Source organism: Pelophylax lessonae (genome assembly GCF_965119305.1).
Source record: "Pelophylax lessonae genome assembly, chromosome: 3".
In the NCBI taxonomy this organism is placed as follows: Eukaryota; Metazoa; Chordata; class Amphibia; order Anura; family Ranidae; genus Pelophylax; species Pelophylax lessonae.
The window spans coordinates 456,654,239-456,726,327 of record NC_138770.1 but is presented as its reverse complement, the minus strand read 5'-3'; the positions used below and the strand labels follow the sequence as shown (position 1 = coordinate 456,726,327).

The window sequence follows — 72,089 nt, the reverse complement described above, 5'->3', positions numbered from 1 at the left end:
AAAGTCAGGATCTGAAGAGCCATACTTGGCCTCTCAATATCAGAGATTGTTGATTCAGTCTCTTACTGAAATGGTCTGGTTTGGATACAAATTACCTCCCTTAGAGATGTCTGAAGTCTCTTTTTCCTTTCTAGGCTTATTGCGCCTTCCTCATAGCCCTCAGGTTTTTCCCTTACATCTGCTCTTAGAGCAGGTAATGTATGCTGATTGGGATCATCCCGATAGGATTTTTGTTCCTCCCAAAAGGTTTTCACTATTGTATTTTATGGAGGAAAAATTCACCAGAAAATGGAGTATACCTACTGTGGATGCTGCCATTTCTTCAGTTAACAAAAGTTTAACTTGTCCAGTGGATAATGCCCAGATTTTTAAAGATTCAGCTGTAAGAGGTAGGAATCGTTGCTAAAAGCCTCCTTTGATGTTGCAGGGCCTGCGATACAACCGGCAGTAGCAGCAATATTGGTAGCTATAGCTACCATATATAGCTATTTGGTGATGATCTGGATGAATATATCAAAACGATTGCTGCCTGTTAAGAGGAAAAGCAAGCATCCTTCTTTTAAGATACCCAGCAACAGGACCGGTGCAAGGACTTTTGACACCCTAGACAAAACCTTATTTTGCCGCCCCATTGGCACCGCCCCCTTTGCTACGCCCCTGACTGCACCTACTTTGCCCTGCCCATGTATTCCCCTACCTTTTGAATGACTGCTACAAAGGGGGGGAAGGGGGGGGAGGAGGAGGGGGGGAAGGAGGAGGGGGAGAGGGAAGGAGGAGGAGGAGGAGGGGGGGAGGAGGAGGGGGAGAGGGAAGGAGGAGGAGGGGTAGAGAAGGAGGAGGAGGGGAGGAGAGGGGGGAGAAGGAGGGGGAAGGAGTAAGGGGGAAGGAGGAAGGAAGGGGGGGATGAGATGACATCACACATTTGAGGAGTATACACACTATGTATTGTTCACTCACCACCAGGGCTCTGCTGCCAAGGGTTCTCTCTCTGTCTCCACTCTCCAGGCACAAACCCAGCCTCAACAGTGTCTCCAGTCCAGGCTCAAAGTCCTCCAGGCTCCAGCTGACACACACATGACCTCCAGCCAGGTAATGACCCCGCGCCACTGATTGGAATGTCACATCACGTGACTCTGCTCTGCTCTGTGGCTGAGGAGGGGAGGGGAGAAGGACAGACTAGAGCTCATCATAGGAGTGATGACACTGATGGGAGGGACCAGCCAGGGACGGACGAATCAGACGATCACCACTTCCAAAGCTGGACTGGGACCAGAGAGTTTCTGAGAAAGAGACAGACAGGTCACAGACTGTGACCTGTCTGTCACGGATCATAGAGGTGAGGACCGCCTCTATTCTGTCACTGTCCGGAGACTGTCAGGATTTGGGAGACCGTGACATCAGGTCCGTTCCTCAGTGCTGCCGCGGTGCCTATACTTAGTGATGGTCCAGAGCAGCTGCACAGCACAGGCGGCGGAACTCGGGAGAGGAGGACTGAGTAGGGAAACCAGCAGCAGGGCACCCCTAGGCGGCAGGGCGCCCTAGGCGGCTGCCTAATTTGCCTCACTGGTAGCGCCGACCCCACCCAGCACTCAGTGCTGCTATTCCCAGGCAGTTATGATGGCCTCAGCCGTCTGGATCTAGAACCCAGCCAGGGCAAGGGCAGAAGAAACCCTGAGCCCAGAGATCTACCAAGTCTACCTCTAAGCCTACCTTGTAAAAGGGCGCTCCCACTCAATCGGGTGGAGGAAAGGCTGCTATGGTTCTCGAAGGTCTGGGAAGAAATAATCCAGGACAACTGGGTTATTTCCACTATCTCGCAGGGATACAAATTGGAATTTTGGGTGTTCCCGCATCCTCGGTTTGTAAAGCCAAGCATTCCTGCAGATCCTCTAAAAAGAAGATCTCTCTTTTTGGCTCTGGACCATTTGAGGTCCCAAAGAGTGATTATAGAGGTTCCGGAGGACGAAAGTATCAGGGGTTTTTACTCAAACCTTTTCGTAGTCCCCAAGCCAAACGGAGACATGAGACCTACTTTGGATCTCAAAGCTCTGAACCAGTTTCTGAACATTCATACTTTTCGTATGGAGTCAATTCGTTCAGTCATGGCCTCCCTGCAGGGAGAGGAATTTCTAGCATCCATAGACATAAAGGACGCATACCTTAACGCAGTGTTTTTCAACCTTTTTTCACCCAAGGCACCCTTTAAAATCTGGAAGAATCTCAAGGCACACCAACCAAAAATGCAGCCTGGACTGGACGGAACAACATAACGTCGCTCTGGCCCTCCAAGGCCATAGAGGCTATTAAAGAGGATATACTCTTTCATCGCCCCCCTGGGACTAGCCGGCTGCACTATTGGATTGCTTCTCGGGTGAGCCGGTGGGAGGGGGGTACACCCCCTCCCGCTGTTTCTGAAAGCATTCCAGTGGCTCATGTGCTGCTTGGAACCCTTTCATTAGAAAGCCAGCCGCGGGGTGTAAAAAACAATACTGAGGTTATGGCTGATATCTTCAGCCATAACCCCGATAAACCATTTCAGAGCCGGAATGTATATTTAACTATGATTCGCTGTAGTTCAGGTGTAGCGCAGGGTACCTGCACTTTTCATGTGCGTTACCTGCCATTTCTCATCAACTTCTATTATGTCCTACATTTTCTGGGCACGCCAGCCAGCGTCTCCTGGGACCTGCGTCTCGCACATCCCAGAAAGCTGTGCGTACGCTTGACCCGCCCCTAGCAACCGATGACCTCATCGGTTGGCAAGATGCGATCCTAAATGCCTGTGGCAGCGGGAAGTGAGCTTTAGACAGCAGACCAGAACCGCTGTAACAACAAGACTTAACTGAGTGGCCAATTGTAGATCAGATGGGGTAATTTTGCCACGGCACACCTGGGGATTCTTCCCGGCACACCAGTGTGCCGCGGCACACGGGTTGAAAAACGCTGCCTTAACGTGCCTATTTTTCAGGTCCATAAAAGGTTTTTATGCTTTGCAGTAGAAAACCATCATTTTCAGTTTGTGGCCCTGCCCTTCGAATATTCCACGGCTCCAAGACTGTTCACAAAGGTCCTAGCTTCAGTATTGGCCACTCTAAGGTCTCAAGGGATATCAGTAATAGGATATCTAGACGTTCTATTGCTAATAGATCGATCGACTGTGGCTCAAAGTCCTAATGTTTTCCAGACAGTATAGTTCTTAGAACGTCTGGGTTGGATTCTGAACTTGGCAAAGTCAGCATTACAGCCAGTCCAGCGGCTGGAATAACTGGGTTTTCTTGTGTAAACGATACAGGCAAAGGTATTCTTGCCATCAATAAAGGTCAGAGACCAGAAGGATCTGGTCTGATCCATAAGAAGGCAAAGGTATCCTTCTGTACGTCTTTGCATAAAGCTATTAGGGAAGATGGTATCCTCATTTGGAGAAGTTCCCTATGCTAAATTCCATGCCAGACCCTTGCAGAACAACATTCTGTCAGCAGAAAGGTCCAGTCCCTAGACTGGTGCGTGTCTCTGGTACCAAGAGTACGTCAGAGTCTCAATTGGTGGCTGTTAACCAGAAATTGGGAAATCCTTTCTTCCAGCAGTCTGGAAAATAGTTACTACAGATGCCAGTCTCTCCAGTTGGGGAGCGATTCTGGAGGAGCCACTGTCCAGGGAAAGTGGTCTTGGGCAGAGGAAAGTTTTCCCATCAATGTCTTGGAACTCTGAATAGTTTGTCGGGCTTTAAAGTACTGGACGCCCAGACTTCGGGGTTACCATGTCCAGGTACAATCCGACGATGCCACTGCTGGCAGGGAGGCATCAGAAGTTGGTCAGCCAGAAGGCGGTGGATATTATCCTATCCTGAGCAGAAAAATTTGTTCCATGCCTATCAGTGGTTTTCATTCCAGGAATAGAAAACTGGCAGGCAGACTTTCTGAGTCGTCAGCAGATGTTAACAGGGGAATGGTCCTTACACCCCGTGGTCTTAGTGCTATATGGCACATAAGACCCACTACTTCTGGTAAGTGACCCAACTTTAAAAATTCACTGGAAAAAGGAATCCATGCCACCAAATGTAACAAGCCGTATTGGATAAATTGAGCACAGAGCACCTGCACTTTGATTTAAGAACTGGAAGATTTGCATAATAAATCATTTGGACTCTACTAACCATTGTCACTATTTTGATGGACTTTCAATCAATTGCACTCTTTTTAATTAATCATATATTTTTTATTTATTTGCACTATTGTTATATTGATTGATCATTGCACTATTGTATGGTTTAACATTGGAATAGTCACCTGTATATTGCATGCATTTATGCGACCTTTTTCATATTTTAGTTTATTATTTAATTTTAATTGTGACACTTAATTGTTTGAGCATGAACTTATCAAAACTAGTTATTTATATATAAATGATTTATTTATTTGAATATTGCACATAGTACCACTACCACTAGCAAGCGCTGTAGATAACAAAGAAGTTAGTTTGGTTTTTTTTCACAATTTTTTTGCCTTATTTGTTTATTTAGCAAAAAATAAAAAACCCAGTGATGATTAAAGTGTTTGTAACCTTAAAAAAAATTCACTGCCAGCCCCTCTCTTTTATCCAATAATAAGACACTTAGATGGGAAGGAGAGTAGACAGGACAGGAGTCATGTGATTGGCCTAAAGATATCCCCAAAAAAGTATTTAGAGGCATTGATTTTAACAAACACTTACTTACACTGTGTTATGGCTGGATAAACAGTCTGTGCCCATCAGTGACACCAATCAGTGCTGCCTTTCAGTGCCCATCAGTGCCTGCTCATCAGTGCCACCTATCAGTGCCTAACAGTGCCACCTATTAGTGCCCATCAATGCGGCATATTAGTGCCTCCACATCAGTGCTACCTTATCAGTGCCCTTCAGTGCCGCCTCATTGGTGCCCATCAGTGAAGCCTCATCAGCTCATATCAGTAAAGGAGAGAAATTACTTGTTTACAAAATGTTGTGTCAGAAACTAAAAAAAAAACTATTTTTAAAAATAAAATCCAGCAGTGATTTACCACCAAAAAGAAACTTCTATTTGTGTGAAAAAATTATAAAAATTTAATTTGGGTACAATGTTGCATGACTGCGCAATTGGCATTGAAAGTGCAACAGCGCTGAAAGCTGAAAATTGGCCTGGTCAGGAAAGGGGTGAAAGTTAGGGTGACCAGACGTCTGCAGTTTCTAGGGACAGTCCCCGGACTGAGGACCCTGTCCCCGGATGAAGTCTGTCCCTGGTTTTGCCACCGGTTCTGTATTGCCCTGGACATTCCAGGTTTAGACACTTGTGCCCGGGTCTCTGTCCACCTGTGACCTGGACACAACACACTTCCAGTCCCATCCAGTAAATATGTCCTGTAGATGGAGTTAGTGCCAGACCAAGTTTCGGCACTGCGCTCCACTCAATGGGATTCCTGTTGGCTGGGTCTCTCAGCCTCCTTGGCCCGGTACCAACCTCACCCCCTGCCACCACTGCCGCTGCCTTGATGATCTCCTTTGCAGTCATTGGCTGCTGTCCTTTTTCACTGTATAGTGGGAGGTAAATAGCCCTAGAGTGGCTCTGCCCTCCAGCTTGGCTCTCACACTTCTCTCCTTGGCTGCAGGAGCTCCCGGGTCCCGCTGGTAAGGCAATCTGAATGGATGTGTTAAAGAGGGCAGGTGGCACTGATATAAGGGGACTGTGAGCTAATGGGGTCTCTAAGAGGGGGTACTAACTGCTGATCTAATGGTTGGTGATCAACTGGGGAGCCACTCAGTCGTTACCCGGGCGATGAAGGAGGGGACGTCCCCCCCCCCTCCCGCCACCTTCCGCGGCTTTGCCCAGGTCTCCTGTCCCACCGGGAGACCCAAGCACCCAGCCGAAATGTCCGCCGGCTGGATGGAGTCCCGATCAAAGCTGGAAATGGCTCCGATGACGTAACCCGGAGGCGGCGTCCATGACGTCACGTCCGGGTTACTCTGCTGCCAAAGGCGGCAAATTCAAAAAACGAGTGTATTCAAAAATGCCGTTTGTGGCGTTTTGAATACATGGAAGTGTAGTGGAGGGGTCTAGGGTCACTGCATATTGCTGTCACAAGGGATGTTTACATTGCTTGTGACAGCAATAAAAGTGATCATATTTTTTTAAAAACCAGTGATAAAGTAAAAAAAAAAAAGAAAATAAATAGGAAAAAAAAAAGAAAAAATTTTAGCCACCCCCCCCCCCCCCGTTAGTTCGCGCACAAAAGAAAATACATATGGAAGTGGAGCCGCAAATGAAATTGCTGTTCAAACCACACATGTGAGGTATCGCCGCGATCGCCAGAGAGTGAGCAATAATTTTAAAAAAAGAGCTACCCTCTAACTCTAAACTGGTAACTGTTAAAAAATTTTAAAGCGTCGCCTATTGAGATTTCTATTGACCGTAGTTTGTCGCCATGCCACGGGTGTGCGCAATTTTAAACCGTAACATGTTGGGTATCTATTTACTCAGCGTGACATCATCTTTCTTAATATATAAAAAAAATGGGCTAACTTTACAGTTTAGTTTTTTTTAAATGGCAGTGAAATGTGATTTTTCGTAATGTTTCCAAAAAAAATGGCGTTTTAACCCTGTAAAGCCCAAACCATTAATTAATTGAAATTCTAATTCTTTGAAACTGGAGCCTTTATTGGTCCTTCTGAACAAACAAACAAAAAAAATTCAAATATCAATTTCCATATAGGAGTTTTAATTTGTATCATATTTGATACAGCGGGTCACAATGCTCAAAGATTATATTTTTCTTGAACAAAAAATACACAAACAAATCAACAAATCCAAAAAAACAACAATGCAGCAATAGAACTGGCAGGGTGGAAGTCTGTAAGACATAACATTTCAGTTATTTTTACTCATTTTGTGGTTCACAACCTTTTTATTTTGAGTGATGGTAGACTTGAAAACAGTTATGGCAACAGATAACTTGCCTTAACCCCAGTATTTTTTTAAACGGCGGGCGATCGGCTTTCAGATAAGGGTGGTCCCAGTGGCGGATTCGCCACAGATTTACCCTTACGGTGCAGGGGAAGAGGTGACCCCCCTTCCGCCACATCCCAGACGTTTACCCAGCTTACCGGACCCGCCGGAAGCGGGGAAAACTATCTGGTCCCGGGTCCTCAGAGACAGGAAGTCGAGTGAGGGCAAGATGGCCCTCACTCGACTCTATGGTCATGGAGGACCGAAGCTATGTCAAAAGTCGTTGCCTAGCAACCAGTTTAAAGGGATGTTTTTTTTGTTTTTTTTTTTCTTTTTCAACAATTTTTTTTTTTCTTTTTTAGTGTAGTTGTGAGGTCTTTTTAACCCCAGATCTCACAATAAAGAGGACCTGTCACGCCTATTTCTATTACAAGGGATGTTTACATTCCTTGTAATAGGAATAAAAATGATCAAAACATTTTTTTTTTAAAACTGTGTAAAAAAAATAAATAAATAAATAAAATAAATAGGAAAAAAAATTAAAGCGCCCTGTCCCTGTTAGCTCTGTAACTCTAAGCTGGTAACCTGCAGAAATTTTTAAAATGTTGCCTATGGGGATTTTTCCGCGAGCGTGCACAATTTTGAAGCATGACATGTTGGGTATCTAATTACTCGGCGTAACATTATCTTTCATATTATGGAAAAAAATTGGGCTAAGTTTACTGTTTTCTTATTTTTTAATTCAAAAAAGTGAATTTTTTTAAAAAAAATTGCATTTGGATGACTGCTGCGCAAATATGGTGTGATAAAAAATATTGCAATGATCTCCATTTTATTCTCTAGGGTCTCTGCTAAAAAAATATATATAATGTTTGGTGGTTCTAAGTAGTTTTCTAGCAAAAAAAATGATTTTAGCTTGTAAACACCAAGTGTCAAAAATAGGCCCAGTCTTAAAGTGGATAAATGGACAACTTTGTGCAAAGTGCTACTTGGATGTTAGGCCTCTGTATGTGGCCAGGCTGTGAAAAAGTCTCACACATGTGATATCGCCATAATCAGGAGGAGGAGTAGAATGTGTTTTGGGGTGTAGTTGCAAGTATACATATGCTGTGTGAGAGAAATAACCTGTTAATACGTGAATTTGTAAAAAAAAAAAAAAATCTTAATTTTGCAAAGAATTGTGGGAAAAAATTACAACTTCAAAAAACTCACCATGCCCCTTATTAAATACCTTGGAATGTCTACTTTCCAAAAAGGGGTCATTTGGGGGGTATTTGTACTTTCCTGACTTTTGTCAGAAATGAGATAGGCCTTCAGTACATCAGGTGTGATCAAGTGTGATCAATTTTCAATGATTAGCGCCATAACTTGTGGACTCTATAACTTTCACAAAGACCAAAAAATATACAATTATTTGGGTTATTTTTACCAAAGATAAGTAGCAGTATAAATTTTGGCCAAAATTTGTGAAGAAAAATTACTAATTTGCAAAATGTTATGACAGAAACAAAGAAAAATGCGTTTTTTCACAATATTTTCAGTCTTTTTTTTATTTATAGGACAAAAAATAAAAAACCCAGTAGTGATTAAATAGCATCAAAAGAAAGCTCTATTTGTGTGAAAAAAAGGACACACATTTTTTATGGGTACAGTGTTGCATGACTGAGTAATTGTTATTCAAAGTGTGAGAGCGCTGAAAGCTGAAAATCGGTCTGGGCAGGAAGGGGGTGAAAGTGCACTGTAGGCAATAGACATATGCCGGTTTTCGGTAATTCGATATATCGCGGTATTGCATAGCCACGGTATTGTTATTGTGGCATTTTTAAAATACCGAGTTTCTCTGTCAAGTCTGCCTGACTTGTGAATTGATACATTTCAGTGAGCTGGATGACTCATTCACTCACACAGCTAATGCCTATCAGCAAAGTCTCCTAACTATAAACAAAAATGATTACATTTGTATCTTTTCCTTCCCTCTGCCAGGGAGAAAGGAAGTTTAACCTCTTAAAGACTGGATCTTTTTCTGACACTTGTTGCTTGCAAGTTAAAATCAGTTTTTTTTTTGCTAGAAAAGTACTTAGAACCCCCAAACATTTTATATATTTTTTTAGCAGAGACCCTACAGAATAAAATGGCGATTGTTGTAATATTTTATGTCACACTGTATTTGCGCAGCAGTCTTTCAAACGCAATGATTAGACTTTAATGAATAAAAAAAAAAAAAAAAAAAACGTAACAGTAAAGTTATCCCAATTTTTTTTTTTTGTTACACAGAGAATCGTGAGAGAATCGTGATCTTTATTCCAAGCTAAAAAATCGTGATTCTCATTTTGGCCAGAATCGTGCAGCTCTAATAAATATATATATATATATCTATATATATATATATATATATATATATATATATATATATATATACACACACACGCATAGCAGCCCACATTACATTATTATATAGCCATCAAGCAGTGTCTACAAAAAATGCAGAAAGCTTGCCAGAGCAGGAACTGCAGGTTAGTCGCATGGTGCAAAAGCAGGATGGATTTCAAGGCCACTAAATTTTAAAAAAATGCTGCATGCACCTTTTTTCTGCGGAAAATGAGGGCATAGCAGCCCGTTCAAATCAATGGGCTGCTATGCCTGTGCAATTGTGGGCCGCCAACCCGCATACATGTGAACCACCAACCCGCATACATGTGAACCAGGCCTAAAGCAATAGTAAAGTCATTTATAAACAACACCTCCTTCAGGTTTAATCACTTCTTGACCACAAGGATTTGCCCTCTTAATGACCAGGCCATCGGATCGGAGCCGAGCGCCAGGACCAGTTATCACCAGTTAGGCCAGACACTGCTTGATGACCTATTTTAGGCCTGGTTCAGAGTCTGTACTGACTGACTATATAATAATGTGCATAAGTGAACCAAAGCCCCTAAATTCAGCAATGAAATTGAAGTGAGGTGGAAATTTAATAATTTAAATTTAATAATAGAATACCGTGATAATACCGTATACCGTGGCAAAACCTTAATCAATTAATCGCAGCATGAAAATCTGATACCGTCACAAGCCTAGTAGGCAAGTGGTTAAACATTTAATTAGTTTACTTGAAAAATAAAAAGACTGTATGTTGCTTGATGTTATTTATAATGCATGAAATACAATAAAATAACAGTTGACTGATTTAGAGTTACATGACCTTATACACCCGCTGTATCAAATTTGATGCGTCATTTTTAACACGGTTTTACTAAACCATAGATTATGAAATATTAAGTAATTTCACATTGCATCAACCCAGTAACTGTTCCTATTGATGTTTCACAATTTTTTTTTTTTTTTTCTTACCTTAACCTTTTCAAAATTGGCAAAGTACCAGATGTGTCCACTTCTTGGTTAATGGCAGTCTTGTAGCATGGCTGGAAAGCTGTCTAGTTAGCCGATTACTGCCCCCTGGTGGATTATCCGTGTACTGCATGTACAGTATATAATTGTACACATCGGGTTTTTCAGGGAAAATATTGTCACACCGCTCACATGGAGGGCTCAAAAACTCATATATCACATATAATACATTTGGCGTTATATTAAAGACCGCTGCCCAAATACCGCGTGACAAAAAATATTGCCCGCCATTTTATTCTCCAGAGTCTTTGCTAAAAAAAATTTATAATGTTTGGGGGTTCTAAGTAGATTTCTAGGAAAAAATACTGATTTTAACTTGTAAACAAAAAGTGTCCGAAATAGGCCTTGGGCTTAAGTGGTTAATCACTTAAGCCCCGGAGGATTTGGCTGCTCAAACACCAGGGCCCTTTTTTCAACTTGGCACTGCGTGACTTTAACTGACAATTGCGCGGTCATGCAATGCTGTAACCAAACGAAATGTATGTCCTTTTTTTCCCACAAACAAAGCTTTCTTTTGGGGTATTTGATCACCTCTGCGCTTTTTATTTTTTGCGATATTAATAAAAAAAGAGCGAAAATTTTGAGAAAAAATTACATTTTCAACTTTGTCTTTTAAAAATATCCAATATACTCAATTTATGTCATATATTTTGGCCAAAATGTATTTAGCTACATGACTTTGACAAAAAAAATCTCAAGGAGCGTATTTTTATTGGTTTGCGCAAAAGTTATAGCGTCTACAAACTATGGTTTAAAGACTAGAATTTACGCAACTTTAATTTCTGATTGTCTATCTCATTTCATGAAGTGCTAAAATGTCAGGGCAGTACAAAACCCCCCAAATTACCACTTTTTGGAAAGTAGACATCCTAAGGAATGTCCTGAGAGGCATGTTGAGCTCATTGAATAACGGAATTTTTGTAAAATCTTACCTGTAAAATTCCTTTCTCTGAGTCCTCCGACAGTCGCCGCCTCTTCATATTCGTCACATATGGGGTATTAGACTTTGCTCCGAAGGAGTAGCTAGGCAACAGAATATGTTAACAATAAAGCTTTTAACATATCCCACCCTCAAGGGGTGGTCCCCTCAGTCAATACCCTCCTACTTCCTGCAACCATATCTCAGTTTTAGTGGAATAGCAGTAGAGTATACAACCAAACCCCAAAAGAGGGGCGGGGGCGGCGACTGTCGGAGGACTCAGAGAAAGGAATTTTACAGGTAAGATTTTACAAAAATTCAGTTTTCTCTTACGTCCTCCGACAGTCGCCGCCTCTTCATATTCGTCACATATGGGGACGTCCCAAAGCAGTGCAAACATGAGGGGTGGGAAACGCATCCGCGCCGAAAGGCAACGCAGTCTCCGCATCAAAGAAAGGAACCTTACCAAAGGAAGGAAACCAGCTGGGCAACAGCAAAAAACAAGTGCTCAACAGGAGCAACAACCCAGGAAAAGACAAAAAACCAGGGGATACAAAACTTATCCCAACAGCCAGGAGTCCCCAACAAGGGACCCTAGGGAACAGCCGCACTAAGAACCTTGCGGCCAAAGGAAGCATCCGCCGATGCCTGAACATCTACTTTGTAGAATTTTGTGAAAGTGTGCACGGTCGACCAAGTCGCCGCCTTACACACCTGGGCTACAGAAGCCCCATGACGACAGGCCCAAGACGTACTCAAGGATCTAGTAGAGTGCGCCTTCACAGGTACAGGAGGAACCATTCCCTGCAAAGCATAGGCCTGTTCAATGGTCTGCCTGATCCATTTGGCGATGGTAGAGGCCGAAGCCGCCATGCCCTTCCGAGGACCCTCTGGAAGAACAAACAAGGAGTCCGTCTTACGAAAAGACTCAGTCGATTTAAGGTAAACCCTTATCGCCCGAACAACATCCAGAGAATGCAATCTCACCTCCTTTGGATGTTTAGGCTTCGCGCACAGCGAAGGCAAGACAATATCCTCATTAAGATGGAATTCCAAAACTCGTTTCGGAAGAAAAGAAGGATTAGGTCGCAAGACCACCTTATCCAAATGAATAACCAGGTACGGAGACTTGCTGGACAAAGCTGCCAGCTCCGACACTCTGCGAGCCGAAGTGATCGCCACCAAAAAGGCGACCTTTTTGGACAACATAGACAACGAGATCTCCCTGATCTGTTCAAAAGGAGCACGTTGTAACACAGATAGAACGAGATTCAAGTCCCAAGGGGGCAGAGGATCCCTCCTAGGGGGAACCAGATGCCGCACACCCTGAACAAAGGTGCCAACCAAGGAGTTGGAAGCCACGGGACGTTGAAACAGAACGGCCAGCGCAGACACCTGACCCTTTATCGTAGCCAGCGCCAAACGCTGATCGACACCCGTCTGAAGGAAAGACAGCACACGGGAAACCGAGTACGTGCGGGGTGAAAACCCCCTGGACTCACACCAGGCAAAATAGGCCTTCCAAGTACGGTAATAAACCTTCCCCGAGGAAGACTTCCTCGCGTTGATCAAAGTATGAACGACCTCTGGAGAGAGACCCTTCTCCTTCAGGACCTCGGTCTCAACAGCCAGGCCGTCAAAGCCAGCGACTGTAAAGCAGGATGGTAAATCGGTCCTTGAGACAGTAGATCGTCTCGAAGAGGCAGACGCCACGGGGCGTCGACCGCCAGATTCACGAGGTCTGCGTACCAGGACCGGCGAGGCCAGTCCGGTGCCACAAGAATCACCGCGCTGCGTTCCGAGTGCAACCTGCGAAGGAACCTGGACAGCAACTGAATCGGTGGAAACGCGTACATCAGCCTGTACTGATGCCACGGGGCCACTAACGCGTCCGACGCGTCTGCCCGAGGGTCGCGCGTCCGTGCCACGAACCTTCTCACCTTGTTGTTGAGACGAGACGCGAACAGGTCCACATCTGGAAGACCCCACTTCGTGCACAACATCTGGAAGACAGCCGGGTGGAGAGACCATTCCCCCTGATCCAGGGTCTGGCGACTCAGATAGTCCGCCTGCCAGTTCTCCACCCCCGGAATGTGAACCGCCGTTATCGCCGGGACATGAGTCTCGGCCCAAGACAGAATGTCGGCCACTTCTCGAGCCGCTCGGGCACTCCTGGTGCCCCCTTGGTGGTTTGACAAGCTAGACATTAAAACTGAGATATGGTTGCAGGAAGTAGGAGGGTATTGACTGAGGGGACCACCCCTTGAGGGTGGGATATGTTAAAAGCTTTATTGTTAACATATTCTGTTGCCTAGCTACTCCTTCGGAGCAAAGTCTAATACCCCATATGTGACGAATATGAAGAGGCGGCGACTGTCGGAGGACGTAAGAGAAATTTCATTTTTTTGTCACAGGTGTTTGAAAAATGACTAAAAAAAAGAATTTTTTTACACAAAGTTGTCATTGAAATTATATATTGCTCACACATGCCATAGGTATATGTGTAATTACACCCCAAAATATATTCTGCTGCTTCTCCAGAGTACAGGGATACCACATATGTGAGACTTTTTGGGAGCCTAGCTGTGTACGGGACCCCGAAAGCCAATCCCCACCTTCAGAATTTCAAAGGGCGTACATTTTTCATTGCATTTTCTCACTATCTATAACGGTTTAGGAGGCCCTGAAATTTCAAGATACTACAAAACCCGCCCAAATTACCCCATTTTGGAAAGTAGACACCCCAAGCTGTTTGCTGAGAGGCATGGTGAGTCCATATATTTTGCCACAAGTTTTGGGAAAATTACAGTTTTTTTTAAAAAAAATTTTTGAACACAAAGTTGTCACTAAAAATTTTATATTTTGTCACAAAGAAAATTACATTTTTTTTTATTTTTATTTTTTTAACAAAAAGTTGTCACTAAAAGATAAATTGCTCACATATGCCATTGGTATATGTGGAATGACACCCCAAAATACATTCTGCTGCTTCTCCTGAGTACAGGGATACCACATATGTGAGACTTTTTGGGAGCCTAGCTGTGTACGGGACCCCGAAAGCCAATCCCCACCTTCAGAATTTCAAAGGGCGTACATTTTTCATTGCATTTTCTCACTATCTATAACGGTTTAGGAGGCCCTGAAATTTCAAGATACTACAAAACCCGCCCAAATTACCCCATTTTGGAAAGTAGACACCCCAAGCTGTTTGCTGAGAGGCATGGTGAGTCCATATATTTTGCCACAAGTTTTGGGAAAATTACAGTTTTTTTAAAAAAAAATTTTTGAACACAAAGTTGTCACTAAAAATTTTATATTTTGTCACAAAGAAAATTACATTTTTTTTTATTTTTTTAACACAAAGTTGTCACTAAAAGATAAATTGCTCACATATGCCATTGGTATATGTGGAATGACACCCCAAAATACATTCTGCTGCTTCTCCTGAGTACAGGGATACCACATATGTGAGACTTTTTGGGAGCCTAGCTGTGTACGGGACCCCGAAAGCCAATCCCCACCTTCAGAATTTCAAAGGGCGTACATTTTTCATTGCATTTTCTCACTATCTATAACGGTTTAGGAGGCCCTGAAATTTCAAGATACTACAAAACCCGCCCAAATTACCCCATTTTGGAAAGTAGACACCCCAAGCTGTTTGCTGAGAGGCATGGTGAGTCCATATATTTTGCCACAAGTTTTGGGAAAATTACAGTTTTTTTTAAAAAAAATTTTTGAACACAAAGTTGTCACTAAAAATTTTATATTTTGTCACAAAGAAAATTACATTTTTTTTTATTTTTTTAACACAAAGTTGTCACTAAAAGATAAATTGCTCACATATGCCATTGGTATATGTGGAATGACACCCCAAAATACATTCTGCTGCTTCTCCTGAGTACAGGGATACCACATGTGTGAGACTTTTTGGGAGCCTAGCTGTTTACATGACCCCGAAAATTAATCACCACTTTCAGGTTTTCTAATGGCGTAAATTGTACATTTCACCTCCACACTACCTGTCACAGTTTCGGAGGCCCTAAAATTTCAAGATAGCACAAAACCCCCCCAAATGACCCCATTTTGCAAAGTAGACACCCCAAGCTGTGATAGTGCTCAAATAGATTGTGATATCTTCTAAAAAATATATTAAATATGACTTTCCAATCAAATAATATGTCTTAAAATATTCAGTCAACCATAATCAATCTAAACATATAAAGTGCAACAGTGCTTACCCAGTTGATGAAAAAGGTGCTAAAATAATACCACTAAATTGTAAAGTGATTAACAAATATACTCATAAAAGTGACAGTAAAGTGTCCAGTGCTCAACACATTCACAAGTGAATAATCTGGTGTGTTATACAGTCTCCAAATAAGGTGCTTTCAATATTAATAAAGTGCTTTAAGCATCCCAAAACAAACAATCACAGGCGGTGTTTTTCCTTTTTCAGGTATTTTCAGTCTTATGCCTCCACCTTTCACCGTGAAAATCTATGGGGTGCTTCTTAGTGCTCTTTACCCCTATGGGTGTGCTAGCTGCTCACCTCAAGATTTTAAATGATGCGCCTCTTTTCTAAATGGATATGCAAATCATCTCCTCTCCTTCCTGTGTCTACGATTGGGGGATGGTGGTCGGCCTCTTTTATATGGATCGGGGTGAGTGCCCTCCGGAGTTCCCACGAATCTCAAAATAAGGGGCTCATATAGTACAGTATTGCCAAACTATAGACGTTTGTTAGAATAAAAAATATCAACACACATACAGCCGAAGTTTTCTTAGCCTTAAGCTGGTTACAAACCGCTGCAGACCTTTACTATTTTTTTCTGCTACAAAACAATCCTGCCTCCAGGGCCAATTGCCAGTGCCCATTTGTAGCAGAAAAAAAATAGTAAAGGTCCGCAGCTATTCCATGGACTCACCATGCCTCTCAGCTAATAGCTTGGAGTGTCTACTTTGCAAAATGGGGTCATTTGGGGGGTTTTGTGCTATCTTGAAACTTCAGGGCCTCTGAAACTGTGACGGGTAGTGCGGAGGTAAAATACACAATTTACGCCATTAGAAAACCTGAAGGTGGGGATTTCGGGGTCCCGTACACAGCTAGGCTCCCAAAAAGTCTCACACATTTGGTATCCCTGTACTCAGGAGAATCAGCAGAATGTATTTTGGGGTGTCATTTAACATATACCCATGGCATGCGTGAGCAATATATCATTTAGTGACAAGTTTGTGTAAAAAAAAAAAATTGTCAACTTCCCGAAACTTAGGGCAAAATATAAAATACTCCATGTACTCAATATGCCTCTCAGCTAATAGCTTTGGGTGTCTACTTTTCAAAAAGGGTTCATTTGGGGGGTGTTTGAACTGTCCCGGCATTTTATGCTCAATCTTATCAACACATCACCCACCCTTCTAACCACTTGAAAACTAAGTCTTTTCTGCAACTTTTTGTTTACATGAAAAAATATTTTTTTTTTACTAGAAAATTACTTTGAACCCCCAAAAAGTATATATTTCTTTAAAGCAGAGGCCCTACAGAACAAAATGGTGGATGTTGCAAATGTTTTAGTCACACGGTATTTGCGCACAGATTTTCCAAACGCAATTTCTGCAAAAAAAATACATTTTTTTTAAATTTAATGCACAAATACACTATACAATTCCAAATTGTTTGGTAAAATTTAAAAGATGATCTTATGCTGAGAACATAGACACCAAACATGACATGCTTTACAAATTGTGCACGCCTGTGCAGCGGCAATAAACGACGTACATTTTTAAAAGCAAAGATTTTAAAAGTCTTTACAGGTTACCACTTTAGACTTACAGAGGAGGTCTACTGCAAGAATTACTGCCCTCAACCTGGCGTTCGCGGTGACACCTCACATGCATGCTGCAATTGCGGTTTACATATGACACTAAAAAAACGCTTGCGTGCGCAAGCACGGGGGGACAGGGGGGGCTTGATTTTTTTTTTTTTTTTTTGCTTTTTTATGTTATTTTGACACCTTTCCTTTCATTTTTTTTTTTTTAATCATTTTTATTGTTATCACAGTGGATTTAAATATCCCCTATGATAGCAATCTGTAGTGACAGGTACTCTTTTTTTAAAAAATTGGGGTCTTTTAGACTCTAGATTTCTCCTCTGACCTTAACACATCTGACCACACCAAAATTGGTGTGATAAGATGCTTTCCCAATTTCCCAATGGCGCTGTTTATTTCTGGCGAAACAGAAGTCATGAAATGCTCGTAGCTTCCGGTATCTTAGCCCATAGAGATGATTGGAGCCATTCTCATCTCCAATCAGCTCTATGGTTAGATAATTGAACCACCTGCTGCACTCTCGGATTAACCGGTGGGACAGGAGAGCCCGAGAACAACCACAGAAGGCGCCTGAAGGCGGCGGGAGGGGGGGGGAGTCCCCTCCCACTGCATGTAAAAGCAGTCTAGCGGCCAATTATCCGCTAGGATTGCTTTTACATGTAAGCCAACCGCTGGCTGTAAAAAACGATACCTAGGTGATGCCTAAATCTGCAGGCATCATCCTGCTATAACCACTCAAAGTCCAGCAACGTACCAGTACATTGCTGGTCCTTGTTTGGCATATAGTGTAGGTTTTTTTTTTTTTTTTCATGCAGTCTGTGGGCTGAACGAAAAAAAAAGGGAACCTAACAGAAATCACCACAGGAATATTGTGTAGTATTACACACCATTAATCGCCCAACAACCAAACCCACTGATTTAATGGTGGGTATACATGACAATATTCCACGTATACCTAAAGGTATTTTAACTGCAGTGGTGAAATCAGCCTACCACAGCTGCTGCCATCAGAGGTATCCATATATGCTGAGCGCAAACGCTGTTTGTTTCAGAATATATAAAATCAGTGTGGCAGCTGACGGGTACCTGCAAGAGAAACAGGTTAAGAAAAGAATGAAAAACAAACAAAGTACAGTAAAAGTACAGTAGGAAGAGTAGAAGAACATAAAAATAACTGACACGACAACTGTTTTTGGCTTTTTTATTTTTTTTTTAACACTGTTTTTTCTGTGAACTGCAATTTTCAAGCTTGGGTCTCTCAAAATGTCGATAGCCATCGAACATCTTTCGAGACCCTGTGTTTGTGTGCCCTACACTGTGTCGTGCTGTACCCTACACTACGTGCTGCATTCCCCGATGCAGAGACCAGGTTGGTCAGGACATCTGGGACAATAATAGCAGGTGTCACACCTAAATCTGTGCCTGCTACAGACACGACATCTTCTTTGGGGGCGTCTTTGGGTAGGGGTACTCGGGAGGACATGTGGAAAATGCCTCTCATGCAGCCGGCTCACTGCATCTGGAACGGGAAGTTGGACAGGAACACCCCCTGGTTACAGGTAGGAGTTGATGATCTCTTCCTGGAATTCTAGTGTTAGGAACCTGTCAGGAAGGCTCTGGCAGAGGATGAGTTAAAACTCACAGGCTATTCCGGCTCCACCCTTATCAAGAAAGAGCACTATTTAAGCTGGATCAGCACACAGGTTCAGTGCTGTCTCGTCTTCAGCTCCTGCCGTTGTTCCTGAACCTGTGACCTGTTTACTGTTGATTTCCTGTTGACCTTTTGGCTTCTTCCTGACTCGGCTCGTCTGCTGCCCGTCCTGATCCCGGCTTGTTTGACCATTCTCTCGGGTCTCCCTTGTCTGTTAACCTGCCTTCGGACCTTGATCGGTTCTCCCTTGGTGGGGCGACCCTGAGGACCGCGACCTGGTATCCACACGCAGCGAAGTCCATCCTCACGACAGAGGCTCTGGTGAAAACCGGTGGATACTTAGACTCCGCGCCTCAGGCTAGCCTGTGTCACTTACCTTGGGGGTTCCGTCCAAGCTCCGCCCTCTAGCAGACATCGGGGCCTATCTCTGTCGTCAGGTTACCACCAGCACCCTAACAGTACGAGACAGCCATGTTGGAACCTGCAAGAGAGGCTTCACCATTAGAGGAGATCTGCCAACACCTAGCAGCCCTGTCTCAAGCCGTGAGGAAGCTTCAGGATGGCTATACACAGTTAGAGGGACGATTGCGCTCTGTAACCCTCCAGGCAGATTCCACTGCGCCATCTGCTCCCTCCTCCGCTGCCGCAGCCGCAGGACCAGCCTCCAGCCCCACAGTAGTGATGCTGCCACCGGAACCTCGGGCCCCTACCCCTGAAAAATATTCCGGAGATCGGGGTAAATTCTGAGCGTTTCGCAATGCCTGCCAGCTATACTTCTCCTTGCAACCCCGGACCTTCTCCCTGGGGGCCACCAAAGTGGGGTTTGTTATTTCATTGCTACTATGCGGACCCCAGTCCTGGGCCCATCGGCTCCTTGAAGAGGGTAGCCCCCATTTGAACTCTCTATTGTCATTTTTTGAGGCTATGGCCCAACTCTATGATGATCCACAGCGATCTTCCACCGCAGAAGCTGCGCTACACGTTCTCCAGCAGGGGCGCAGACCCGTAGAAGACTATGTCATGGACTTCCGTCACCTGAGTTCTGACACTTCCTGGAACGAGGCTGCAATCCGGTACCAGTTCCGTCTTGGCCTGTCCGAAGCACTGAAGGACGAATTGGCCCGGGTGGGCATCCCCGACGCACTAGAGGATTTGATCTCCCAGGCCATTCAAATCGACCGTCGGCTCCGAGAACGCCGGGCGCAACGATCAACGCAGCAGTTTAGGCTAGCCTGGATGTTGCCACGAGTAGCACCTCCTGTACACTTTCCTTCCACTGGGGCAGTCTCTCCCAGCCCTGCTCCCGCCGGAGCCATGCCTGATGCTCCTGAACCCAGGCAACTTGGGGTCATGCGGCCTGTCTTGTCTCCGGAGGAGAGACGCCGCCGCCAGCTGGGTAATCTTTGCCTGTATTGCGGAGAAGCTGGCCATTATGTGCGCTCCTGCCCAGCGAAACACCATAAGTCTTTGCCAGTCTCGCCCTCCAGTTGTGTGTCATCAGTTACCTCTACCTCCCACTTAGCCTTTCCTGTGTCTTTGCAGCTCCCAGAAGGACCCGTCCAGGTTACAGCAATCATTGACTCGGGAGCCTGCAGTTGTTTCATTGACCGTTCCTTTGCGGGGCAGCAAGGCATACCTCTCCAGACCAAGACCCAGGACCTCACTATCTTCCTGGCCGTGACACGAGAAACTATTCCTCTTCCAATGGTCTCTCCATCTGGCCATAAGGAATTGATAAGTTTGGATGTCATCGCATCTCCCTTATTTCCCATGATCCTGGGATTGCCATGGTTGCAGGCACACAACCCGCAAATCAACTGGATCACAGGAGCCGTCCAGTTTCCGTCTCCTTACTGCAGGAACTCCTGTCTACCCACTCCATCCAAGTCCCCCCAAACTCTGTTCTGTCTCGAATCTGAGCCTGATTTACGTTCTGTTGTACCCAAGGCCTATCACGACTTCCTGGATGTTTTCAGTAAGCGGGGAGCTGAGACCTTACCTCCTCACCGTTCATATGATTGCCCCATCGACTTGCTCCCGGGAGCCGAGATCCCATTTGGCCAAATTTACCCACTATCTGAACGTGAGCTGGACGTTTTAAAGGACTATGTGGACGAAAGTCTGAAGAAGGGGTTTATCCATCCTTCCACCTCTCTGGCAGGGGCAGGTATATTCTTTGTAGAAAAGAAGGATCACTCCCTTCGACCTTGTATCGATTACAGAGACTTGAATAAAGTTACCATTAAGAACCGCTACCCTCTCCCTCTGGTTCCCGAGCTCTTTCAGCGGCTCAGATCTGCTGTCCTGTTCACTAAGTTGGATCTCCGCGGGGCCTACAACTTAGTCCGTATTCGAGAAAGCGATGAGTGGAAGACAGCTTTTCGTACCAGGTTCGGGCATTTCGAATATCTTGTGATGCCTTTTGGCCTCTGCAACGCCCCAGCTACGTTCCAACACTTTGTGAACTATATTTTCCGGGATTGGCTGGATATCTTTGTCATCGTTTACCTAGATGACATCCTAATCTTCTCTACATCCCTGGAGCAACATCGCGAGCATGTTCGAAATGTCCTCGGCCGCCTTCGTCAGCATGGTCTCTATGTTAAGGCTGAGAAGTGTGAGTTTGAGCGGAGCAGCATCCCGTTTCTGGGGTTAATAATTTCTACAGAGGGTATAGAGATGGATCCCCAGAAGGTCTCTGCACATCCTGGATTGGCCACCTCCATCTGACAAAAAGGGAGTGCAGCGATTCGTTGGCTTCGCCAACTTCTATAGAAAGTTCATTAAGGGTTTCTCTCATATCATCACTCCCATTACTCAGCTCACCAAGAAGAGTGTTCGCTTTCAATGGACCCCCGAAGTCCAGTCCGCCTTCTTGGTCCTTAAGAAGCTCTTCACGTCAGCCCCTGTGTTGAGTCACCCGGATCCCACCTTACCCTACCTCCTTGAGGTTGATGCTTCTGAAGTTGCTGTCGAGGCAGTCATCTCCCAAAGACAGGGAACCAAGGACTTGATACACCCGATAGCCTTCTTTTCCCGGAAACTCTCCTCTGCAGAGAGGAATTATGATGTTGGGGACCGGGAACTTCTGGCGATCAAAGCCGCATTTGAAGAGTGGCGGTATTTGCTTGAGGGGGCTGTACACCCTATTCTTATTTTTACGGATCACAAAAACCTTGAGTAGCTGAGATCTGCAAAACGTTTGAGACCCCGTCAGGCACGGTGGGCACTTTTTTTTTTTCAAGGTTTTCATTTCATATCACCTATCGGCCTGGGTCTAAAAATGTTAAACCGGATGCCCTGTCCCGGATGTTTGATAGCCCAAAGGAAACTTCAGTACCTGACACCATCCTATCCGAAAAGAACTCCCTACTTTTATTCACAAATCTGAAAGCCCGTCTTGAGCAAGCCTCGAATACCGGAATACCCCTGGTGCACAAGAATGGCTTGTTATGGGTTAAAGACAAGATCTTCGTCCCAGAAGAGGTCAGAACAGCAATTCTGGCTGCCTGCCATGATCACCCTCTGGCCGGTCATTTTGGCGTCCATAGAACCCTTGACCTCCTGCAGCATTCTTTTTGGTGGCCTGACATGGAAGAGAGCTGCAGGAGTTATGTACTCTCCTGTACCACCTGTTCCCGGTGTAAAACCGCCGGAAGTAAGGCGTGGGGCCTTCTCAGACCTCTTCCCATCCCCGATCGGCCCTGGCAAACAATTGCCATGTATTTCATTGTGTAACTTCCACTTTCTGCGGGGTGCTCTTCCATTTTTGTGGTGGTAGATTGACTCTCTAAAATGGCCCATTTTTTGCCCCTCAAGGGTACTCCCTCTGCAAGGGAACCCGCAGAGATCTTCATTAGGGAGATCATAAGACTCCATGGGATTCCCAGGAACATCATCTCTGACAGAGGGGTACAATTTACGTCCCTCTTCTGGAAGACTTTATGTAAACTGTTAAAGATCAGGTTGTCTATGTCCTCAGCCTACCACCCACAGACCAACGGACAAACTGAGAGGACAAACCAAACCCTGGAGCAGTAGCTGCGGTGCTTTACCACCTTTGTCCAGGACGACTGGGTAGCCCTGTTACCATTTGCAGAATTCTCCTACAACAATTCCAAGCACTCTGTTACTGGCCAATCTCCCTTCTTCGCTAATTACGGATTTCATCCCTCCTTCTTACCAGATATTCCATGTGAATCCGGAGTTCCTGCAGTCCAAGACACCGTCAACTTCTTTTCCCGGATTAATAAGCTTCTGCGGGAGACCTTAGCCAAGGCCCAAACTGCGTCCATAAGGATCTTCGACAAGAGAAAGAAGGCAGAGTTGATTCTTCAACCTGACGATCGGGTCTGACTTTCCACGGCTAATCTTCACCTGGCCTGCCCGTCCAAGAAACTGGCTCCCAGATTTATTGGTCCATTTCCAGTTAAAAGGAAACTCAATGATGTGTCCTATGAACTATCCCTACCAGATACCCTTCGGATCCATCCCATATTTCATGTCTCCTTACTGAAGCCCGTGATCCTCGATAACTTAACCGGTAGAAGTTCCGGTACCCCAGAACCTGTGATCGTGGATGGAGATGTGGAGTATGAGGTTGAGGCTGTGGTGGACTGTCGAAAGAGAGGCAACCAGCTACAGTTTCTCATCAAATGGAAGGGTTATGGTCCGGAAGAGAACTCCTGGGAGCCTGAATGGAATGTCCATGCTGCGGACCTAATCCAAGCATTTTTTCGTGCTCATCCACAAAAAAGGAGCTTGTTGGGCACCCAGAGGTTGCCCTTAAGGGGGGGTCAATGTTAGGAACCTGTCAAGAAGGCTCTGGCAGAGGATGAGTTAAAACTCATAGTCTATTCCGGCTCCACCCTTCTCATCAAGAAAGAGCACTATTTAAGCTGGATCAGCACACAGGTTCAGTGCTGTCTCGTCTTCAGCTCCTGCCATTGTTCCTGAACCTGTGACCTGTTTACTGTTGATTTCCTGTTGATCTTTTGGCTTGTTCCTGACTCTGTTCGTCTGCTGCCCGTCCTGACCCCGGCTTGTTTGACCATTCTCTCGGATCTCCCTTGTCTGTTTACCTGCCTTTGGACCTTGATCGGTTCTCCCTTGGTGGGGCGACCCTGAGGACCGCGACCTGGTATCCACACGCAGCAAAGTCCATCCTCACCACCAGAGGCTCTGGAGAAAACCGGTGGATACTTAGACTCCGCACCTCAGGCTAGCCTGTGTCACTTACCTTGGGGGTTCCGTCCAAGCTCCGCCCTCTAGCAGACATCGGGGCCTATCTCTGTCGTCAGGTTACCACCAGCACCCTAACATCTAGGAAGGATCCAGTTCATCCTGACACCCTGTATAGGACAAAGGCGTTCAGCATAGCCAATTGGAATAAATAAACAGACACTTTTTTGTACCAGCGTCTGGCTTTACGGGCAACTAAATACGGTGCCAAAAGCTGGTCGTTAAGGTCCACCCCTACCATATTAAGGTTGTAGTCGTGGACATAGAGGGGTTTCTCCATAACGCCAGTTGCCGTAGTAATTTGGACCGTCGTGTCTCGGTGAAGGGAGGACAGAACGAAAACATTCCATGTATCCCTCCACTTCACTGCAAGCAATTTGTCCGTTTTCAAGCAGGCTCTCTCCCCCCCGACTAAGACGGGAATTTACAAGCCGTTGGGAGAAGCCACGGCGATTAGGTCGCACAGTGCCACGTGCACCAATTTGTAATTCGAGCAGGTGACTAAATAGTGGCACGCTTGTGTAAAAATTGTCCACGTACAAATGGTACCTCTTTCTGGATAAAGGTGACACCAAGTCCCAAACTATCTTGCCGCTGCTCCCTATGTAGTCTGGGCAGTTGGGGGGCTCCACAGAGCTATCTTTTCCCTCATGGACCCGGAAACTAACTGTAATAGCCTATGGTCCTGTCACAGAGCTTGTACAGCTTGACCCCGTATCTGGCACGCTTGCTGGGGAGGTACTGTTTCATAGCAAGGCAGCCAGTAAACTTAATCAGGGACTCGCTAACGCAGACAACTTGTTTGGGGGTAAACAAGGCTGCAAACCGCTGATTGAAGGGGTCTATGAGGGGCCGAATTTTGTAAAGCCGATCATATTCAGGATCTCCCTGAGGACGACAGATTTCATTGTCGTTGAAGTGCATAAATCGCAGAATTTGCTCATATCTCACCCTGGACATGGCGGCAGAGTACACGCGCATATGGTGAATTGGGCTAGTGGACCAATATAGCCGCAATTCACTCTTTTTGGTTATGCCCATGTTCAGGGAAAGGCCCAGAAAGATTCTAAAATCGGGAACCATTAAAGGTTTCCAGCCGGATGGTCTGGCAAGTGGCGAATTTGGGTTGGCGGCGATGAATTGGCGTGCGTATAAATTTGTTTGATCCACAACAGATCTGAAAAGATCTTCCGTGAAGAACAGCTCATAAAAATCCAGGGGCGTAAAATAGGCTGTTTCCACGTGGATTCCAGGTTGGGCGGTGAATGGGGGAAGTACTGGCACTGTAGTATTAGTGGGTTGTCAATTGGGATATGCCAGCACATCAGGGAGGGCACTATGGGCTCTACGGGCCTGTCTTCGAACACGCGGTGGCTGCGGCCACTACTCGTGCTAGCCACTGCACCAGCTTCAACTGCACTTATGGGACTCGCCACGTCACCAAGTGTTACTGCAGTGCTGGTTGTACTAGGTCCAGGGTGTACTAGGCCGCTGGCGCTTGCCAGGCCACCAGAAGGATGAGCGGCACTAGTACCGACACTCTGCTCCATACGAGCACGCTGCTATCTCTGCACCTCAGCAACTCCAGAATGGGGTCGGGTACGCCTGAGTCTAACAGGGACCCATCCGTCGTTGGAGCTATCTGTCAGGGAGCCGCTGCTCACTTCAGGATCATATACTGACCCTGATTCTGCCAGTGAGGCTTCCCCATCGCTCTCATTTGACATGGTCAGTATACTGTAAGCCTCTGCACTACTGTACCAACGTTCGGTCATTTTAGTAACTAAATTTACCGGTACAGTAGTGACTCACAGGTAATAAAAGCACCTGGTTGTCAAGGACTATTTCAACAGCTACCAAAACAAACTGCTAATGCTAGCAGGGATCAGGCCTGACTCTGCTAACACAGTGGTTTTGTGTGTTGTGTTTTTTGTAAGTGACAGTAATCTATTGATTACTACACTTGCCTGGGTGGTGTGGGCTGGGCGGAGGGGTTAAACGCAGGTACTGGCGGGAATCAATGCTGATCGTGCAAACACAGCGTTTTGGGAACCCTAAACTATCGGGACGCTAGTATAGTTCTGATCAGATCATATATTGATCTGTTCAAACACTATACTAGTAATGGAAGTGTGTGTGTGTGTGTGTGTGTGTATGTGTGTGTGTATGTGGTAATCAAGGGGTTATTTCTAACTATGCGCCGGGGATCTGCACTAAACCTACTTGGGACAGAAAATAATTTGCGAGCGCTAACTCAAGTCACAATCACACTAATACAAAAATACAGTAAACCACTATATTACATGTGCAATGTGACAGGGGGGAGGGGTTAACTGGGGGTGATCAGGGGGGATCAGGGGGTTAAATCTTTATTAGGGGGGTGGCCGGGACCCTAAACCTAAAAGGAACGTCCGCAAGCGCTGAACCTGGTCACAAGTCACACTTATACGGGTATATAGAAAATGCTATATACTGTATACAGTGTGTGTTGTGACAGGGGGTGTAGGAGTGATCAGGGGGGGATCAGGGGGTTAAATCTTTATGAGGGGGGGCTGGCGGGGACCCTAAACCTCCTTGGGACAGAAACGAACTCGCTAGCGCTAACTCAAGTCACAATCACACTAATGGAAAATACAGTAAAACACTATATTATGTGTGTATTAGTGTGCAATGTGACAGGGGGAAGGGGTTAACTGGGGGTGATCAGGGGGGATCAGGGCTATGAATACATATATGTATTGTAGATATATTATATGAGTTGAAATTATTTTATATATGTATTGATCTTGACAAAATATCAATGTGTATATTTATATATATATTAATAAAGTGTCATTATGTTATACTTACAAATATTATATATAATGTCCAGATTGCCTGGCTCGCCTAAAGGTGTTCCTAAAGAGGAGACCTCTATGATGTGGGTCTCTACAAAAAATTTAAAAATAAAAATAGTGTGTGCAAAAAAATAGCCAAATGCTTTATAGCCAAAAAGTGTATGTTACAAACAACCGAAGAAAATGAGGTGTAGTTTCCACTTATTAAGATGGAGTAAATATCCACCTAAAAATAAAATAAAGAATGAATAAATTAAAAAAAAAAAAAAAACACCCATTGAATAAATAGTGGCTCCAATGGATGGGGCTCCAATATATGCCCCCTCCACCCGCCCACATCGTGACGTGGAGCCGGGTGCGGAAGCGAAGCCCGGAGGTTTACGCTTGCGCATCTGCACTCCAATACACGTCGGACATCCACTGATACTTCGGCCCGGTTGGCGAGCTCCGCCCAACGGGAAGGAGGCATGTCACGCTCCAAATCCTAAGGGATATGGACAGAGATGTTGATGGAGAGGTCAACGGCAACAAAAATTATACTTTATATTTAAAGCACCTAAGAATAAAACATATTGAAAAAAAGAAAATTCAAAAAGAAAATTCAGGTAACACAGTTATATAGTGATCACATAGAGGCCAATAAAAGGAAAGAGAGGAGTGTGGGGAGTAAGAGGAAGGTAGGAAAAGAGGAAAATATCACAAAGGATTTTCATCAAAAGGAGCAGCACAAGGATATCCCTATAAGAATGGTTTGTAGCTAATTCCTTCATTTAATCCTGGATATATGGTGGCTTGAAGGGAGTATATCTACTTAGTTTCAATTTGAAGGAGTTTTTTGTCAATGTCCCCTCCCTTTCATGCGTTGGAACATGGTCAACGGCGTAAAACCTCATACATCTGAGGTCAAACTGGTGGTATAAACCCATATGTCTGCTAATAGGTGTTTCCATTTTTTTTTTAGCTTTTATCAGGGTAACATGGTCCCTAATTCTATTGAAAAAAGGTCTTTTTGTTTTTCCCACATAAAATGCATTTAATTTACACTTCAAAATATAGACAACGCCTATCGTCTGACATGTAACCCTATGCTTAGGACTCCATGTAGTATTATTGGGTAATAAAACATTAGGGCCCTCTAAAATTTGAGAACAGTAGTTATACCACAGGCGTATGTACCCTTTGTCATGCTTCTATTGAGGATAGTTGCAGAATAATGACTTCTCACTAAACTGTCTCTTAGGCCCCTTTCACACATACGGTCCGTTCAGTTCATCAGTTCAGTCACGTCAAAATGTATCAGTTTTTCATAAGTTTTTTCATCGTTTTTTTTTCATACGTTTTTCATACGTTTTTTCATCCATTTTTTTTTTTTACATTCACTACCAATGTAAAAACGGATGGAAAACGGACCGTTTGTTTACATCCGTTTTTCGTCCGATTCGTTTTTTTGATGGATGAAAAATAGGGCATTCATCCGTTCCAAAAAACGGACATTGACGGAAGCGGATGAAAATGGATGTTAACGGATGATCATCCGTTGTCATCTGTTATTACATAGAGATGCATTCATGTCTGTTTTTCATCCGTCAATGGATGGATGAAAAACGGACAATTAGACCGTATGTGTGAAAGGAGCCTTAGAGATCACTAGACACCTGCCTCCTTTAGGGGTCCCCGCACGGATGCCCGAGGCGTTCATGGTGCCCCCTTCCTTTGTTCTGGAGAGATCTTTCTCCATAGCTGGATCGGGACTTATCCGGGACGCCGCTTCTTCCTGGGGGATCCACGCTTGCTCCCCTGCCCCCAATTGCCATTGACCTCTCCATCAACATCTCCGTCCATATCCCTTAGGCCGCTCCTGTACGGCGGTCGTGAGCAGGGAGCTAGGGGGCGAGCGTGTGCACCTGGCGGCGAGCTCCCGCCCCCCCCCCCCCCAGTCGGCAGCTGGGAAGCCGATGCACGGGTCAGACGGCTCCGATTGCTGCCTGAAACCTGTGATTGTTCCCCGCTGAAAGAGGACGGTCGGCTGTTGTAAACACAGCTGACCGTTCTTCTCCCTAGAATGATCACAGAGCCGCTATGATTCTTCTATATAGGATCACAGGTCACTATGGCCATTTCAGAAGCCATGCCCCCCAGAGTTAGAATCACTCCCCTAAGCTCACACTTAACTCCTTGCTCACCCACAGGTTTAACCCCTTCCCTGCCAGTGTCATTATTACAGTAACAATGCATATTTTTAGCACTGATTACTGCAGTAATGTCACTGGTCCCCCCAAAAGTGTCAAAAATGTCAGTAAGGGGTTCGATCTGTCCATCCCAATATCGTAGTCCCGCTAAAAATCGCTGATCCCTGCCACTACTAGTAAAAAAATAAAATAAATAAAAAATGACATAAATCTTTCCCGTGGTTAGTAGACACAATAACTTTTGCGCAAACTAATCAAAATATGTTTATTGCGATTTTTTTACTAAAAATATGTAGCAGAAAACAAATTAGCCTAAAATGTTAAAACATTTTGATTTTTAATTTTTTTTTTTTTGGGGGGGGGATTTTATATAGCAGAATGTTAAAAATATTGATTTTTTTTTTCAGAATTGTCACTATTTATTTGTTTACAGAGCAAAAAATACAAATCGCACAGGTGATCAAATACCACCAAAAGAAAGCTCTATTTGTGGGGAAAAAAGGACGTAAATTTCGTTTGGGTACAGCATCGCACGACCACGCAAATGTCCGTTAAAATAACTCAGTGCTGAATCGCAAAATATGGCCTGGTCATTAAGGGGGAAAATCTTCCGGTCCAGAAGTGGTTAATAGCGAAACAACTATTATTGTATTTATATTATAAATATAATTAACATTTTATCCATATAATATCATATACTAAATTAAATTAAACTAAAATGAATTTAATTGCATAAAATAAAATTAGAATAAAATATGAAAAATATAATGAAAGACTCCCTCTGTCCGCTCAGGCTCACTCATGGGGGACTCTCCAAATAGAGGTAATTCTTCCCAACCTCAATAACATATATAAACAAATAATTACTGATACTCATAATCAACCCAAGCTAGAAATCACTGATGAAGCAGTTCAAATCCAGCTCAATATTGAGCCCCATTATTATTATTATTATACAAAATTTATATAGCACCAACAGTTTGCGCAGCGCTTTACAATGTGAGGGAAGACAATACAGTTACAATACAATTCAATACAGGAGGAACTAGAGGGACCTGCTCACTAGAGCTTACAATCTAGAAGGGAGGGTTAAGTGAAACAAAAAGGCAATAACCGTGGGGTATGGGCAGATGGATAAAATGGAGGTACATTTGTTAGGTGTGGGTAGGATAGGCTTCTCTGAAAAGGAGGGTTTTCAGAGATCGCCTAAAAGCTAATAGAGTAGGAGATAATTGGACAGATAAGGGTAAGAAGTTCCATAGGATTGGAGAGGCTCTGGAAAAGTCCTGGAGGCGAGCATGGGAGGAGGTGACGAGGGAGCTAGAGAGCAGGAGGTTTTGAGAGGAACAAAGAGAGCGATTAGGTTGGTATTTTGAGACGAGGCTGGTGCTGTAGCTGGGGGCTAAGCTGTGGATTGTTTTGTAAGATGTTGTTAGTATTTTGAATTTAACCACTTGCCGACCGCCGCCCGACTATATACGGCGGCGGTCAGCCCATCTCAGGCAAAGTGACGTACCGGTACGTCACTAGCCTGGCAGCCAATAGGGGGCGAGCGCGCTGCCGGAGGCGCGCTCCCGCCCCCGCTGGTTCTCTAAGAAGCCCGCGTGTGTGACCGGCGGACCCGATGTCCACCGGTCACTCTCGATCGTCGGGTGGAGAGGGAGAAAGGCAGGCGGCTAATGTAAACAAAGCCGCCTGTCATTCTCCCCTGTGTAAAAGCACAGATCCTACGGTCCTGCTATGCAGGACCGTTGATCTCTGCTGTTACACACACAGCCACGTCCAATCACAGTTAGAAGCACGCCCCTAGGGATACACTTAACCCCTACCTCTCCAATAAAGTTAACCCCTTCCCTCCCAGTGTCATTTTTACAGTAACAGTGCATATGTATAGCACTGATTACTGTAGTAATGTCACTGGCACCCTCAAAAGTGTCAAAAATGTCAGTCAAGGGTCTGATCTGTCCGCCACAATGTCGCAGTCCCGCAAAAAAAAAAAAAAAAAAAAATCGCAGATCGCCGCCATTACTCATTAAAAAAAAAACAATAAAAATGACAAAAATCTTTCCCTTATTTAGTAAACGCAATAACTTTTGCGCAAACCAATCAAAATCCGCCTATTGCGATTTTTTTTACCAAAAATATGTAGCAGAAAACAAATTGGCCTAAAATGTTAAAAAAATGTGATTTTTACATTTTTTTTGAGAATTTCATATAAAAAAAATGTGAAAAAATATTATTTTTTCAAAATTGTCGCATTTTTTTGTTTTTAGCGCAAAAAGTAAAAATTGCACAGGTGATCAAATACTACCAAAAGAAAGCTCTGTTTGTGGGAAAAAAAGGATGTCAATTTCATTTGGGTACAGCGTCGCACAACCGCGCAATTGTCCGTTAAAATCACGCAGTGCTGAATCGCAAAATAGGCCCTGGTCTTTGAGCAGCCAAATCCTCCGGGGCTTAAAGCGGAGTTCCGGGCACAGAAACCATTTTTCAACAAACATACCCCCGGGACAGTCAGGGCTAGTACATTCCACAATGGCTAGCCTCTGATCTGTCCTGGTTCGCACTTACCTTTTAGAAGAAATACTCACTTTTAAAACTTCTTCTCCAGCGCTGCCATCTCTGTTGTGGGCAGCTGAAGCCAGCGCGATCCTCTTCGGCGTACTCTTCCGCATCTTCTTGTCCCAGAATGCGCCTGCACCGGCCCCTCTCGTCACTTCCGGTGCGTCGCCCCGGAAGTGACGAGCGGGGCCGGTGCCGTCGCATTGATTCCTGGGAGCGATGACGTTCAGCTCCCAGGAATCATCGCAAGACAGGAAGTGACGTCGGAGCCGCGGCACCGAGGGAGGAAGTAGAGAATAGGTGAGTATATTCAATCTCAAATTACAAGGTGAGTGAAAAAAAAAAAAAACGCCTAACTATCCAATTCCTTTTCAGGTGAGGGAGACCCAGCGGATGGGCACACAAAAAAAAGTTTGTTTTTGTGCCCGGAACTCCGCTTTAAGTGGTTAATAAATTTGGTCACCTTAGTAAAAGTGCCCGGGATTTAGAGTGGTTAAACTTGTAAACAAAAAAGAACCAGAAAAAGCCTGGTGTTCAAGTAGGTAAAACTAAGTAAATAAAACCCACTTCTTCTCTTAGTACTCTCACTCAGAAATGCTCTTTTCTGAATGGAGAATACATTAAAATGTAATTATACCGCGCCTATTTGAAAAGCCTCTCTCAGCCACTGATCTACGAGAACGTTTCATTTCTAGCTGTCCGCAGGAAAGGAGCCATCTTATAGAAGCCTAGTACCATAATAAGGATATGCTTTAGCTACGGCAAAATGGCCGCCATACAGGTCGTCTTCCGCGTGGTACTGGAGACACAAGTTGTTCCAAATCCCCAGTCATCTTGTGCATGACAGAAACTAGGTGGGGAATGGCTTCACCAATGAGGAAAACACAGAGAGAAGTCCGCCTGTCATAGTGGCAGAATTTGGCGCTCCATGTGCTGGCTGAGAGAAGAGTTGTGATTCCTGTCACTAGAAGAAATCATGGAGAACATCAAAGCTAAGTTCGTGTCACAGAAGATCAGTAAGATCCGCTGGCGCCCGGAGCCGGCCTCCTCTCTGCAGCAACCGGACCTGTTCGCTGCGGGCTCCTGGGACAATGAGGTGAGCATGGCCTGAGACTGGACACATGGAGGGGGAGCTGCAGAGGTCACTGAGTGCCTGATAGAGACAAGCATGAGTTTACCTATATACAATAATGGTGACTGGACAGCAACAAGCATGGCCTGAGACTGGACACATGGAGGGGGAGCTGCAGAGGTCTCTGGGTGCCTGACAGACGAGCATGAGTTTACCTCTATACAATAATGGTGACTGGACAGCAACAAGCATGGCCTGAGACTGGACACATGGAGGGAGAGCTGCAGAGGTCACTGAGTGCCTGACAGACGAGCATGAGTTTACCTATATACAATAATGGTGACTGGACACATGGAGGGGGAGCTGCAGAGGTCTCTGGGTGCCTGACAGAGACAAGCATGAGTTTACCTATATACAATAATGGTGACTGGACACATGGAGGGGGAGCTGCAGAGGTCTCTGGGTGCCTGACAGACAAGCATGAGTTTACCCATATACAATAAAGGTGACTGGACACATGGAGGGGGAGCTGCAGAGGTCACTGAGTGCCTGACAGAGACAAGCATGAGTTTACCTATATACAATAAAGGTGACTGGACACATGGAGGGAGAGCTGCAGAGGTCACTGAGTGCCTGACAGAGACAAGCATGAGTTTACCTATATACAATAAAGGTGACTGGACACATGGAGGGGGAGCTGCAGAGGTCACTGAGTGCCTGACAGAGACAAGCATGAGTTTACCTATATACAATAATGCTGACTGGACACATGGAGGGGAGCTGCAGAGGTCTCTGAGTGCCTGACAGAGACAAGTATGAGTTTACTTATATACAATAATGCTGACTGGACACATGGAGGGAGAGCTGCAGAGGTCTCTGGGTGCCTGACAGACAAGCATGAGTTTACCTATATACAATAATGGTGACTGGACACATGGAGGGAGAGCTGCAGAGGTCTCTGGGTGCCTGACAGAGATAACCATGAGTTTACCTATATACAATAATGGTGACTGGACACATGGAGGGGGAGCTGCAGAGGTCTCTGAGTGCCTGACAGACAAACATGAGTTTACCTATATACAATAATGGTGACTGGACACATGGAGGGAGAGCTGCAGAGGTCACTGGGTGCCTGACAGAGATAACCATGAGTTTACCTATATACAATAATGGTGACTGGACACATGGAGGGAGAGCTGCAGAGGTCACTGGGTGCCTGACAGAGATAACCATGAGTTTACCTATATACAATAATGGTGACTGGACACATGGAGGGGGAGCTGCAGAGGTCTCTGGGTGCCTGACAGAGACAAGCATGAGTTTACCTATATACAATAATGGTCACTGGACACATGGAGGGGGAGCTGCAGAGGTCACTGAGTGCCTGACAGAGACAAGCATGAGTTTACCTATATACAATAAAGGTGACTGGACACATGGAGGGGGAGCTGCAGAGGTCTCTGGGTGCCTGACAGAGACAAGCATGAGTTTACCTATATACAATAATGGTGACTGGACACATGGAGGGAGAGCTGCAGAGGTCTCTGAGTGCCTGACAGACAAACATGAGTTTACCTATATACAATAATGGTGACTGGACACATGGAGGGAGAGCTGCAGAGGTCTCTGGGTGCCTGACAGAGATAACCATGAGTTTACCTATATACAATAATGGTGACTGGACACATGGAGGGAGAGCTGCAGAGGTCACTGGGTGCCTGACAGAGATAACCATGAGTTTACCTATATACAATAATGGTGACTGGACACATGGAGGGAGAGCTGCAGAGGTCTCTGGGTGCCTGACAGAGATAACCATGAGTTTACCTATATACAATAATGGTGACTGGACACATGGAGGGAGAGCTGCAGAGGTCACTGGGTGCCTGACAGAGATAACCATGAGTTTACCTATATACAATAATGGTGACTGGACACATGGAGGGGGAGCTGCAGAGGTCACTGGGTGCCTGACAGAGATAACCATGAGTTTACCTATATACAATAATGGTGACTGGACACATGGAGGGGGAGCTGCAGAGGTCACTGGGTGCCTGACAGAGATAACCATGAGTTTACCTATATACAATAATGGTGACTGGACACATGGAGGGAGAGCTGCAGAGGTCACTGGGTGCCTGACAGAGATAACCATGAGTTTACCTATATACAATAATGGTGACTGGACACATGGAGGGAGAGCTGCAGAGGTCTCTGGGTGCCTGACAGAGATAACCATGAGTTTACCTATATACAATAATGGTGACTGGACACATGGAGGGAGAGCTGCAGAGGTCACTGGGTGCCTGACAGAGATAACCATGAGTTTACCTATATACAATAATGGTGACTGGACACATGGAGGGGGAGCTGCAGAGGTCTCTGAGTGCCTGACAGACAAACATGAGTTTACCTATATACAATAATGGTGACTGGACACATGGAGGGAGAGCTGCAGAGGTCTCTGGGTGCCTGACAGAGATAACCATGAGTTTACCTATATACAATAATGGTGACTGGACACATGGAGGGGGAGCTGCGGAGGTCACTGGGTGCCTGACAGACAAGCATGAGTTTACCTATATACAATAATGGTGACTGGACACATGGAGGGGGAGCTGCAGAGGTCTCTGGGTGCCTGACAGAGATAACCATGAGTTTACCTATATACAATAATGGTGACTGGACACATGGAGGGGGAGCTGCGGAGGTCACTGGGTGCCTGACAGACAAGCATGAGTTTACCTATATACAATGGTGACTGGACACATGGAGGGAGAGCTGCAGAGGTCACTGAGTGCCTGACAGACGAGCATGAGTTTACCTATATACAATAATGGTGACTGGACACATGGAGGGGGAGCTGCAGAGGTCTCTGGGTGCCTGACAGAGACAAGCATGAGTTTACCTATATACAATAATGGTGACTGGACACATGGAGGGGGAGCTGCAGAGGTCTCTGGGTGCCTGACAGACAAGCATGAGTTTACCCATATACAATAAAGGTGACTGGACACATGGAGGGGGAGCTGCAGAGGTCACTGAGTGCCTGACAGAGACAAGCATGAGTTTACCTATATACAATAATGGTGACTGGACACATGGAGGGAGAGCTGCAGAGGTCTCTGGGTGCCTGACAGACAAGCATGAGTTTACCTATATACAATAATGGTGACTGGACACATGGAGGGAGAGCTGCAGAGGTCTCTGAGTGCCTGACAGACAAACATGAGTTTACCTATATACAATAATGGTGACTGGACACATGGAGGGAGAGCTGCAGAGGTCTCTGGGTGCCTGACAGAGATAACCATGAGTTTACCTATATACAATAATGGTGACTGGACACATGGAGGGAGAGCTGCAGAGGTCACTGGGTGCCTGACAGAGATAACCATGAGTTTACCTATATACAATAATGGTGACTGGACACATGGAGGGGGAGCTGCAGAGGTCTCTGGGTGCCTGACAGACAAGCATGAGTTTACCCATATACAATAAAGGTGACTGGACACATGGAGGGGGAGCTGCAGAGGTCACTGAGTGCCTGACAGAGACAAGCATGAGTTTACCTATATACAATAATGGTGACTGGACACATGGAGGGAGAGCTGCAGAGGTCTCTGGGTGCCTGACAGACAAGCATGAGTTTACCTATATACAATAATGGTGACTGGACACATGGAGGGAGAGCTGCAGAGGTCTCTGGGTGCCTGACAGAGATAACCATGAGTTTACCTATATACAATAATGGTGACTGGACACATGGAGGGAGAGCTGCAGAGGTCTCTGGGTGCCTGACAGAGATAACCATGAGTTTACCTATATACAATAATGGTGACTGGACACATGGAGGGAGAGCTGCAGAGGTCACTGGGTGCCTGACAGAGATAACCATGAGTTTACCTATATACAATAATGGTGACTGGACACATGGAGGGGGAGCTGCAGAGGTCTCTGAGTGCCTGACAGACAAACATGAGTTTACCTATATACAATAATGGTGACTGGACACATGGAGGGAGAGCTGCAGAGGTCTCTGGGTGCCTGACAGAGATAACCATGAGTTTACCTATATACAATAATGGTGACTGGACACATGGAGGGAGAGCTGCAGAGGTCTCTGGGTGCCTGACAGAGATAACCATGAGTTTACCTATATACAATAATGGTGACTGGACACATGGAGGGGGAGCTGCGGAGGTCACTGGGTGCCTGACAGACAAGCATGAGTTTACCTATATACAATAATGGTGACTGGACACATGGAGGGGGAGCTGCAGAGGTCTCTGGGTGCCTGACAGACAAGCATGAGTTTACCTATATACAATAATGGTGACTGGACACATGGAGGGGGAGCTGCAGAGGTCACTGGGTGCCTGACAGAGACAAGCATGAGTTTACCTATATACAATAATGGTGACTGGACACATGGAGGGGGAGCTGCAGAGGTCACTGGGTGCCTGACAGAGACAAGCATGAGTTTACCTATATACAATAATGGTGACTGGACACATGGAGGGGGAGCTGCAGAGGTCACTGGGTGCCTGACAGAGACAAGCATGAGTTTACCTATATACAATAATGGTGACTGGACACATGGGGGGGGAGCTGCAGAGGTCTCTGGGTGCCTGACAGACAAGCATGAGTTTACCTATATACAATAATGGTGACTGGACACATGGAGGGGGAGCTGCAGAGGTCTCTGGGTGCCTGACCGACAAGCATGAGTTTACCTATATACAATAATGGTGACTGGACACATGGAGGGGGAGCTGCAGAGGTCTCTGGGTGCCTGACAGAGACAAGCATGAGTTTACCTATATACAATAATGGTGACTGGACACATGGAGGGGGAGCTGCAGAGGTCTCTGGGTGCCTGACAGAGACAAGCATGAGTTTACCTATATACAATAATGGTGACTGGACACATGGAGGGGGAGCTGCAGAGGTCTCTGGGTGCCTGACAGAGACAAGCATGAGTTTACCTATATACAATAATGGTGACTGGACAGCATAAAACCTTCATATTTATTGTAGATCTATTAACCACCTGCCGTCCAGCCGCCATAGTTATACTGTGGCAGGTTCATGCGAATCGGCGTACCTGTACAGCAGAGGGCGGTGGCGGTGGTGGTCACCAGCAGGCGTGTACCGTTTCTACAGTCATAAGCTGAACATTGCATGAGTGGATCAGGTCCATCATCTTCCTCCTTGTGGCGGCTTGATCTTAGGTTCCGTTATCTTTTCTATCTGACGTGGGCGGTTTCCAGGGTCGCAAGCTTACCTGATTTACAAAGGATCGGTTCCCCCCCACCCTTTTTTATGGCAGTTTGACCTATTGGTCTCCCGCATCTTGTATTTACAGTGGTGGATTTATCACTGGCAGTGGAGGATACTACGTCACCTGATTTTGTATATGAAGAAAATAGCTCACATTCATCGCCAGTTATGTTTATTTTAAGATTTGTGATTCACTTTTTCACAGTTTTTGGGACTTTTTTTTTTAAGTTCGAGTATAAGCCGAGTTTTTCAGCACATGTTTTTGTGCTGAAAACATCCCCCTCGGCTTATGGTCGAGTCATAAAAAAAAAAAATGTCCCCGGCCGGCCCAACGTGCTCCTAAAAAAATGTCACCGCGTATGTGCCGCCGCTGCTCGGGAAAGGCTGTACACGTTCAGCTGCGAGCATGGTACACCCCTTTCCACCGCAGACTAGTACAGAGACCCCATCATAACCACATCCCAACAGAGAGTCCCCCATCACAGACACCCCACAGAGATACAGAGGTCCTGGCTGGCTGCAAGACGGCGGGGACACTCAGGGTGGGTGGCGATGCCGATATACACACGCGGCTGGATATGATGTCACCGCTGTGCCTCGGGTCAAAGAGAAGAGGAAGGGGCGGAGGCTTTTCATTCAGCTCCCGCACTAATCCACCAATTAGCTCCCGCGCCAGCCCACCACTGCTTTGTTTTTTTCTCCCAGGAGAAGGGGGGGGGGGGCGGCCCGATGACGCCATTCACTAATTGATGGGGCCGTTCACCGCATCAATACAGAATCGCAAACGGTCGCATGCATCAATTCGACTAATAAATTCAGCAGCCCTTGTGTTGGGTGTGAATGGGCCCTCAATGCTATGGAACACAGGGATACATAGCTTTCTGCTGTAAACATGACACATGGAAAACCACTGTTTCCTGTGTGTCATTGCAGTTACCTGTATGTTTCTATGCGGAAAAAGGCTTCATCTACTCTGGCAGCTTCTAAACTTGAGTTAAGGAGCCTTTGCTTCTAAACTCAGCTCCGTAAAAGCCAATGTATCAACATACACAGACTTTAACCAGAGTTTAGGAGCTTCAACCTGGCGTTCAGGATAGGAACGTTTTGACCGCTGGCTGTGGGAAAACGCAAATCGTGGCAAAATTGCCGCAATTTTGCTGCAGCCGCCGGTCAAATACAGGTAAGTAGAATAAGGCTGAATTCACTCTGACATGCAGGAAAATGGATGTATGGCATTTTAGCGGCCTTTAAAATGATATGGATTTTGCATGTTTCCAGTGACATCACATCCTGTTCCTGTTTTTAGGATATAGTAGGAGTGAGCGAAGATGTATTCCTTTTTGGAGAGATTTTTGGTACAGTGGGGGTTATTTACTAAAACTGCATGGTGCAAAATCTGGTGCGGCTCTGCATGGAAACCAATCCACTTCCAGGTTTTAGCCCCCATTCACATCGGTGCGATTTGACTGGTCAAATCGCAGTCTATTGCTGGCAATGGGAGAGTCCCAATCAGTGTGACGCCGACTTAGCAGCGCCCTACTGATTTCCAAAAGTAGTTCCTGCTCTACTTTTGGCGACTTCAGGGGCAATTTCAATTAGGGATGCACCGAATATTCGGCGGCCGAACATTATTCGGCCGAAAATAGAGAAAATAGCACTTTCGGCGTTCGGCCGAATAAGTCAAAAGGCCGAATAATTTTGAGCCGAACAATGTCAGCTTCCGCCCTGACCGCTCACCTTCCTCATTGCGGCTCGCGGCTCCCTTCTCACACGCCGCCGGTGTCCTGTCCGGCCGCGAGTAGGGGGTGTGACGTCACGCGCGCGTCCCGCCCCCTGCTCCTGACTGCGGCTCCTTCACACTAGGTCCACGCCCTGCCCCCCTGTTCGCGGCTTTTGGCTCTGGCTGCAGTTCAGGTATGTGATGTGGAGCTGAGCACATTTGGGGGAGAATACGGTAGCTGGCAGCTGCACAAGCATTAGTGTGCAGACTGCCATATATTGTTGCCACTTGCCATGCTCATTACATTAGAGTGCCCTATAAAGTGCCCCTTAAAAAAAAAAAAAAGAAAAAAAATGTGCCCAACAGAGTGCTCCCTTGACATAAAATGTGGCCATCAGCGTGCCCCTTATTTTATGCTAAGGGACATGCTGATGAGCATATTTTATGTTAAGGGGCACTCTGATGGGCATATTTTATTTTAAGGGGCACGCTAATGGGCATATTTTATGTTAAGAGCAACGCTGATTTAAATGTTTTGTTTTGCCCATCAGAGTGCCCCCTAACATAAAATGTGCCCATCAGCGTGCCCCCTAACATAAAATGTGCCCATCAGCGTGCCCCCTAAAAATTGGCAAAATAAATGGAAAAAATGCGAAACACCGCGTTCGGTATTCGGCCTTCGTCCTTCTGCCAAGCATTTCATTATTATTCGGCTTCGGCCAAGAATTTCATTTCGGTGCATCCCTAATTTCAATACACAACTGTGCATGAAGCTGCACAAATATCTTTGAAGCCACCCCCGAAGTCGGACCTGAACTTGCATGATTTCAAAGTCACATTTAGGGCCCTTTCACACAGGCGGACCATTCAGATCCGCCTGTCCATTTTTTTGGGCGGATCTAAATGGTCCCCTCATACATCCCTATGGGGCATCGGATATCAGCAGAGACTTGTCCGCTGACATCCGATCCGTCAAATCTGGACGGATGGAAACCCTATTTTCCACTCGTCCAGCGGATTAGATGGGATCGGATGAGAATGGACCGACGGTCCGATCCCATCCGATTCCCCCATAGAGATGCATGGGGAACTGACAGCTGTGTCTCCACACACAGCGCGGAGAACAGCTGTCATCCTCCTGCTCAGCGGATATCAACGGAGATAAACGGAGTCCGCCCGACGGACAGACAGTGTGAAAGGGGCCTTAGTGTGAACGAGAGCTTATTGTCAAAGGTTAATTGAACAAGCTAAAGTTAGAAGCTGATTGGATTGGATACCATGCACAGCTGCACCACATTCTGAGTGCATCAGTTTTAGTACATCTACCCCAGAGTATCTAGCATGGCAATGCCTACCAGAAAGCCCCTGCTCTACACATAATTTTCATCTTCTTACCCTGTAATTTCCCAAAGATGGCCGCTGGTATGGGTGTTCATAAAGGGACAAAATTAATAAAAGGTTTTTTTCTTTGCTTGCGCTGACCTGCGTCTTACACATGTGTTGCGTTAAAATGCATACAAGTTGTGCAACGCAACATTGTCGTGTGAAAAGGACACGGAAAACAATTCGTTTTTTTTTATGCGTTAATCTGCATTTTACAAGTGAACTAAAACATAGATCAACACACTAGTGTGAATTAACCCTGAATGAGCCTGTGTCGCTAAAGGCAAAACCTTTCTTTTTTTTTTCATTTTGGATACAGTAGGTAAGGGTTATAACTGCTGTCAGGTTTTTTTTTTTTTTTTTTTTTTTTTTTTTTTGTCCCGTTAGGGAGATTTCCCCATTACTTCCTGCCCAGTAGCTAACACAGGAAGTGAGTGAAAATCACTTTAAGTGAGGGAATACCAGGGTGTCACCAGAACTGCTATCCCTATTGTATGATTTCCCCTCTATTACTGTTCTGGTGTCAACCCAACCTTTAGAATTTTCAGTTACTTTCAATGAAAACAGTAAACATGACAAAAAAAGGGGTGAATCTACCCATAGACACCATAAAAAGGTGTTCTAATCCCTGTCCACTCGTTCCAAAAAAAAAAAGTTTTCCCTTTTTACTTACGCTTTCAAGTTTTGAAGCGATTTCTGGTACAGTGCCATCAGCCTAAGGTTCCATTCTGTCTAGGTGTATCTGCTGGCCCCGTTCACTATAATGACAACATGCTAGCGGCCACACCTATTTGCATCTGTCTGCACAGGCAGTGATTACCTAGGGAACACCTAATATCAAATGTTTACAGTACATTAGTGTAATGGTCACTAGGAATGGGCTTGGGCGTATATGGGATCCCACCTACCAGATCCCGCCAGGAAGCTGACACTGCACATGGCTAATCACAGACAGGCAGTGAGACATTTCCTGATCCGCAGCTACACAGACCGGGAAATGTCTCATTGCATGTGATTAGCCATGTGCAGCTTTGACTTCCTGGCGGGATCGGGCAGGTGGGATCTCGAAACACACCCTAGCCCATCTCTAATGGTCCCTTAGAAGAATGCTCCTTGTAGTGGTGGTCATTGGATAGATTCCGCTCCTTAGGGCTCATGCACATGAGAAGAATGCCACTGCTAGAGGCGTTTATCCTTCCCTTTTTTTTTTTTTTTTTTTTTTTTTTTTTTTTATGCTCATGAACACCGCTGCATATTTTTTTTTTTTTTATGCTCATGAACACCGCTGCATATTATTTATTGTAGCTCTGCGCGTGAAGGTATTTATGTGTATTTTTGCTCAGTGTTCAGGGGCATAGAAAAAAAAATGCCTCAAAGCTGAGTTTGGAGAGGCACTTGTGAGCATAATTGATACACATACATCCATAAACGTATGTAAACGAGAGCAAAAACGTATTCTAATGGCTGGAATAAATGAATATTCTAGTCCGTAGAATGGCTGATATGCTTTCTTAAATGGCAAGTGCCTGTAAATGCACATAAATACAAGCATAAACACGCGCAAATATCAGGGGTAACTCGCAAAGATTAGGGGTATTTTTTCTGGCAGCATTTTTGGAGTATACCCATTGTTGATGGCAATTATTTGAAAGGCAGAAATTGCTAATGCTTAACCACTTCAGCGCCGGAAGGTTTTACCCCCTTCCTGACCAGGCCATTTTTTGCGATACGGCACTGCGTTGCTTTAACTGACTATTGCGCGGTCGTGCGACGCAGTACCCAGAAAAATTGATACATACACATAGAGCTTTCTTTTGGTGGAATTTGATCACCTCTGCGGTTTTTATTTTTTGCACTATAAAAAAAAAAAAAAACCTTTATTTCTCTTTCGTTCATTGATGGACACAGCTCCTGATTCTTCTTAACCATTGGGTTAAGAATGCCCCCTACAGGAGTAGGATACTTGGCAGGAAAAAGCTTGACTACCTCTATAGGCAGTCCCAGGGGATATACACCCACACTCAGCTATAGGCACTCCAGTTTTTTTCTGCCTAGTCAGGAATAATGACCTAGTTCCTTGCTGGGATCTCTAGTCCTGGCAATTTTTTTCCCTTTTTAAATAGATTTTTTCCTATCTTTGATATTTTGTTCCTGTGAGAATCTACCATCAACTGCCAGACTGGGCGATGGACTGGATAATCTAGATCCAGAGGGTCCCCCCAGTCTGACCAGCAAGCGCGCGCAGGCCTCAGCTCCGCACTAGGTCAGCTGCAACATAACCCCTCTGGATGGAAGCTGGCCTGCGGGTTAAATGTCTTGCGAGGGCACATATGACCTGGCCTCGGCCTGAGTCGCAGTGTTCCTCCTGGCCGACAGCCACCCACATTCCGATGTTGCGATGTCGCAGTGGTCTGTCAGGAGTGGTGCCCACCCTGTTCCTGGTATGGTAAGTAGGTGTCCCCCTCTACTCCTGGAGGGTTTTTGGGGTTGACGTGGTCCCCAGCCCTCTAAAAATTTGGTGGTCACTGTGGGTCTTCAGGCCCCCCCCCCCCCCCCCCCCGGTTGAGGTTATGAGCTGACTTTTGCCACATGCTTTTAAGTGGGGCTTGTTGAAGTTGAGGCTGGCCAGGTTTATCCTGGTTCACAGCGGGGGGGTTGAGCAGGGTTCCCCTGCTAACCTGGGGGTTGGTGACTATGGCAGGGATGTCCTCTGGGCTCCCTGCTACAGTATTGGGCCATGGGAGCGGATGGTTTGTCACAAATATAGGCCATGGCTTTGCGGCCTACTGGTCGGGAGCTATGTGGGGCAGCCCCAGTGAGGTTGGCTGAAGCCACTACTCTCCGTTTGGGCATCCATCCTCCCCTCCGCTGCCCCTGGGTGGTTGGCTCCACTGAGGCTCGTGCCCAGGTGGCTGGGCATCCACAAAAATTTAGGCTGCGTCTTGCGGCCTAGTAGGCCTCCGTTGAGGGGGTGGCCCCAGTGAACCTGGCTGGGATGTGTGCTCCTGCGGCTGGGCTTCCAAACAAATTGAGGCCACGGCTTGTGGCCAGCTTGGGACCTCCCATGGCGGCGATCAGCGATTTTTATTGTGGCAGACAAATCTGACACTAAGTGATACTTTTTGAGGACCAGTGACACCAATACAGTGATCAGTGCTAAAAGAAATGCACTGTTACTGTATAAATTACACTGGCAAGGAAGGGGTTAACATCAGGTGGGCGATCAAGGGGTTAAGTGTGCTCCTAGGGAGTGATTTCTAACTGTAGGGGCAGTGGACGCACTAGAGGAAAAGAGAGATCTTGTGTTTCAGCATAGCTGATATTTACATAGGCAGACCACTGTTCTGTCATTCCTCCGAACGATCGGCGGTTCCCAGCGGCCTTTGCGGCTGCTGTACCCGCTGATTGGCTCCCGCTGTGTCCAATCCAGCAGCGCACGCACGCCACTGACATCTGCGAAGAATCACGTACGTGTACGTGATTTTGCGTAGCTGGGCTGCCCTGCTGCAGTATATAAATGTGGTGGGTGGTCCAGAACTGGTTAAAGAACCCCTAGCAACTTTAGGAAGAACGCTAAGGTTCCATGAAACCTTTGTTGAGAAAGGCTCCTGTAGAGTGACCAGTCCAGAAATTTCACTTGATTGTGGACGAAGGGGAGTAATATTTTATACCATATCCATACTGATGGGGAATATGTTTTCCATAAAGAAAATGAAATCTACTAATGAATACCTATTTTATAATATGATTCTATGGTCCATCATTTTTCTCATTTGTGTTTTAGGAAAACAAAGTGTCCATATGGTCCACTGGAGAGTTTGGAACAATTACTATGGATGAAGATTATGAAGGCGATATAAAATTGTTGTGTGAGATCAGACACAAAGGCGATGTAACAGACCTGCAGGTATCGTCACTTCTACAATTTGTTCAGATATTCTGTATTTGGGGAAAAAAAAGCGCACTTTTATACACCACAGTGAAAGCTAAGCCATGGTCAGCATTCATTTATTGTTCTGCATAGGATTACAGAAGGTGGCAAAATACAAACACAGAAATAAAAACTACCATGACTTTATGGGTTGATTTACTAAAACTGACGTTTGAAAAATCTGGTGCAGCTCTGCATAGAAACCAATCAGATTCCAGGTTTTATTGTAAAATCTTAATTGAACAAGCTTTAGGCTCCATTCACACCTAGGCGTTCCGGACCGCGGGTGGAATCGCCTGACAAATCATGGTAAAATCACGCTGTGTTTGGGGTGCCATTAAAAGTAACAGGAGCGCAAGTGCATTTCGCATTTTGCCGGGATTGGGGAATCCGCCCGCGATCTAGAACGCCTAGGTGTGAACGGAGCCTAAGCTGATTGGCTACTATGCACCAGCTAATAAATATGTTATACATACCTGCTCTGTTGCAGTGGATTTGCCCAGAGCAGCCTGGATCCTCCTCTTCTCAGGTCCCTCTTTGGCTCTCCTGGCCCCTCCCTCCTGTTCAGTGCCCCCACAGCAAGCAGCTTGCTATGGAAGCACCCGAGCCGAGTCACATCTCCCTTTGTCCATTCAGACAGGGAGCCCCGACCCGCCCCCTTTCTCACCTGATTGGCTAGATTACTTTGACAGCAATAGGAGCCAATAGCATCGCTGCTGTTTCTCAGCCAATCAGGAAGGAGAATCTGAGACACTTGTGGACATCGCTGGACAGAGAGGGGAAGCTCAGGTAAGTGTTAGGGGGTCTACTACACACAGAAAGCTTTTTATCTTAATGCAAAGAATGCATTAAGATAAAAAACCTCTTGCCTTTACAACTCCTTTGAAGTTTGCCATGCCAAAAACATTCTTTGTTTTGGATAGATTGGGACAGGATTGTCTGTCTGGTTTTTAGTTTTTTTACTGCTATTTGAGGTTTTCCACTGACTTGCTGCTGTTCTGCTATACTAATCTAGAGCTGACCAATGGCCATACACTGCGAAATTTGCTCAGTGAGTGGCCCTCTCTACCCTGCTCTATTCAAACAATTGATTTTTGTTGAAGGAGCCTGTTGGAATATCAAATTACAATCCTATAAACCAAAAATAAATTATGCATAAATATAATGCAATAACAGTGCTAAGAATTCCTAAAACTAAAATGCTGAAAAGACTAAATGGCTTTTGGTGTATATTAGTATGTTTGCATATGGAGGAAAAGCAGCCACTGCAAAAACTATATTCATAACAAAAGTTATGACAGCACCTGAACTCATTAATCACTATAGTGGATATATTTGTATCAGAGTTGCCAAAAAAGTTTTTTATGTCCAACATTACACATACCAGCATGTGGAAAGTGAAACAAATAAAAGCATATCTCATCACAGGAAAAATCTTTAATGCAACAGTGACCACACAGTTCTGTATCAAATGATAAATCGTAACAACAAAAGTTTGTGCTGTATTAGGCCTTGTTCACACAGTGCATACCAAAGCATATGCATGTGGAGGACCGTTTTTACCCGAAAGGGGATATACAGGTTTGCTGTTCATCCCTGTACAGGCAACCACATTGATGTCCATTGGGGCGCAGTCTGCTCCCAATCTGACATCCATGCGGGTGCTGGTGCATGGCCCCAAAGGCACACTCGCTGCATTCTGGACTGTGCACTCACACAGATGTCAAATTGGCAGCCACATCCATATCTGTGCAGCAGTGGATTTCCATTTGACATCAATGGGACTGCCTGCACGGAGATGCATGGAACACCTCAGTTTCCCTGTGTGGGTAAACACGGCCCTCCACAGATGTACACTTTAGCATAACTTGTGTGAACAGGCCTTATGATGAAAGAAACCATCATAACATGAGAAAATAGAACAGAATAATATGTCATTTTTACAATTTGGTGAGTGTTACATAGTCAGGTTGAAAAAAGACACAAGTCCATCTGGCTCAACCAATAAAAAACAGTAATGAAAACCCAAGCATACAATCCCATATACACAATTCTATACCCGCAGTTGATCCAGAGGAAGGCGAAAAAACCCCCCAGCAAAGCATGATTCAATTTGCTATAGCGGGATAAAAAAATTCCTTCCTGATCCCCGAGAGGCAATCGGATATTGCCTGGATCAACTTTACCTATAAATATTATTACCCAGTTATATTATGTACACCTAGGAAAGAATCCAGACCTTTTTTTTTAAAGCAATCTTGTGAGCTGGCCAGAACCACCTCTGGAGTCTATTCCACATTTTTACCGCTCTTACAGTGAAGAAACCTTTCCGTATTTGGAGACTAAATCTGTTTTCCTGTAGACATAAAGAGTTCCCCCTTGTCCTCGGTGTTGAGTTATTCACTTTAAGGTCAACACAAAGTTCACTATATGGACCCCTTATGTACAGGTTGATCATACCCCCCCCCCCCTTAATCTCCTTCTCAAGAGAGCGTAAATTCAATTCCTCTAATCTTTCCTCATAGCTGAGCTCATCCATGCCTCTTATCAGTTTGGTTGCCCTTCTCTGCACTTTCTCCAGTTCCCCGATATCCTTTTTAAGAACTGGTGCCCAAAACTGAACTGCATATTCCAGATGAGATCTTACTAATGATTTGTACAGGGGCAAAATGATATCTCTCTCTCTCTGGAGTCCATGTCTTTGTTAATACAAGAAAGGACTTTGCTTGCTTTGGAAACCACAGCTCGGCATTGCATGCTATGTTTTTAGCTTATGATCTACCAGAACACCCAGCTCCTTCTCCGCTATGGATTCCCTCAGTTCTACTCCACCTAGTATGTATGATGCATGCATATTCTTAGCCCCCAAGTGCATAACTTTACATTTATCAACATTAAACCTCATTTGCCACATAGTTGCCCAATGAAACAGTGCATTGAGGTTGGCTTGTAAGTTGGAGACATCCTGTAAGGATGTTATTCCACTGCAAAGCTTGGTGTCATCTGCAAAGACTGAAACTGTACTTTTATTCTATAAAATGTCTAGAACACAGACCCTATATCATTTTATAAAGATATTAAAAAGTAAGGGTCCCAACACTGAACCTTGGGGTACATCACTGATAACCTTAGACCATTCAGAGTAAGAATGATTAACCACTACTCTCTGAATTCTATCTTTTAGCCAATTTTCTATCCATTTACAAACGGATCTTTCCAAGCCTGTAGACTTTACCTTACACATTAGCCGTGTGTGGGGAACTGTGTCAAACGGTTTTGCAAAATCCAAGTATACTACATCCACAGCCACCCCTCTATCCAAGGTTTTATTTACCTCATCATAAAAAGAAATCAGGTTTGTTTGACAACTTTTGTCTTTCATGAATTCATGCTGTTTGTTGCTTAAAATATTTTTTTCCAGCAAGAACTCATCTATGTGGTCTTTTATTAAACTCTCCAATATCTTCCCGACTATAGAAGTTAAACTATCAGGTCTATAGTTACTTGGCAAAGACTTTGATCCCTTTTTAAATATAGGCATCACATTGGCCCTACGCCAATCCAGTGGTACTATTCTAGTCCTTAACGATTCCCTAAAAATTAGAAACAAAGGCTTTGAAATTACAGCACTTAATTCTTTTAGGATGCATGGGTGAATACCATCTGGTCCAGGCACTTTATCCACCTTTATTCTGTCTAAATATATCTGGACCATATCACTTTTGAGCCATTGTGGATCATTTGGGGCTGTGTCAGTACCATCCTCATTATGGTCATGAGCTCCCCATGCTCCTTTTGTATACACAAAGCTGAAGAAAGTATTTAATACATTTGCCTTCTCTTTGTCCCCAGTCACCCACTCCTGATTATTTTGTAAAGGGCCTACATGCTCAGACCTTACCTTTTTACTATTAATATATTTGAAGAATTTTTTGAGATTTGTCCTATCTTTTGCGATCTGTTGTTCATTTTGGATTTTTGCGTCCTTGATTTCCTTTTTACATATTCTGTTATATTCTTTGTAACAATTAAATAATGATAGTGTTCCTTCATTTTTATATTTTTTAAAAGCTTTTCTTATTATTTATAGCTTTTTTAACTTTGGCTGTAAGCCACATAGGTTTTATTTTTAGCCTTTTAAACTTATTGCCCATGGGAATATACTTTGCAGTGAGTTTGCATACAGTCTTTTTGAAAATTTCCCATTTCTGTTCTGTGCTCATTGATGCCAATATTCCCTCCCAGTCTAAATCCTGGAGAGCAGCCATAATCCTTGGAAAATTTGCTCTCTTAAAGTTAAGTGTTTTTGTATTTCCTGTATGTGTTTTTTTGCTTACAGCTAACAGTAAATGAAATCATATTATGGTCACTGCTACCCAGATGTTCTTTTATATGAACATTATTAATAATCTCTGCATGGTTTGAGATTACCAGGTCCAACAGAGCATCATTTCTAGTGGGGGCCTCAATAAACTGTACCATAAAGATGTCATGTAATAGGTTTAGCCCTTTAACTGTTCCAGTAGTGCCATTGCTCCAGTCAATGTCTGGGTAGTTAAAATCCCCCATTATTATCACTGTTATTGAAGTATTGCCTAGCCATCTGCCTACAGATGCCATTTTCTTGAATATATCATGATTAAAGGATAAGTTCATTTTTTTTTTTTTTTTGTATGGAAAGCATTGCACCACAATCATCAGATTGTGCGTGCCATGCAGCACTCCTACAGACTGCCAGTGTAAGCTGTGTGCTCATACATCATACGGGCAGGCAGTTTAACAAAGACCGGAGATATGAATGAACTACTAGAGCACTCAACAGTGCCCTGGTCATTCAATGAGAACTACAAGTCAACAGCTGCAAAGGCTGTCGATAGTTTTAGTTCATTAATTCACAGAACTCAGTGAATGAGTGACGCAGCCATGTGGGTTGAACCCTACGCTGCCACATTCCTTTTCAAATAGTGAGAGCGGGTACAGGGAGAACAGTGAGCAGCTGCAGGATCTGGAACCCTAAAAAACAGATGGAACATGTAAAATATTCTCCATGGTGAACTTCTCCTTTAACATTGACATACGTGTGGTATAAATGACACCTTTCACAGTAATGGCCCTTATTTTAGATGTAGCTCCTACGTGGTCAGACTACATATAAGCTGTGTCTCAATATGCAGCAGTGTAAACAGGCCTTCAGAATCTGTTTATTAGATCTAAGACTTGTTGAAACAGATAGCAGGTGGCAAACATAATATCTTTGTTTCCTAATATGTCCGCAGGGACTGTTTGATCTCTTCAGACATCTCCTAATAGACCCCTCAAGGAGAAGAATCTCTTGGAATTTTCTGAGAAAAAGTGGTGTAGGAAATGTCTGCTCTTCCTTATTCACAGGCATTACCTTGTATGCTTGTTCAATGTTTGCATACGTGTTTATAAAGAACTTTGGTTGTCTGGACTGTGCTTGCATGTCTGATCACCATCTGTTTGCAGGTACTTGGATCAGTAGATGATGGCTGGACAAACAAAATCAGTAAAGATGCAAATCGTTTTCTTTGTTCAAAAGTTGCTAAACTCTGCCCCTGAACACAGCAACATTCTGTGCTATGACCACATAGAAACTGGCCGATAAGCTGAGGCCAAACCTCTACAGCAGCCGTCACTAAATGGCGGCCTGCGGTCCAGGAGCGGCCCGCACGAGGCTTCCGCCCGGACCCGTCAGGCCGCCACCGTAAGTAATCATTGGTTTGCTGGGACCGCGGGTGTCCCAGCAACCAGTGACATTCCGTGTGTGCGCCCCGCCCCCTGCTTCTTTCTTCGGCTCCCTCCCAGCCAGCCGCGAGTTGGGGCGTGACGTCACGTGCGTGCCCCGCCCCCCTGCTCCTAACTGCGGCTCCTGACTCTCACACTCAGCCTAGCCGCGGGACATCACATGCACGCCCTGCCCCCCTGATGTTCGCTGCTCCTGGCTCCCACATTTTTCGCTCCCAAAGGTATGTGGGGCACAGTTTTATAAAATACAGACTGATGGGCATATTTTGTTAAGGGGCACACATTTGTGTCCATTAGAGTGCCCCATAAAATAAAATATGCCTATTAGAGTGCCCCCTAAGATAAAATGTACCCATCAGCTTGCGCCTTATTTTATGTTAAGGGTCACGCTGATGGGCACATTTTATGTTAAGGGGCACTCTAATGGGCATATTTTATGTTAAGGGACACTCTAATGGGCATATTTAATGTTAAGAGCAACACTGATAGACACGTTTTGTTTTGCCCATCAGCGTGCCCCTTAACATAAAATGGTCCCATTAGAATGCCCCCTAACATAAAATGTGCCCATCAAAGTGCCCCCTATAATAAAATGTGCCCATCAAAGTGCCCCCTAACATAAAATGTGCCCATCAGAATGCCCCCTAACATAAAATGTGCCCATCAAAGTGCCCCCTAACATAAAATGTGGCCATCAGAGTGCCCCCTAACATAAAATGTGACAATCAGCGTTCCCCTTATTTTATGTTAAGGGTCACGCTGATGGGCATATTTTATGTTAAGGGGCACGCTGATGGGCAAATTTTATGCTAAGGGTCACGCCGATGGGCACATTTTATGCTGGGGGCATGCTGATGGGCAAATTTTATGCTAAGGGTCACGCCGATGGGCACATTTTATGCTAGGGGGCACTCTGATGGGCAAATTTTATGCTAAGGGTCACGCCGATGGGCAAATTTTATGCTAGGGGGCACTCTGATGGCCACATTTTATGTTAAGGGGCACTCTAATGGGCATATTTTATGTTAAGAGCAACACTAATGGACAAGTTTTGTTTTGCCCATCAGTGTGCCCCGTTACAAAATGTGCCCATCAGCGTGCACCCTAACATAAAATGTACCCATCAGCGTGCCCCTTATTTTATGTTAAGGGTCACGCTGATGGGCAAATTTTATGCTAAGGGTCACGCTGATGGACACATTTTATGTTAAGGGGCACTCAAATGGGCATATTTTATGTTAAGAGCAACGCTGATGGACACGTTTTGTTTTGCCCATCTTTCTGAGTCATAGCACAGACTTCAGATTCGGACCTCGGCCCAAAGAAAATTTTAGCGACCGGACCTCCTTGAATTCTAATTAATTACCCCTGCTCTACAGACATGCTGATCTTGAATTCATACTGGCTGCATCCAGGGTTAATCAGAGGCTCTATTCACAAATACCTACTCAGATGAGCTGTAGGCTGGGTTATTCCTGCCCTGTAGCCCGCCTCATTGTGTACATAAGCTGTGGGGAGGGATTGACTCAGCCCACAGCTTAATGGAGTTAAAAAAAAAAAAAATATATATATATTTGATTTTTTTTGGGGGGGTAGAGAGGAGTTCAGAGGATGCCGGAGCTCATCTCTTCTCATCGGCAATGCCCATATAGTGTTGCTTATTGTCACTTTTAAGAGTGAACCTGACATCATTTGTTTTAAAGTTTTTAGATCAAGAAAGAATTGTGACAGCGTCATCAATTGGGAAAGTAACAATCTTTCGTCACCATCAGACAAATGAGGTAACATTGCATCCGATCTAGTTTTGCTGTTTTTGTATGTTTTGTTTTGGGTTTTTTTTACACTCTATTCTTTGAAGTGCTCATTTTAATTTATGGCTACTGTAGTGTAATTTGATTTATCATTAGCTTTGTAAGATACAAAAAGACTAAACTTTTAGCTTTGTAAGATACAAAAAGACTAAACTATTTCGCTCATAGTGCAAAGGTCATATTAGAGAATATTTGTCACATTTTTAAAAATATGATTATATTAGCTTGTGTTTAGAAGAAAGAATGTAGTGCTTTTCTCAAGCTGGTCAGGACAAGATATATATTCACATGTAAAAAGTGTCACCAGAACAGGAATAGAGGGGAAATCTTGCAATGGGGACACTGGTTTTGGTAAACCTGGTTACAACTAGGGATTCCCCCACTTTAGAGGGATTTCCTGTTGTGGCAATGGGAGAGGAAATGAGTAGAGGTCTCCTCCCCGGGACACAGCAAAAAAGAAAAACTGATTGGGGTTATACCCTCCCTTACTCCAAAATAGGGAAAATAATTTGGCCTTTAGTTATGGGTTTTTTTTTTTTTTTTTTTTATACTATTATTTATCTTTACAATCCATTAGGGATTTATTTATCAGGCCATCAAGATCCCATTACTCAAAGATACAGGTGGACCTAGGGTTAATGTCCCTTTTCCCTCTGTGGTCATTAGTGGTGCACCAAAATTTCGACAACCAAAATTTTTTGCCCGAAAATGGGCTTATTCCATTTCGGCCGAAAATGGGTTAAAGATGCCGATATTAAAGATGGCGGGCGCAGCACAGGTTTCAAAAGACCCGCCTCTGGCCGGCGGCCTGCCTCCCGGTGATGTCACTACTACTACGATGTGCATGAATGAACTAACACACCGGGCGGGTGAGGGCCGCTAATAGTTGTAACTAAGTGAGCGCTTCACTTCCCTATCAGGTGGGTATCTCCTCTGACAGGGAAGTGAAGGGCTCACATAGTTATAGCTATTAGCGGCCGCTGGCCTGCCCGCCCGGTGTGTTCATTCATGCACATCGTAGTAGTAATGACTTTTAACTTCATGTACAAGGGATATAGTTGTTTAATATACTGCCATCTTGTGGTCATTTCGGTTACTGCATCTCTTTCAGTGTTCCCTCCTATTCTATGATGTATTTCCCCTTCCTGTTTAGTTAGTGTGTAGGAGAAAATAAAGTACTGAGTGCAGAACCACGTCGTGTCTGTGGAGTTTATCAGTGACATCACCGGGAGGCGGGCCGCCGGCCAAAGGCGGGTCTTTTGAAAGGAAGGACACAGGAGGAGCTGAGTGAGAGTAAGGAGATTGCATCCTTGGGATGAGGAGGGATGCTGAGGCGGGGGCGCGGAGGCGGGGGGGGGGGGGCGCTGAGGCGAGCTTACCAATGGTATTTGTATTATGCAGCATGAGGGGGTTAATGTATTGCCACTGCTGGTCACTGATACATTAGTGACCGACTAGTGGCAGTTAATTAACCCCTTTGTGCTGTGCTGCATTAGTGCAACCAGTATCAGTGCAACCAGTGTTAATTAACACTGATACTGGTTGCACTAATGCAGCACAAAGGGGTTAATTAACTGCCACTGGACGGTCACTAATGCATCAGTGACCAGCAGTGGCAATACATTAACCCCCTCATGCTGCATAATACAAATAATATTGGTAATTAAATGAACCACTTGCCAACCCGTCACAGTACATATACTGTGACAGGGTGGCAGCTACAGGTGTACGTCGCTGCCTTATTTTGGTGTATGCCCCTGTTCTATCTATTTTAAAATCATTTGGTGGAAAAAGTCATTTTCGGTTTTCAGCCAAGGGCATCCTGCATTTTCGGTTTCGGCCCAGAATTTTCATTTCGGTGCATCCCTAGTGGTCATTATTTATGCTCATTGAAATTTACGTTTGTCTTGAGTTCTTTAAGATAATTCAAGTGTCAGAAACTGCCAAGATTAGACAGCTTCTATTGAAATATATGATTGAGGTTTTGGTAAACTAGACTAAATTTCATTAGTTAATAAAACCTTGCATTTGAGTATTCAATATTTTGTTGTATTTTTTGTGTTTCTATTTTTTTTTTCTTAAGACATTATCAGAAAAACAGAAGTGGGAGCACGCTCACCACCACGTTGGCTCAAATGGAGGAGCACCCTGCACTGGTATTGTTTGCAACAGTCCAGAAATTGTCTCTGTTGGAGAGGATGGCAGAATAAATGTTTTCAGAGCTGACAGCAAAGACATAGTAAGAACAATAGGTAAGTTAAATGACCCTTTACCAAGTAGGAGAGAAGTACGAGGATTGTAGCTAGAGCAGTTGGATCTTAACACAGAACTTAGATTATATAATTAATTTCACCTTGGGGATACTGTTCCACTAAAGGTAATTTTCTGCTTTGTGTTTAATATGCTTAGCCTCAATTGCCCAAGTTTAAGAGAGGTTAACTTGGAGGGTAAGTGCAGTTTAATGCTAAAATGTAAGGTTGCAACAGTCCCAACTCTTTCTGCAGAAAATGTCAATCAAATGCTCTATTTCAAATAAGTTAAAAGAAAATCCTTTTGTGCTGTCCAAGCTGTGCACAGATTATATTGACTTTGTGAGGGGAGGGAGGGTCTATGTAGGAAAGCTTCGTCTGTGCCACAATGGCACCAATTAACCATCTTGGCACAGACCCCACTTTTCGTTCATCTATCTCGCTTTATAGGCTTAAAACGATTGTACATGTTTAGGTAACCATCATGTCTACGTTTATCTGCTCTGTCCAATAGAATTGCACAGAGCGACTGGGAACCTCCTTCTCTGGACCCCGCTGATGCTCCTGGCTTCTCTCCTCTGTCCAGTTTTTCCATGGGAAGCTGCTTCCCATGGGGGGCACTCGTGCATGCTTACTCCCGTGCCCGGCTGCTTCGTCCATTGACACAGACAGTGGGACTCGGCCCCTGCTCCCTCATCACTGGCTTTGATTGACTGCACTGGGAGCCAAAAGTTCTGAGCCCCAGCAAAGCCAATGAGACCCGGAAGTGAGGTGAGAAAAGAACTGCATACCAGCATAGCGCTGGATTAAATGAGGGCTCAGGTAAGTAAAAGGGGGGATGAGGGTGGGATATCGATGCCTAAACATTTTTTACCTTAATGCAAGGGAAAAAATGTTTAGGCTTTAGAACCACTTTTCCTGATCTTGGAGTAAAAGAGCTAATGTGAATGCTATACCAACCTTGTACACACTTGGCAGTTTGGAGACATTGGGGCATGGGGATTTATGACTATCGACATAGTTTGTTCCTTTGATTTATTTTAAAATGTAAATGTTTGTTGCAGCCATATATTTTAGTACTAAACAGCAGTCATCCTTTAAAAGGCAATGCCATCTTTTTATTTTCTTTCCCAATAAATCTGATATAATCCGCAGCCTGCTCCCGCATCGCAAACGCACATCTGGCAGTTCACACTGCCATATGCGATGCACAGGGGGTGTCAATGAAATGTTAACGACACCCCCAGTTTGATCGCATATCACAGTGCGATCTGACAGTTCGCACAGGATGTGATCGCACAAGTGTGAACCACTGTGCGATCCGATCCTGATGCGGCTGATAAAAAGGGTCCTGTGCGACTTTTCTGCGGGTGCAGTGCGAATTCAGCCATACAAAGTGTATGGCTGAATTCGCACTGCACATCCGATCGCATGTAATGAAGGAGCAGTGCGCTCCGATATTACATGCGATCGCCGCGCACGCTATAGTGTGAACCGGCACTTAGTCTTTTTTTGTTAGCCCTGATGCGATTTTTTTTTTCCTTCCAGGCAATTGTACATAAATAGATCTATATAATCTCATATCTGTAAGCTCACATTTCTATTAACCACTTCAGCTCCAGGTTTACCTTCCTTCCTGACCAGGCCATTTTTTACGATATGACACTGCGTTGTTTTAACTGACAGTTGCACACTGTGCGACACTACCCAATTAAACTTTATGTATTTTTTCCCACAAATGGAGCTTTCTTTTGGTGGTATTTGATTACCTCTGTGGTTTTTATTTTTCGCGCTAGAAACCAAGAACAACCAACAATTTTGTAAAAAAAAATAGGTTTTATGTTCTGCTCTAAAACTCATCCAATGAAAAAATTTAAAAAAATCAAATTTCTTCATCAATTTTGGCCAGTATGTATTCTGCTATGTATTTTTGGTTGAAAAAAAATCCCTATAAGCCTATATTGATTGGTTTAAAATAAAAAAGTTAGTGTTTGTAAACTATGGGCTATTTTTATTTATTTTTTTACTAGTAATGGTAGCGATCAGCGACTTGTAGGAGGACTGCCAAATTGCAGAGGACAAATCAGACACCTAACTGACACTTTTTACACTTTTTTGGGGACTAGTGACATTACAGTGATCAGTGCTAAATATACACATGGTCACTGTACTAATGACACTAGCAGAGAAGGGGTTATCCGGGTCGATCAAAGGGTTAAATGTGTGCCTAGGTAGCGATTACTAACTGTGGGGGAGGTGCTTTTACTGTGGGGGAGGTGCTTTTACTACTTGAAGACATAGATCTGCATTCCTGTTTCACTGTGTTCCAGGAGACATGTCTTCTGTACTCACAGAATGACAGTCTGCTTTGTGTACATGGCAGACTGTCATTCTATCGGAGTACTGCAGGGCTTGACAAATTTGCCTGAAATCTAGGAGCCAGCTCAAAAAGTTTAAGAGACAGTTTTTTTTTTTTTTTAAACTAACAACCAAGCTTTATTTAATAAAACAGATACTAAATTTACACATAAATACTACTAGAACCCCACTCTCCTCTATAGCGCAATTGGATGGAAACAGACTGTCTGTCTCTTTCCATCTGATGCCATCTGATCCGATCCACGGGATGGATAGAAAATAGAACCACCATCCGTCTGTTTTTGGCAGACAGGATCAGATGGCGGCAGACTACTGCTCCATAGAGGAGAATGAAGGGTCCGATCAGGTCTGCCTGAAAAACTGACAGGCGGACTTGATCAGACAGCCCGTGTAAAAGGGGCCTTCGGCTGTGGCATAGCGATGAGGGGGAAAAAGATTATATATATATATATATATATATATATATATATATATATATATATATATATATATATATATATATATATATATATATATATATTTTTTTTTTTTTATAATGTTTTTTTTTTTTTTTAATTTAAAAAATAAATTAATAATAATAACCACACTCCCTGTCCACTTTGAAGCCTGCAAAAACGTCCATCTCATCTCCTCTTGGGAAGGAGATGGGAATGCATTGAGAACTGGCAGTGGAAACAGTCATTACTCCCGGCCACCACAAGAGGGCGCCAGTTCCCCATTGGAAGCCTCTCTCATCTCACAGAAGAAGGCTGAAAAGCCGGGGCCTCAATTTTCGGACGGCGCGGAAGTCCGTGCACTCGGGGAGGAGGTGGGGGCGCAAAAGGGACAGGACACCTCCTGCAAAAGTATTTACCCCCTTTTACTTTTGACCTATTTCGTTACATTACAGCCTTACGTTCAATGTTTTGTTAATCTGAATTGTATGTGATGGATCAGAACACAATAGTCTAAATTGGTGAAATGAGAAAAAATATATACATAAAACTATTTTTTAGAAATAGAAAACAGAAAATTGCCATGTGCGTATGTATTCATCCCCTTTGTTATGAAGCCCTTAAAAAGCTCTGGCGCAACCAATTCTGAAGAAATTCAGAAGTCCCATAATTCTTGAAATGATGTCCACCTGTGTGCAATTTAAGTGTCCCATGATCTGTCATTACATATACACACCTTTTTTTGAAAGGCCCCAGAGGCTGCAACACCTAAGCAAGAGGCACCACTAGCCAAACACTGCCATGAAGACCAAGGGACTCTCCAAATAAGTAAGGGACAATGTTGTTGAGAAGTACAAGTTAGGGTTAGGTTATAAAAAAATATCCAAATCTTTGATGATCCCCAGGAGCACCATCAAATCTATCATAACCAAATGGAAAGAACATGGCACAACAGCAAACCTGCCAAGAGATGGCCGCCCACCAAAACTCACGGACCGGGCAAGGAGGGCATTAATCAGAGAGGCAACACAGAAACCTAAGGTAACCCTGGAGGAGCTGCAGAGATTGGAGTATCTGTACATAGGATGGCAATAAGCCATACGCTCAATAGAGTTGGGCTTTATGGCAGGGTGGCCAGAAGAAAGCCATTACTGTCAGCAAATAACAAAATGGCATGTTTTGAGTTTGCGAAAAGGCATGTGGGAGACTCCCAAAATGTATGGAGGAAGGTGCTCTGGTCTGATGAGACTAAAATTGAACTTTTCGGCCATCAAAGAAAACGCTATCTGGCGCAAACCAAGCACATCACATCCCCCAAAGAACACCATCCCCACAGTGAAACATGGTGGTGGCAGCATCATGCTATGGGGATGTTTTTCAGCAGCCTGGACTGGGAAACTGGTCAGAGTTGAGGGAAAGGTGGATGGTGCCAAATACAGGGATATTCTTGAGCAAAACCTGTACCATTCTGTGTGTGATTTGAGGCTAGGACAGAGATTCACCTTCCAGCAGGACAATGACTCCAAACACACTGCTAAAGCAACACTTGAGTGGTTTAAGGGGAAACATGTAAATGTTTTGGAATGGCCTCGTCAAAGCCCAGACCTCAATTAAATAGAAAATCTGTGGTCAGACTTAGATTGCTGTTCACAAGCGCAAACCATCCAACTTGAAGGAGCTGTCGCAGTTTTGCAAGGAGGAGTGGGAAAAAATCCCAGTGGTAAGATGTGGCAAGCTCATAGAGACTTATCCAAAGCGGCTTGGAGCTGTGATTGCAGCAAAAGGTGGCTCTACAAAGTATTGACTTTAGGGGGGTGAATAGTTATGCACATTGACTTTTTCTGTTATTTTGTCCTATTTCTTGTTTGCTTCACAGTAAAAAAATGTCTTCAAAGTTGTGGGCATGTTCTGTAAAATAAATGATGCAAAAAAAAAAAAAAAATCACAATCCATGTTAATTCCAGGTTGAGGCAACAAAATGCCAAGGGGGTGAATACTTTTGCAAGGCACTGTGTGTATGTATGTGTATGTGTGTGTGTGTGTGTGTGTGTGTGTGTGTGTGTGTGTGTGTGTGTATGTATGTATGTATGTATGTGTGTGTGTGACTGCACAGAGCGGGCGCCCTGTAGCAGTAAATCTGCTAAGGGGCGGCCATAAGGTGGTTAAAATGGATATACAAATAATGTAGAGCGACCTTTCCTCCTTTTATCTACAAGAAATTTCATATTTTCCTAATTTTTTTTTTAGTTCTTGTATAAAGTTAACTGAGATGACCTCTATTACAGCATCATTTTTTTCTGTACACCACCTTTCTTCATTGTGCAGTACCTTTTTTACTTTTTTTTTTTTTTTTTTTTTTGCTCGGTCTTTCCTCATGCTTATATGGGTAACTAGGATAAGAGAATATGTTTCAATCAACTAACAGCAATCACCCAATATTGTGATAAATGTTGTTGCCACCAGAAATTGACTGAAGCATCTCCTGTATTCCCGTCATTACTTTAGATGATGCCGACAGCAGTACAATGCATGCAGTAACTTTTCTCCGTACTACTGAGATTTTGACTGTCAATTCCATTGGGCAGCTGAAGATGTGGGACCTTAGACAACAGGGCAATGATCCTACCCTAATATTCTCTGTGTGAGTATTCATTTTAGGAGTTGGATGGGACAGTAATAAAGTGCACCTCCAATTTTTAAGCATCAAGTTTGGGGTTGAAAGTACACTACATTTTGTGTTTACAGTTCTTCTGCTAATTGTACATTCTAGGTGATTCTACTTCACGGAGCTATAGCTGACTCCTGCATATTTTTATAAAGATTTTATTTAGTGCCAACAGTTTGCTCAGGGCTTCATAAAATAAAGGGAGATCATGCAGTTACAAAACAATTCAAGTATAGAGGGTTAGAAGCACCCTGTTTGTGCGAGCTTATAGTCCAGAATGGAAGGGCAGGTGATACAAAAGGTAACAACTGTGTGGGCAAAACTTTTTTTTTTTTTCCATTTTGGACAGAGTAGGGTTATAACCCGTCAGTTTTTTTTTTTTTGCATTGTTCAGTTGGCAAAATTTCCCTTTTACTTCCTGTCCCATAGCCAAAACAACAAGTGAGGAAATCCCTGCAAATTAGGGAATCCCTTGCCCCCCCCCCCCCCCAAGTCATCAGAACTAGTGTCCCCATTGGAAGATTGCCCCTTTTCTGGAGACAACCCCAAATGTGTGTTTTTACTTTTTTCTTTCAATGATAATGGTAAACAGAACAAATAGAGAGGGTGAAATCTCTCCAGTGGGGGCACAGACTGCAATAAAAACCTAATACATGTTCCATTCCATCTCCGCTCTGTCCAAAAATGAATAAAACATTTTTGCCTTTAAGTTATACTTTACATTTCAGTTGTTCGTGACCGAATATACATATGTCCTTGCCTTCAGATTCATTTTTGAGAAGCTGACAAATCTTTAGGTTGGTTCATGAACTGGTTTTAGGTTCCAAAGGTAAGTTTGGGTTTGAAATACTGAAGCAATATGGTAGCGTTTACTGTTTTTTGTTTTTTTTCTATTTTATGGAGTGCTTTATCCAGTTCTGTAGGAAGCCACCAGGCTGCTGTTGCAGCTTTGCACCAGCAAAAAAAAAAAACTTGTTGCCTGAAAGACGTGGTTTTCTGCAGCGGCATTTAGGTCCATAGAACCCAATCTAATGTTTAGATATACGTCAGTGGACCCAATCATTTAAGACACATTATGAAGATTAGAACGCAGTAAAATTAGGGAAGAGGAATACATGGTTGCTATGATATCTAAATCCTGCTTCAGCTAATATTGGTAAAAATTTGAAATGCGAATGCGTACAAAATTATACGAAGTTGAGAGGCAGCAGCTAGTATGATGGTGATAAGCCGAAATTGGCATAGCAGTGGCACAGCAAGGCTTATAATAACATTTCCTATGTAATAAGGTACTTGAAAACTGCATATAGCGATCCAATTCTAGTGCTTTGAAGTAAACAGAATCTAAAACCTGATGGTTTCACTTTGCCATCCCCAGGTGCAAGACGTTTCATCCTGTCGCCTGGGCTTCTGCCCGAATGCTCCCCACGCGTGCCCACCCCCCACTATGTATCCTGGGCTCCACTTGCCCATTGGTGGGTCTAGGCCCGGCATAGCCAGTGCCGCCGGGTAGAGGGGAGAGGGGAAAGCACACACACGTCCCCTCTCCTCCCCTTCTAGTTAGTGACGTCACTTCAGTGTCCCCGTTGACACTTTCCCCGGTCATCAAGGTCGGGAAAGAATGTAATGCAGTGCGATGTGCATTGCATTACATTCAGTGGAGCACAGGGGAGACAAGCAAGCAGGGTCTTTTGGACCCTGGATGTCTCCTTAAAGAGAACCTGTCACCAAAAAAATAATCACATAAGGGACATTTTGTCCCTTATGTGATGGGGGGGGAAAAAAGTTAAGTAAAAAAATTTTAATTGTAGAAAATTAAAGTTACACCTTCGTAATGCTAAACTGATGACCTATAGGGGCTTTTAAAGGGTTGCCTATGGAAAATATAGGGTACTGAGATGTTTCAGGTTTGACATGTTGGGTATCTAAAATGGAGCATATACCCACAGGCCTTAGTGAAAAGGAGCACCAAAGATTTTGGTGAAGTCCAGATTCACAACAGGTGGCCGTTGACAGAACAATACTGTAAAAACCAGGGTATGGAGAGAACAAGGATCCCTCCCAGAGAAGGAGTCAACTAGGGACACCGTTATGCAAATTAAACAAAAATAAGCTTTATTAGGCACATATGCCAGTGCAAAATAGAAAGTCAGTGTTCATGGGTGTGACATAACATGAGTAAAATCAGATTAAAAACACAATATCATCCAAATGCAAAACATCAACCCGGGTTGAAAAAGTAGGCTTCCTGAGACAATTAATGATAGTAGTAAAAATGATGATGGTAATCATATTAATGATGATGAGGAGGGATGTCAGGTTGCATGAACCAGAAGGAAGTGGATAACATCAAGCAATCCCAAGGTCACAAAAACAGTCACATAGGTGCTGCCCGTGTAAAATTCAGCAGATATGATTCCACATATAGAAGCTCATCATCGCGGGTGAATGAATGTGAGTGGTAAAGGATCCTGTGTACAGAACCTGGAATCAATAGGAGCCGAGTAGTTGGTAATTATATGACGGTCAGATGAGATTGGCTGATGTACACAGACTCTCAGATGAGCCCAACGTTGTGTAGATAATGAGTTCTCTCAAACAACATCAAATAAAGAACCTGTTATAGGTGAGATAATGAGTTACCATCCTGGAATGTGAGTCATGGAAGTCTTCACGGGAGATGTTGACCCAAATAACCTGTAAACGATGCACTGCGGCAGCGGCGTTCCCCATGTCTGGCTTCCCTCTGCATGCTTCTCTGTAGCGAGAACAGGTACGTCAATGGCAGCCCGACGTAGGGGGCGGGGGAACGGACAAACTTCAGCCGTGCGGTGCCCGATGGTCATGCTGGTTAAAGTTCAATTGGAGACAGGCTGATGACGTCTACGCTGACATGTTTCACTGGTGCCAAGCCAGTTTCCTCAGAGCTGACGGTGGAAGGATGTACACAGACATTTTTAGAAGTCACTTGGTTGCATTCCAGTGTGATTCTAATTAAATGAAAGAATAAAGTGCAATACGCAATTTTGGCCACAAGATGCCCTCGCAGAAATGCAAGGATAAATCAATATGATCCTCCCACCAGCGTCAATACTTTCTCCATAGAAATGTATATCTCACACAAAGAGGCTTTCTCTAAGGAGAAATACAGCATACATGGATCAAAAAATTGAGCCAATTTATATATAAAAAACATTAAAACACATACAGGAAAAAGGGAAAAGGTTTTGCTGTAAATGATGCACATCTAAATACATTTTCCACGGGAGGCTATTTTTTATTTTATTTCAAAAAGCACACATGGAGCAAGAACAAAGATGGAATAGTCTCCTGACTTTGCGGGAATTAGAGGCCTTAGTGAAGATGTAACCATACACTGTTGGGTATCTTATTTACTTGGTGCCACCTCGGCTTTTATATTTTACCAAAAACAAATGGGTAATTTATTGTGTTTTTGTGCCCCCTAAAATTAACTGAAATGTGTTTCCTAGACATTTGCTTTCATGTGAACACTGCACTAGTCTGATTACTAAGCACCATGCTGCTGCTGTTAAAGAGGAAATAAATCTGACACTGATGTCACTTTAAAGCAGAAAAAAATTAAAATTCTCCCTTGTAGTGTTATGCGCCCACACTGAAGAGTTAACTGCTCATTTAGGTCGAGGGGAGAGGAAAAGCATTTTTACTTACCTAATCTGCTTCCTTCGTAGACAGTGCTCCCTCTTGCTCTGGCGATGGGCTGTCCCTCTGCATCCTCATGTCCAGTGCAGGGCTGTGTAGTCTTGATAACGTCAGGACCTTAAACCACTGGGGCATAGGGGAGCAGATTCTGCAAGGAAATGGTCTAGCAGCATGGTAAATTTAGCCTCCTAGACCTATGTGAGCAGCTAATCCTATACAGTGCAGGCATAGCTCAATGCAAGAGATTTTTCAAGTTTCCTGGAGTTGGGCTTTAAAGAGGAAGTAAACCCTCCTCTACAACTTGTACCTATAGGCAAGCCTATGATAAGGCTTACCTATAGGTACTGTAAATATCTCCTAAACATGTACCGTTTAGGAGATATTTACCTTACATGTCGCCAGTGACGTCACTGGCGCATGCGCTCTGAAGGAACGGCCGATCGTGCCGTTCCTTCAGAGCCCCGTGCCGTGACTGTCGGCTCCCGCGCGCGTGCGCGGGAGTGACGTCACCGCGGCTCCGGCCAATCAGATGGCCGGATGCCGCGATCCCGGAAGACGGGCGACCAGACATGTCGCCCGTCATAGAGGTGAGTGAGCGGCACGGCGGGGGCTCGTTCTGAGGTAAGTATTGCATAATGAGCTAATATGCGATGCATACTAGCTCATTATGTCTTTCTTTTGCAGGGTGTAAAAAAAAAAAAAAAAAAAAATAAAACGAGTTTACAACCTCTTTAACTTGGGAGGCCACCTACTTTAATCTCCTCCACAACCCTGCAGCAATTATACATCACCAAAGCTGGCAGCAGCAATTTGCTTGCCTTTGGAAAGTTCAAGGCATCCCATGGGAGCAGACATGCACATACAGGGGTTGGACAAAAATATGGAAACGCTACATGATTTGCAGGTGTGAAAATGACATGTTTCGCATGGAAAGCGTGATTTGGAAAGTGATGTAACATACTTTTGCTTCAACTGTGTAATGAAATACCTAGCCAATACGTGGGAAACCTCACTTTCGTCATTTACTGCATACACTGCTAAGTAATACAGAGTGATGTCAGCTTACTGATTTTTAAAGAGGGCAAATTTTTGGTGCCCGCTAAGCTGGTGCCTCTGTGGCTGAAGTTGGTGCTCTCTCCTCGTGTAGTAGTATACAAAAAAATATTGCTTTTCGCATAGGTGCTTTGGTTTTGAATATTGGTGTTCTTTGTGTATATCATCCAGATCTGTGCAGTATTCTAGATTTAGGCAATTCCTTAAAGCATTAACTTACTCCCCTGTTCATCAGCCCTTTGATGTCCCCAGAACTCCCTGCCGTTTGCTGGCATTTTCAGCTCAGAGGCTTCTAGGTATCAATCCTCAGCCATTTTAATTTGTCCGCCCGAGCCCACATCACTCCTGCTCAGGGTGGATTTGATTTAAATCAAGTCGATTTAAATCATGATTTCAATCACTAGTAAAAAGGCTTGGATTTAAATCCTAATTTTTAAAGAGCAACTGTCATCTCTGACCCGCTGTTGGCTCACCGACAGGCCCATTCACTTTAATGGGTCGGCTGGTGATGCAGCAGTGACACACAAAAAGGTGAGGGACGTGGCGGCAGAAGTTGAGTGGAAGCCTGCTAACAGGCGCTGCCATGATGGATCTGAAATGACAGGTTCTCTTTAAATGTAAGAATTCATTCTTACTGGTAGTATGAAATTGTGTGCATCAATGCAGTGCATGTTATCTTAGCTTGGATTCATTGAATGAGTTTACCAAAAATGAAAATATTGCAAAATATACATATATGCAATATAATACATTCATACATATGCTCATTTCATGCTGATTAAGCCAAATTATTAATTACATTTTTTTTTTTTTCCATCCTGCTCATGTGCAGGAGTTCAGTCTACCCTGAGCCTGAGCTGCACATGCAGTAATTGGGTTTATAAAGCATTTGGTGAACATCAAGTAAAATTTATATCTGTGGCTATTTAGTAATATATTTTAATTATTTTAATTTAAATATTAATATATATATATAATTTAAATTAATTATTAATATATTAATTTAAATATTTTAAAGTTTTTGTGTCCGGAGTTCAGCTTTAAGGAATATGTATTAAAAATGATGTAATAAACAACCTTTTTCCCATTTTTTTCAGAGCTAATGAGAGGGTCCCTTTACACTGTTTGGACAGACATCCAAGTCAGCAGCATGTTGTAGCAACGGGCGGTCAAGATGGGATGCTATGTATTTGGGATGTTAGACAGAGCAAAATTCCAGTATCCTTGCTCAGCGCTCACAATGCAGAAAGTAAGTTGGTAGTTGGCTTTCATGTAGACTTGCACCTTCACAGTCTTTACAAATTCTTATTTTTAGGTACAGAAAATGAAGTGCTAAAAGTAGCGTTTGCCGTTATATAACCTACCAGTTACTGTCCTTTGGCTGGATGGTGTAATATTTTTGTCATTTTGGTTTTTTATAGTGTGGGAGGTTCATTTTCACCCGTCAAAACCAGATCATATATTCACATGTTCTGAAGATGGTTCCCTTTGGCATTGGGATGCATCAGCTGAAGCTGCTGACCGACCTTCCTTTCTTCTTGGTAAGCAAAAAGCATACATTTTCTTCTTTTTTTTTTTTTTTTTTTTTCCATAAAAGAGATGCAAGGTAAAACTAGCAAACTGGCCCATGGCAATCTATTAAAATGTGTGTGTATATACAGTCAGGTCCATAAATATTGGGACATTGACACAATTCTAATCTTTTTGGCTCTGTACACCACCACAATGGATTTGAAATGAAATAAGATGTGCTTTAACTGCAGACTTTCAGCTTTAATTTGAGGTTATTTACATCCAAATCAGGTGAACGGTGTAGGAATTACAACAGTTTGTATATGTGCCTCCCACTTTTTGAGGCACCAAAAGTAATGGGACAATTGGCTGCTCAGCTGTTCCATGGCCAGGTGTGTGTTATTCCTTCATTATCCCATTTACAAGGAGCAGATAAAAGTTCCAGAGTTCATTTCAAGTGTGCTTTTTGCATTTGTTGGTTGCTGTCAACTCTCAATATGAGATCCAAAAGGCTGTCACTATCAGTGAAGCAAGCCATCATTAGGCTGAAAAAACAAAACAAACCCATCAGCGAGATAACAAAAACCTTAGGTGTGGCCAAATCAACTGTTTGGAACATCCTTAAAAATAAAGAATGCATCGGGGAGCTCAGCAACACCAGAAGACCACGGAAAACAACTGTGGTGGATGACCGAAGAATTCTTTCCATGGTGAAGAAAACACCCTTTACAACAGTTGGCCAGATCAAGAACACTCTCCAGGAGGTAGGTGTATGTGTGTCATTCAACAATCAAGAGAAGACTTCACCAGAGTGAATACAGAGGGTTCACCACAAGATGTAAACCATTGGCGAGCCTCAAAAACAGGAAGGCCAGATTAGAGTTTGCCAAACAACATCTAAAAAAGCCTTCACAGTTCTGGAACAACATTCTATGGACAGATGAGGCCAAGATCAACTTGTACCATAGTGATGGCAAGAGAAGAGTATGGAGAAGAAAATAGACTGCTTATGATCCAAAGCATACCACCTCATCAGTGAAGCATGGTGGTGGTAGTGTCATGGCGTGGTCATATATGGCTGCCAATAGAACTGGTTCTCTTGTATTTATTGATGATGTGGTAGGGGTACGTCACTCACTCACTCAGCCGCCTGTAGGGGGCAAGCGCGCGCCGCCGGAGGCGTGCTCCCGCTCGTTCACAGGCATCCCTGCGCGAGAGACCGGCGGCTCCAAGGTCACTCGCGATCTCCCGCAGGAGAGGGAGAAAGCCAGGCGGCTGATGTTAACACAGCCGTCTGTCATTCTCCCTGATGTAAGTGCAGAGACTGTAGGATCCTGCTATGTAGGATCGTATGTCTCTGTGATTACATCACAATCCACGCCCCCCCACAGTTAGAATCACGCCCCTAGGGACACACTTAACCCCTTGATCACCAATAAAGTTAACCCCTTCCCTGCTAGTGTCATTTTTACAGTAACAGTGCATATGTATAGCACTGATTACTGTAGTAATGTCACTGGTACTCCCAAAAGTGTCAAATGTCAGGGGTCCGATCTGTCCGCCGCAATGTCGCAGTCCTGCAAAAAAAACGCAGATCGCCGCCATTACTAGTAAAAAAAAAACAAAACAATAAAAATGACAAATCTTTCTGTAGCAGAAAACAAATTGACCTAAAATGTTGAATTTAGATTTTTTTTTTTACTTTTTTTTTTTTTGAGAATTTCATATAAAAATATGTGAAAAATATTGTTCTTTTTTCAAAATTTTCATCTTTTTTTTTTATGTTTATAGCGCAAAAAATCGCGTAGGTGATCAAACACCACCAAAAGAAAGCTCTGTTTGTGGGAAAAAAAAGGACGTCAATTTCGTTTGGGTACAGCGTTGCACGACCGCGCAATTTTCCGTTAAAGTCACGCAGTGCCGAATCGCAAAATAGGCCCTGGTCTTTGAGCAGCAGAGTTCCGGCCACCCAAAAAAAATTTCAATGAAAATACCCCCGGGATAGTCAGGGCTGGTACATTCCACAATGGATAGCCTCTGATCTGTCCCGGGTCGCACTTACCTTTTTAGAAGAAATACTTACCTTGAAAATTTCTTCTCCAGCGCTGCCATCTCAGGTGTGGGCAGCTGAAGCCAGCGCAATCCTCTTCTGTGTCCTCTTCCGTCCTCTTCGGTCCCGCGATGCACTGCGCCGGCCCCGCATTCACTTCCAGGGGTGCAGTGTCATCCCTGCACAGCTTCTGGGCATGCCCAGAAGCTGTTTAGCAAGGTATGACGCGCCTGCACCGGAACTGACATCGGGGCCGGTGCCAGCGCATTGAGCTGCACGTCATCGCTCCCAGGAATCATTGCAAAGCGGAAGTGACGGCGTGGGCCGCGGCTGCCGAGGGGGGAAGTGGAAGAGAGGTGAGTATATTTTTCTGCAATTACAAGGTAAGTAAAAAAAAAAAAAATCGTAACTATCCATTTCCTTTTCAGGTGACCTAGAAGCAAGCAGATGGCCACAAAATCGACTATGTCAATTTTGGGGCCGGAACTACGCTTTAAGGTGTCCTTTTATGAAATGGAGATGAGCAGTGATCCTGCTGATCACAGCTCATTTCCGATCATTCTCAGTTTATGAAACAGAAATGATCGCAGGAGAACATGTTCTCCGCTGATCATCTCTTCACACAGGAATCTGTCATTGACAGACACAGAAATGGCCAGGCTATGAAGCTGCGATCCCAGCACTTCACTGGCGATCTGTGCCAGAATTCACACTCCCGGGTTCACCAGCCTGGAGCTTGTGAAGCGGGGAGTGAAGACAGAATCGGGGGAGAACTGAGGGGGAAAAAGGAAGATTATGGACTTCCTTCTTCCTCGTTCAGACCCCCCAACACAGTAATCATGTCCCCCTGCCATATTTATGTATATATATACATGTATATATATACACACATACATGTAGATATATATTTAATGTGTATATATATATATATACAATGTATGTGTGTGTGTATTCAGTGTATATATATACATATTTATGTAAGGGGACTATTATTTATAACCTTGTGTACTCAGCAGTGATAATTTATCTCTGCTTGTTAAAGCGCGCGAGGGATTTTCATACTACTGTAATCTCGCTTTGTCTCACGAGATTACAGACGCTCCATTGACTTCTACACAGATCTCCGAGAAAACCGTTCTCCTCTGATCACCCTGGGCGAACTGAAGTTCTCCCATTCATAAAAGGGGTGCCAGATGTGATCATTTTCCCCGGAGAACTGTAGAGAAGCCAATGGAGAAAAAAATTCACCCGTTCATAAAAGGACACCTAAATGATTAAATGATCAAAAGTGGAGTATCAGAAAATTTGCAATATGTACATCCCTAGGTGTATGTATAGCGTGTATGTATAGCATATACGTGCGCCTCCACCTCTCCTCTTTCTTCATCTCTGTTCACCAAAAACAAAAAGAACACAGGGTGTGCTCTACAATAAACGTTTACCTGAGAACATGGTAGCAAAACAAAAAAAAAAAATCAAAAGAAATAGCCTCTATGTCTAGTCACCGTGAGGATATGATTGTATCTTATGAGGTTGGGAAATCCTCCAATAGTAAACAAGAACTTAAACCATCTCTCAAATAACAGTATTAGGAAATTTTCTTCTTCACTGATGTGAACTGATGAGGCTGCACTAATGGCACTGATAGGTAGCACTGATGGGCAGCCTTTATGAGCGCTGATTCGAATCACTGATGGGCGCTGATTCGCATCACAGGTGGGCACTGATTAGCAGTGCAGACACCCCCCCCCCCCCCCCCCCCCCAGTCAGTAGAGCCACTTATCAGCTCTACTCACGCCCTGTCAGCATGAATAGAGAAATGCCAATACCTGGCACTTGCTAGTTACGCTGTGATTGGACAAGGCTGATCACATAGTAAAGAGCTCATGTCATAGGCTCTTTACAGTGATCATCGATGCAGTGTTTTGGAGCAGGGGGGTGCATGAGCGGCTTGTTCTGAAGGACGTCCTATGACCAATAATTTATCCATTCTGCTGAATAGATAGGAAAAATGTGTGTATCCTGGTTGAAAGTTGTATAAATTTTGTGTTAAAAACATTTTATACATTGATCTCTGCATGTTGTCTATTTAAACCTGCTGAGACATTTTTTTCTACTTTTACAGGAGGAAGAGGAACTTCACAATTGTCCCGTAGCACTTTAGGACAGTCTGTTAACCAGTCATTAATGACACCTTGGCTCAGCAGTGATCCCACAAAAGGACGTCTAGACATTACCAATCTAATGCCCTCTCACACGCTATCTGTGAATAGCCTGGATGTTTTAGGCGAATATCTTGTATGTGGCACTGATTCAGAGTCCATCTATGTTTCCAAAAACCTTTTTACATAGATTTTTGCACAAGAGTGGATTGGGATATGGCAAGACCTTTTTTTCTTTTGATTTATATTTTGCAGAAGATTAAACATTTTTATAAAAACCGTCTAATCTGCAAATCATTTGTTTTTAGTGATGCCATACTTAGAAGTTTCCTTTTTATTCTTGGGATTATTAGGATATGCGGATGCAAGTGGTGTTTCTTCAAACAAATGTAGTAAAACAGTGTTTGTATTTATGGTATTCTTGGTATATTTTTGCCTGGTTGCTACAGAAAATTGAACTTTACGAAATGGAAAGAGTTGTAAAAGATTATCAGACTCAAAATGTATATTTGAAACTGGTAGACTTTTGTTGAAAATCCACCTTTCAAATCCAGCTGCAGCAACTTCCAAATGTTTCCTCAAGTTTATGATATGGAGTCCTAATTTTGCCTGTTGAAGGAAAGGAGTCCTACTTTGTATGCTTTACTTTCTCAATCAGTTTTGAATGGACTAATTTTTTTGTATTTTTTTTTTTTTAAGTTGGAGTTTAATCTGCTTATATTTTACCTTCCATGGTTCCTCCCCCTACCCGTCCCTTCAAAAAGCTAATAACCGTTTTAAATAAAATCTTTGATTACATTACATATCATATGCAACTGGTTTTCTGCATGTCTCTAAGCAATGCAGAAAGATCATTGCTGGTGGAAAGGGATCCATAGGGTGCTGTACCATAGCCTCCTGTTTTCAGGAAGCTAGAAAACCCACACACGTGATGCTGAGCCTCCATGATTGAAAGGGACGGTCCAGGGATAGTAAATCTGGGAAGGAAAGTACTAGACAATGCTGAATGTCTTCCATACAGGAAATGAGGCAGCTATCTGACTTGCTACAGGCTCTAATGCACACTTTGAGAAGCTCACAGTATGCAGTGAAAGAGTAAGCAACCTGTAGAACTGCAAGACATAAGGTAAGGCTGGAGAGCATTTTTTTTTTTTTTTGAAAGGTGTTTATTTTAAGTTTTTTGTAACCTTCAAAACCCAACAATTATCATCTAATCCAGGAAGATGACATTATTGTCGGATATGCAGAGCCCAACTATAGTAAGAAACAGGATCATACATAATAGACCAAGGCTGGAGTGTAGTTTTAATGCAGTAGCTTATAAATTATTTTTTTCATTTTGGATAAATTA

General features: G+C 44.0%; 1 protein-coding gene across 1 annotated transcript; it reads left to right on the top strand.

Annotated features, from left to right (window-relative positions):
* Nucleotides 1-32,446: 32,446 nt before the first annotated feature.
* On the top strand, nt 32,447-71,394 carry NUP43 (nucleoporin 43). Its single transcript, XM_082251591.1, has 8 exons — nt 32,447-32,683; nt 44,830-44,952; nt 52,446-52,523; nt 54,637-54,805; nt 60,121-60,256; nt 66,112-66,263; nt 66,436-66,555; nt 70,702-71,394. The coding sequence occupies exons 1-8, from the start codon at nt 32,564-32,566 to the stop codon at nt 70,926-70,928; spliced, it is 1,125 nt and encodes a 374-aa protein (XP_082107717.1). The 5' UTR covers nt 32,447-32,563; the 3' UTR covers nt 70,929-71,394.
* Nucleotides 71,395-72,089: the final 695 nt, after the last annotated feature.

Coding starts and splice junctions, on each gene's coding strand:
- NUP43 (XM_082251591.1), top strand. CDS start 32,564: ATGGAGAACATCAAAGCTAAGTTCGTGTCACAGAAGATCAGTAAGATC. Junction 44,953..52,445: donor GCGATGTAACAGACCTGCAG/GTATCGTCACTT, acceptor TTTGTTTTAAAG/TTTTTAGATCAAGAAAGAAT. Junction 54,806..60,120: donor AGACATAGTAAGAACAATAG/GTAAGTTAAATG, acceptor TCATTACTTTAG/ATGATGCCGACAGCAGTACA.